This window comes from Tenrec ecaudatus, chromosome 2 (genome assembly GCF_050624435.1).
Source record: "Tenrec ecaudatus isolate mTenEca1 chromosome 2, mTenEca1.hap1, whole genome shotgun sequence".
Lineage (NCBI taxonomy): Eukaryota > Metazoa > Chordata > Mammalia > Afrosoricida > Tenrecidae > Tenrec > Tenrec ecaudatus.
In genome coordinates this window covers 29,170,554-29,242,642 of record NC_134531.1, presented here as the reverse complement: position 1 = coordinate 29,242,642, position 72,089 = coordinate 29,170,554, and the positions used below count along the sequence as shown (strand labels likewise).

The 72,089-nt window shown below is 39.2% G+C and overlaps 1 pseudogene; it reads left to right on the top strand.

The window, feature by feature from the left end:
- Positions 1-26,298: 26,298 nt before the first annotated feature.
- Positions 26,299-60,116, top strand: LOC142439929 (ORM1-like protein 1 pseudogene; annotated as a pseudogene).
- Positions 60,117-72,089: the final 11,973 nt, after the last annotated feature.

Genomic DNA, 72,089 nt, shown 5'->3' with positions numbered 1-72,089 from the left:
ACAACCCCACTTGCTTTTGAAATGCGGGTGCATGGTCCATCACCACAGTCACAGCACATCACCACAATCGGACCAGTGACAGGTGCAAAGTGGGAATGGCATGTACTTATCACACTCAGGGAGGACAATCCAACACTGAGCATTCGAGGACAAACGGAGTCTGTATATAGGAATGAATTAATCAATATATGCCTTGTAGATCGTGGGTCTGTTGATCCTACAGAATGTTAATTCATACATGTGTGTTTCTTGGTAGTATCTGAGTTATTGTCATATAAGTTTTCTCTTTTGGAGCTCAAAAACTCCTCAGAGGATGGCTAAGCTGGAATTTTTTTCTTTTCTAAAAAGAGAGTGAGTCTCAGAACATTTATTTGATAATCTCATACAGCTAATGGGTGACAGATTAAAATTTGATGAAATGCAGTATCTTTTTATAAATACTTTTACATCCCTTTTCTTCAAACTTCCAATACTATGCTCTATAAATACTCTTGATTCAATTACTTCTTTAGGAAATAATATATCCCTTGAAATTTCATCAAAGTTCACCCAATATATTGGTCAATAATTCATGTGGAAATTTTTGTAGTATCTCATTTCTCTTTAAACCGGACTCTACAGATTTATCTCTTCATATTAAACTAGATGTATTGTTTCAAGAATTATGTCCTCCCGGTTCCATCAGGGATAAGTGACAGCTGTCTGTGCGTTAATGAAGCGGGAAGCTCATTTCAATCAAACGGTGGGACAGATCATTGCTTTTCACCTTCACCCCTTGAGCTAGTGAAGTCCCCACTATCCCCGGGGAACTGTATTCTTTTATCAATCATTCTAGAATTTGAAAAGAGAGAGGAGGCAGGAAAGTCTACCATCTAAGTAGACAGTTTTTGTCAAATGTAACACCTACATTGTTTTACAAGTTTCCTTTTGCTCTGGTAAAAGGCAGGGCCACTGAATGACAGAAGTACCATAAAAGAACTCCTTTAGGTTAAGGCATTTATTTTCTAATAGAATTCTTAAGTTTGCTTCACAGTCTATTTTTCCCTTTCGGGAAACTGAAGCTGAACGTACTATTCTCTGCTATTACTCAATGTGTGTCTATTAAACACGTGGTAGACTGGTGAAAACGGATATTAAATGTACTTTTCGGGATTCTTTCCATTTCCTTTCTATGGTGCGTTAGAAGAAACACGGTCTTCTGAACTCTAGCTGAGAAAGAAAAGGAAAGCAGCTACTGACATTTAAAAACCAGCTTTGCACACACAGCGTTGAACTGTTCCTTCTAGTTCCGGAGGCTATACTGTTTAAGGAAGAAGGCTGACGCCTCTTTCTCCCAAGGATTGGCTGTGGGGGGCACACTTTGGACCAACGCTTAAACCACTGAGCCACCATAGCACCTTCTGTTTCAACGCTAAATTCACTGCCATTAAGTCGATTTTAACTCATCATGTCCTGTTAGCACAGAACGGAACTGCTCCTCCGGGTTTTTGAGATTGTAACTTGTGACAGGAATGCTGGGGTTTCAAATTGCTGACAGTCTAGTTAACAGCCCGACGTGGAGTGCAGCCCACTACACCACTAGGGCCCTCTGGTGGTGCAATGGTGAAGCGCTCAGCTGTTCACTGAAAGGGTCCGTGGTTTGCTCCGTGGGAACAAGACCTAGTGATCAGCTCGAGCGCATCTTCAGCCCAGGAAACCCTGTGAGGCCTTTGTACTTAGTCCAGTCGACCACAGCACAAACCCAAACAAGTTCATTCTGTCACCCACAGGATGCTCAATACTCCCGTTGTAGGGAAAAATGCTAGTTCTTCACCGATTACAGATTTACCTTGAATCTAATCTTCTCTTTCTGCATGTGACCTATCACCGTGTGATCCCCGCTTTCTGAGAGCACGAGACAGAGCACACAGCTCCTTCCCTAGGACCCAGCCCCAAACGAACCTCACTGTGACTGAGGCCCAGAGGATTCATAGTGACTATTGAGGAGTTTCGAGGCTGTATCTTTTTAGGGTAGCAGAGCGCCTCAATAATTCATTCACAGTGACTGGTGGGCTCAAACTGCCAACTGTGCAACATTTACTGAACAGCGTCCCTGGCGATCCTTTCTTCCCAGTGGTTGTTAGGCACCCTCCTGTCTGTGCTGGACCTTAGCGACCCGTACAGCGCAGGATGAAACACGGCCCGGTCCTGCACATCCTTATAGTCGTTCCTGAGCGGGAGCTCCGTGTTGCAGCCAATGCGTCAATCCGCCTCATCCGGAGTCTATTTTCCTGTCCCTCTGCTCTGAGGAGCACTTGGCAGCCACATGACCTCCAGGACAGACGGCTTGTTCATTTAGCGGTCCAAGGTACTTTCAGTATTCTTCACCAAAACAACAATTCAGAGCCATCAATTCTCCCGTTTTCCTTATTCAATGTCCAACTATCACGTGCTTTCATATTGTTTTCCCGGTATTATAATCTGAGAAAAATCTCTGTTGCTCTCTGCAATAATTCCTTACCTTCCTATGTTTGAGAGAGTAAACTGGCCAATAGAAACACAGCAATGAATTAAGCATTATTCCTACCATCAAATGACATAGGTATAGTAAAAATTTCATAAAGTATCCACCATATTAATATTTCTCAAACTTCAGAAAAGAATACATACAACAGATCAGTGATTTGTGATTCCGTCACAGTGCTCCACCATGTTTGTCATTTGACTACATGGTAGTCACTTCTAGAAAAGAATAATAAACTCAATCCAAACATAAGATATTCAAATAAAAATTAACACACACACACACACACACACATATATATATATATATATATATATATATATATATATATAAAGCCATTTAAAAATTGGCCAAAATTCTAATAAACATTTAAATAACTTCTAGGTGAAGTTGATAGATCAAACAGGTAAAATTCAAGGATGATGTGGAAGAAGTGAACGACACCAGGAATAATTTTCATTGCATTTGTGTGCATGTGCACATATATGTGTGCTTCACCCAACATGCAGAAAGAACACATAGTCTGCAGGCACAGGTTGAGCATTTACACATTTTTCAAAGCAGCTCATCTCTCAAAGGAAGCCTTACAAATTTTGAAGTAATTGTTGTCTTCTGCACAACATTTTCCACCAGCATGTAGTAAAATTAAAAAATAAAGAATGCATTTTGAAGCTTTGTAACTTCCATCATCTATGGTAATTGTTTTATATTGTTTCTCCAAGCCTAATGGTATCTCTGGATTTCTGTGGTTCTTTGTGTATCTGTGATACTGCTGTTGAAATCACAAGCCAGTGGATTTTATCACCTGGTACATGATCACACATCATTCATTTCACTTATAAGCTTTCCAGAATCTCTCCAGTAACTGCTACCTAACAGGCTCTCAAACACACAATGTATAAAGCAAACATAGAAATACAAGGCAAAAGAAAGGTCAGTGAAGAAGTTCTAGCAGAGATGAATATGACACAGTTGGAAGAAGGTGACAGGTATTATTCTTGAGTCTGGTGTGGGTACAGCAGGAAATGTTGAATGGGAACTAGTAGGATCATTGAGCATGAAGAATACTATCAAATTCAGAATTTAGTGGGAAAATATTAGGTAGATTAATTCAGAGTGCACACTGCATCAGTACCTGTGACTAGGAAACTGAACTTCTGAAAAGTCAGGGTGGCAATTGTACACAAGGCACTTTAAGGAAAGGGAACACAGAACCTATAGGTACTCTAGCAGAGTGTGCTGAAGAAATTAGATGGTGCCTGGCTATCAGATAAATAGCATCTAGGGTAGCGGTTCTCAACCTATTGTTCGCGATCCCTTTGGGGATCAAACAACCCTCTCACAGGGGTCACCTGATTTATAACAGTAGCAAAATTACAGTAGCAATGAAAATAATTTTATGATTGGGGAGTTACCACAGCACAAGGAATTGTATTAAAGGGTTGCAGCATTAGAAAGGTTGAGAACCACTGATCTGGGGTCTTAAAGACTTGTTTCCAAACAAGCAGCCATCTCAGTGGCATGCCATCTAAGTCCATGTGGAAGAAACACAGCAACATCAGAGACCAAAGAACTATAAATCATATAATCCAAAGCCAAAGGAGGGAACAGTATCAGAGCCTAAATTGTAGATTCTGGCTTGCAGAAGGCTATGGATGACAGTGGGAACCACGATACGTTTGTAGGATCTACATAGGAAATAAACCTCCAGTGATTTCCCTCTATTCACAATAGAGGGTTGGGGGGTGAGGGTGGGTGGGACTAGTTTCCACACAGAGAGCGTTGGAGAGATGACTATAGAAGATCAAAATGATAAAGCTGACTTGGATGGCTAAAACCTTGTCAGTTGATACCACCTCTGATGCAACTTAGGCCTGATCTGGCTTTCAACATTTTCTGTATTTTTGTTTGCTTGCTCATATTGTGAGTTTATCGCAGATGTGTTCTCTCATTGGGGGTGAACCTCTTGAGTTTTTGTTGTATTTTGTTCAGTATATGAAACCCAGGATAGATGAACCTGTAGGGACAGCAAGTAGAATAATGGTTTCTGGGTGGTCCCGTGGAGGTGGTGATGGTGGTGGTGTTGGTGGTGGTGGTGATGGTGGTGGTGGGGTGGTGGTGGCGATGGTGATGGTGGTGGTGGGGGTGGTGTGGTGGTGTATGGTGGTGGTGGTGGTGATGGTGATGGTGGTGTTGGTGGTGGCGATGGTGATGGTGGTGGTGGGGTGGTGGTGGCGATGGTGATGGTGGTGGTGGTGGTGGTGTGGTGGTGTATGGTGGTGGTGGTGGTGATGGTGATGGTGGTGTTGGTGGTGGTGGTGATGGTGGTGGTGGGGTGGTGGCGGCGATGGTGATGGTGGTGGTGGTGGTGGTGTGGTGGTGTATGGTGGTGGTGGTGGTGATGGTGATGGTGGTGGTGGTGGTGGTGTGGTGGTGTATGGTGGTGGTGGTGGTGATGGTGATGGTGGTGGTGGTGGTGGTGGTGGTGGTGGTGGTGGTGGTAGTGTGGTGGTGGTGATGGTGGTGGTGGTGATGGTGGTGGTGGTGGTGGTGGTGGTGTGGTGGTGGTGATGGTGGTGGTGGTGATGGTGGTGGTGGTGGTGGTGGTGGTGGGGTGCTGGTGGTGGTGTGGTGGTGGTGGTGGTGGTGGTGTGATGGTGTATGGTGGTGGTGGTGGTGATGGTGGTGGTGATGGTGGTATTGGTGATGGTGGTGGTGGTGGTGGTGGTGATGGTGGTGGTGTGATGGTGTATGGTGGTGGTGGTGTGGTGGTGGAGGTGGTGGTGGTGGTGTGGTGGTGGTGGTGGTGTGGTGGTGGAGGTGGTGGTGGTGGTGGTAGTGGTGGTGGCGTGGTGGTGGTGGTGGTGGTGGTGGTGGCGTGGTGGTGGTGGTGGGTGGTGGTGGTAGTAGTGGTGGTATGTGGTGGTGGTCTTGGTAGTGGTGGTGTTGATGGCAGTAATGGTGGTGGTGGTGATGGTGGTGATGGAGGTGGTGGTGGTGGTGGTGGAGGTGGTGGTGGTGTTTGTTGGTGGTGGTCGTGGTAGTGGTGGTGGTGGTGATGGTGAAAGTGGTGGTGGTGGAGGTGGTGTTGGGTGGTGGTGGTGGTCGTGGTGGTGTTAGTAGTGGTGGTATGTGGTGGTGTGTGGTGGTGAGGTGATGGTGGGTGGTGGTGGTGGTGGTGGTGGCGTGGTAAAAGGGAGCTGATGTCGAGTAAAAGATGAGAAACAATGTTTTGGGACTGATTGTGGTAGCAATTGTACAATACTGCATTGTGTGATTGAACTATGGAATGACATGATAACATGATATCTGTGTTAACTCCCAGTAAAATAATCTTTAAATATGAAAAAAGATAGCAGTCAGTGTAATAAATGAAAATAATAACAATGTACAATTTATCAGGGGTTTATGGGCAGGAGTTAGGGAAAAACATCTGGTAACGAGGGCTCAAGAGAGAGTAAATGTTTAGAAGAGAATGAGGGCAACATACCTGATTCAATTGATGTATGGATTGTGATAAGAGTTGTATGAACCTCCAATAAAATGATAAGAGCCTTTTTGAATAACATTTCATAAATAAATGGCATCAAAATTTTCTCTAGTCAAGCAGTGTGCAGCTAAATGGCAGTATGAACTGCGATTAAATACCAATGTTTGGGATATTGCTTCCAGTTTGGCATTTGCAAATTATACCTGATTTCCAAAACTTCTATCCAGGTTAAGTGGGTCAATAAGAGCAAAGAAGCTCCAAGAGTCGTGTGCAAGGAAACGTGAAAACTAGAGGAGCTCAGGAAGAGAAGATGGACCAGGAATTCATTTAATAATTGATTAATATGTGAATGTCTCGATCCTTCCCAGCTCCATTTCCTCCTCTGCAAGACGACACTATTAAGTGGCAAAATGGTCATTCAGGAGATGGAATCTATTCTTTCATCCACCTAAAAATAGACATTGTGTGCTAATAGGGCCACATCTGACACACGCACCCCCCCATTTACCCCAAAGGCAAGGGAAATTCAATTCCATTCAAATCATCAATACGAAGATGATTCCCGTGAGACTGATGTTACACATGCTTCCACCCTCCATCTTCTTTAACCTCCTTTCCACCAACTCTACTTCACACTGCTTACACATGATCCCCCAGAAATCATAGACAAAACTCATCACGATAGGCATTTATTAGAGACGCTAACAGGTTAATAATGCTAGAGATATAGTTCTTTTGGTGTCAACAATTTTTCTAAATTGTGCTGGCCTACACATCTCTTTCTGGTCCTTGACCTCTCAACTATATGAATTCTTGGCCCCTTGCCCTGCTTGGGTGAGTATTATAACCAAATACAAACCAAATTCTCTACCATGAGTTTGACTGCTGGTGAGCCTGTAAAATGGGTTTTCGAGACTGAAGTTCATGGTAGCAGACAGACTCATCTTTCTGCCACAGAGTGTTTGGTGGTTTCAAACTGCTGACTATGCCATAAGTAGCCCATTATGTAACCCACTACACCACCAGGGAATTTGAGTGTTACAAAGCACCTTTAAACTAAAAACAAAAAATAACAAACAAACAAAACAAAACAAAAACACACTGTGGAGTCAATTCCCTTCTTGGTTACCCTAAAGCAGAGATAGGGAATGTCTGGAGGTGAGACCTATAAAACACCTGGAATCATCATACTAGCTTAATCGCACACCTCACCAAAGAGAAACAGTTTCAGGGATCACATTAGGGATGAGTTCATTAGATGTTTGACCAAATATAGCAGGCTAATTTTCAAGTTGATAATGTTATATTGTCGTTGAATGATGTTACAAATATTCAGATGACCCTTATCAGAAAAAAGTTTCCCTATACCATGCCCTATAGGATAGATAGAAAGGCCTCTTTAAGTTTCTGAGACATTAAAGCGGTCCAGGAGAAGATAGCCCCATCTTTCTCTCTAGTAGTAGCTGGCTTTAACGACTGGCCTTGTGGCTAGCAGATCAGTGCATAACCACGACACCCCACACCTCCTAATAACAACACCCAGCTATGTGCTGGGAATGATGAACGCTATGGATAGAAGAGTCATTCCAAGTAATTTAGCTTGATTGTAGATGATGAATGATATTTTTGTTTAATCCAAATGCGTAGTAATTCGACATTTCAGAAGCTTTTAATTGGCATCTAGACTACTGATGCTGACATTGAACAAGAAAAAATGAGAAATAATTCTAAGGTTTTGTTCATATAGTTTTCTTTTCTTAGATGATTTAATCAACAAATTTCAGTACACTGTTGAATTTGAAAAAGAAGTATGAAAGCGAATGAAAAAATTCTGATTCTTTTTCTTGATATACATACATATTTGTATATGTATGTTATTATGACTCATTATATAATTTACAATATATATCATTTATATACATGTAATTTCAAAATTATCAAAAAAGTAAGATAATTTGTTAAAGTATTAAATCAATATAGACTTTACTTTAATTTCTTTCATACTAAAGATATATACAATCAATAAATTTTACTCATTTCCTAGAAAATTCAGGAACTAGAGGTTTATACAATTCTTTTATCCTTTTATTTAATATATATTTTATTATGTTAAAGATAATTGAATAGCATATTATCATTATCTCTTAATTAATTTGTAATAAGACATAGTTCATAGTAATAAAGGAAATTTAAAACTCTTTAATTTTTTATTCATAATAAATACTTGTAAAATTTTTTTGTAAAATATAACAATCTAAATAATTTTACCTAACTACAGACTTCCTATAGTTTTCTTTCTTTTCATATTTTTAATTTTCACCTACTTAATACCTTAATAAAAACCTCATAAAATCCTACTTTAATATGCTTTTTAGATAAATAAATTCATAGTTATCATAGCTGCTAGCTATAAATCACCTCTGAACATCTTCATTAGAACAAAATTCCCACATCATAACTACCTAAATAAAACTAGTTAAGTATTTATTCAGGAAGGGTATAAAATATAATTCTGCCTTCAATTAAAAATAGAAAACTGAAAACATTAGTTAAAACAGAGTCTGTTATGCAGATGATAAACTTGGAACTATATTTTAACGTTCAGAAGTAGAAAATTTATTTAATTTCCATTTGAACTTTAATAGCCCTTTAAAAAAAATTTTAAATGCGTTGTTCTATTAGAGTCCCAGCAGGAAAGAGATAGAAAAACCAGTTGGGTAATGAGAGTTACGTAAAGGGGCTAGTTTCAAAGTCATAGCCAGGATGTAGAGGCACAGGGAGTTGGGTCTCAAAGTAGTAGGAGTGATGAGCACTCTAGACTTGCAGGGACACAGGGAAGTGGTGGCTCTTGGAATAGAGAGGCAGTAGTTACACTGAGACCATCACTTGATAGGACTTGTCCCCTTTGCTGGTTTTATGATTAGGGTTACGTATTAATCTTTTAGGCTGTGATTATCAGTGCCTTGGCAGATATCAATCTATCAGTTCATCCATAATAAAATATAATGTAACCACCTTTTATGAAATGAGTTGACGAAGTGTTTTTAGAGGTGTGGACTGCCTCCAGTCGATACGTGGACACATTATAGAGGTCATTTGCTGTGGAACCTGCATGTTATCATTGTCTGACTTCCACTTCTTGGGTGTAAGCCTATAAAAAATGAATGACTTGAGGTGCAATATCTGACTTCCTCTGATTTCACAAGGGAGGAGAATTGTTGCCACCATTCATCAGCTGTTCAAGGCTGATTTCTAGAATGGTAAGATCAGACATACACAGCGTTTCAACCTTGCTACAAGTTCTGACATCACTTGCCTTCCCATAACCCTCTGCATTTCTCAGCTGTGTTCAATAATTTATTACAATTGCCACACAGAACTCACAGTCAATGCCTATGATTGGGGAGTTTATCAAGGAAGTTAATAAGGTTACAAATGATCAGGATACAGTTATTCAAAGAAGACAGCCTCTGCTCAGCAGTGCTCACAGGCAGACAGATCTCTCTCTGGTCTTTGATATGTCTCAGCCAAACAGCCTGTTGGCCTCTTGCCTGCCATACGCAATGTTGCAATGGTCTTTTAGATCTGCCAATAAAAGCCCAAAAGGCATGTAGCTCTGCAATACATCTCTTGCTGAAAATATTCAGCTCTAAGCAAACCTGGTTAACTGTGCGAGGGCATGCCACTCCACAAGCCAGCCCTGCCCAACAGCACTCAGTTTGATGTGCTTTGTTGGCTTAGACGTCTACAACTCTGTCTCGTGATCTGGCTCTTGGTTGTGTTGCTGCTGCTCATCTGGTGTCAAATCTGTCTCCTGGGTCAAGGAGGTCCAATGGGCAGGTCTCTTGAGGTCCAAAGGATGTGCTCCATTCCTTGCTCTTCTCTCATGCTAGTAGTGAATTGCTTCTATTGTTGTTTGTGAGATGGCTCATTTACCCAACAAGAGGGCAATCACAATCTTGTTAACAATCATTCACAGCTGATTCATATAAGCTGATCAATATTTCACCTCCATTTCTCTTACCCAAACTGATAAGGTAAATGTTTTTTGATGGAAATTGCAGCGGTTATAGCTCAAAGAATCACAGTGAATAATTAAACGTACTATAACACCTATGAAAGTCTCCAGTGGGCTGCTTAACAAGTGGTTCAGCACTTTCAATCCTGTGAGGCAGCAGTGATTTGTAGCCTATACTTGAACTTGTAGTTCATACAGTTGTATGAACCATTTCATGAGTAAATATATCTATTCATATTTACATAGACATAACTCATATTAAAGTAGCCCCAATTTATAGCATATTTCAGATATGATGAATCACACTTATTGTCATCACGTGTGTGTGTGTTTGGTTTAGCTTATCAATACGAGCAAGACATATGTACATTGTGAAAATATATCTGTAAGGTTACATGTAATATTTCAACTCTGTAAAATAAATAAATATTGGAATTATAAAGAAATGGTAATAAAAAGCAGACATAGTGAGGAGTAAAAAAGAAAGGAAGAAAGGAAAAAAGGATGCATTTGACTTAGGACAGACCAACTTATGAGGAAGTCTTCAAAATGAAACCCTTTAGTAAGTAGGGACTATTTGTTTATCTTCAAGCATGTCAGGAATTGGCATATGATCGAGAATAAAGAGTTATTGTTGTTGTTGTTGTTAGGTGTCATAGGGTTGGTTCTGAGTCATTGTGACTCTATGCACAACAGAATAAAATATTGCCCAGTCCTGCACAATCCTCAAATTGTTCCTGTGCTAGAGCCCATTGTTGCAGATACTGTCAATTCATCTCATTAACGACCTTCCTCTTTTGCCTGCCCTTCTACGTTACCAAGCATGACATCTTTATCCAAGGACTGATCTTCCCTGACAATTTGTCCAAAGTATGTAAGATGAAGTTTTATCAACCTGCTGGTAAGGAATACCCTGACTATGCTTCTTACAAGATTGATTTGTTTGTCTTATTGGCAGTCCATGACTCTTTCAGTAGTCTTCACCAACATCACAATTCAAATACATCTATTCTTCTTCTTCGTTCCTTATTCACTGTCCAAGCTTCTCATGAATATGAGGCAATTAAAAATACCATGATTTGGATCAGGCATACCTTAGTCCTCAGTGAAACATCCTTGCTTTTCAATTTCCTAAAGACGTCTAATGGGTAACATTGCAGTGTCATTGCACTGTCTTGACTGCTGCTTCCATGAGCATTGATTGTGAATCCAAGCAAGATGAAGTTCTTGACCATTTAGACTTTTTCTCTGTTTATTGTGATGATTCATAGTGATCCAGTTGTGAAGCTTTTGGTTTTCTTTACATTGTGTCACAATGCGCACATTAAAGGCAGCATTCCTACTATTCATCAGCAAGAAATTCAAGTTCGCCTCACTTTCAGTAAGCAAGATTGTGTGTGTTATATGGCTGTGACACAACAAGGTTGTTAGTAAGTCTCCTTCCAATTCTAATGCTGCATTATTCTTCATATAACATAGGTTCTCTGATTATTTGCTCAGCATGCAGATTGAATAAGTATGGCCAGAAAATAGAAACCCAGATACACACCTTTCCTGATTCTAATCTATGAATTATTCTTGATCTATTTAGACAACTGCATCATGATCCATGTACCAGTTCTGCAGAAGCACAATGAAGTGTTCCCATCCCTAATGCTATCCATATTTGTTTTGATATACACAGTCAAAATGTTTTGGCATAGTAAAAATGAAACAGAATGCATAAATATTAATATCCTAGGCATTAGTGGTCGGAAATGGACTGGTAAAGGTCGTTTTTAATCAGAAAACCATATGGTTTGCTATATCTAGAATGACATAAGCAAGAGGAATGACACTGCTTTCATAGTAAAAAAGGACATTTCAAGGTCTATCTGGATGTACATTATACTTCATTTTCCAACATTGCACAAGAAGGCATAATCATGTAATGGGATTATAGCTATCTGCCTTCAAGGAAATACAATCAATATAACTATTATTCAATTGTATGCATCAATCACAAAACTAGTCATGAAGAAAAGGAAAAGTTCTACAAAATTCTTAGGTCATAAAGTGATCCAACAGGTAATCAAGATGCATTGATCGTTGCTGGTGAATGGAATGCAACAGTTGGAAATAAAGAGGAGGAAACAAAGGTTGGAAAATGTGGACTTGGTGAGGGAAATGAAGCTGTAGATCACATGATAGAATTTTGCAAGACCAATGACTTGTCCATAGCAAATACCTTTATCCAACAACACAAAGGGTGGCTTCTGTGATGCACAGAAATCAAAATGACAACGTGTGTAAAGAGTTGATGGAGAAGCTCAATATCTAAAACCAGGAAAGGGTCTGACTGTGGAGTAGATCATCAATTACTTATATGTAGGTCATGTTGAAGCTGAAGAAAAAATAAAACAAGTCCAAGGGAGCAAAGCAAAAAACCCCAAAACCCAAACCTACCTTGATTCTATCCACTACATTTTAATACTATCTCAAGAACAGATTCGACACATTGAATGCTAATGACAGAGACCAGCTGACCTGTGGGAGCACATCAAGAGCATCACTCAGGAAGACAATCAAAGGTAATCAAAAGACAAGAAGGAAGAAAGGATCAAAGTGGATGTCAGAAAGAACTCCCTTCAGTGCACTTTATCATAGAGTATTAAAGTCAATGGAAAAAATGATGAAGTCAAAGAACCTGAAAGAAAATTTCAAAGGAAACTTGGAGAAGACAAAATAAAATGTAATGGAATGTGCAAAGACCTAGAATTAGAAAACCAAAAGGGAAGAGCAGGCTCAGCGTATCTTAAAATTCAATAATCAATGGTACTGAAGGGAACATCAATGGAATACTAATTGAGATAGTTCAAGAATTAGATACACTTTTGAAAGCACTCAATCATCTATACTAAAAAGTTTGGAAGACAGCTACCTGGCCAACCCAACGGAAAGGATCCATGTACATGATTATTTCAAAGAAAGGCCTTTTAATAGAATGCAGATATAATTAATATCACATGCAATTAAAATTTTGCTGAAAACAATTAAAAAATTACTGCAGCAGTGAATTGACAGAAAACTGCCAAAAATTCAAATAGGATTTAGAAGAGGATTTGAAACAAGGGGTAAGTATTTTGAAAGCAAGCCAATCATGGATCAAAGCAGAGAATATCAGAAAGGTGTTCACTTGGGTTTAATGGACTTTTCAGAGGTAGCCAACTACATGGAGTGAACAAGTCATGTATAAAATTGCAAGGAATAGGAATTCCAGATGACTACATTGTACTCATGTGGAGTTTGTACATGAATGAATAGGCAGTTGTTTGAACAGAACAATAAAATACTGTTCTATGTACAATCAAGAAAGGTATGTTTCAGGTTTTTACCTTTTCACCATTCTATTCAATCTGTTGTGGAACGAAAGATCTGAGACACTGGATTGTATACAGAAGAATACGGCATCAGGAGGTGGAGATGACAACATAGCTCGTGAGAGTGAAGAGAACTTGAAGCACTTACTAAGGAAATATCACTTTGGAGTCAACATAAAGAAAATAAAAATCTTTGCATCTTGACCAATAAGCAGCAACTCGATAAATGGAGAAAGATGGAAGGATTTCATTTTAATTGGATCCATAATCAATGTCCCTGCGGCAGCAATTGAGAAATCAAAGGATATTGAGAACATCTGCTGCAAAAGACCTCTTTAAGCATAATTGTCACTTGAAGGACTGAGGTGTACCTGATCCAACGCATGCTATTTCCAGCCACCTCACATACCTGTGAATGCTGGACAGTGGATAAGAACATGGTATGCCTTTGAATTAAGTGTGTTGGTGGAGAATATTGTTGGTGAAGAATATTATAATTTATGTGGATTTCCAGAAGAAAGAACAACTATGTCTTGGAAGAATCACAGCCAAAATTCATAGAAGAATTGGTGAGACTTAATATGAATTGGTGAGACTTAATCTCACATACTGTGTGCATGTTATTAGGAGGGACTATTCCCAGGAGTCCGTTACGCTAGATAAAGTATAGGGTTAGCAGGAAAGAAGGCTATTCTCAAAAAAATGATGACCCAGTGGATGCAACAGTGGGATCAACAATAACTATGAGGCTTCTGCAGGACCACATAATGTATCGTTCTGTTATTCATAGGGTAGCGATGAGCCAGAGATCAATGGAACCTAACACGTTATTTGAGGGAGCACAGAGAATTGATCCATGCTTGATAAACCCTGTAATTAAGAAAACATTGTTCCTACACTACTTCCTCCTCTTGGGAGCTCTCAGTATTTTATAGCCCTTGCCTAAGAAGCCGTATAATTCCTCTATGTTAGGAAGAATGGATTAAGTATGCCAATGGAGTGGGAATTTTCTCTCTCTCTCCCACACCCCAAATACTTTAACAGTGACCCGATGTTCAGGAGCTGTCTCTTTAGTGGAAAGCACACTTATTTTATACAGAAGTTTTTTTCTCTGTGGACACTAACTACTATATCCTTGCTGGAGAACATAATTCCTCCAGTCATTGTTTTTCTAAATTTATTTCAGAGATTACCTAAAATATGAATATGTTAGACACAAGGGAAATTTTTCTCCGGTTTTTTGTTGACTGTTACTTTGATTCTTTACTTGATAGACTGTCCGGTGATGCATATCTAGAATGAGTCTGACCCAAAGCATGGTTATAAGATTGACCTATTTACAAATAGTTCTCTTATTCTACCCTCAGTTACCTATGAATTAGATGAAGACACAGAATAACATCTTGGCTCTTATGTATCTATTATATTTAATACAGCTGATTTTTCCTGTAATCATAAAGCCTTTCCAGTCCTAATAATAAACTCTTTCAGACGCCGCTTCATACAGTCACAGTTAGAATGGTCGTTGAAGCTTACAGTGTAAACCAGAGGCTACAGAGCAAGTCTTTCCCAGCCAAGGAGAGACGATATCCCCTCCCAAGACACCTGAGTGTTTTGTATTCCTGAAAGTCTACCAGAGGAAAGAAAGTTCACAGCTAGGTGAGGAGAAATATAACTGAGATGGCCACTGGGATTTCTTGATGCCCTTGAAATTTGTTTGGGCACCTGTCCATTTCCAAAGGAGACCACAGAAATCCTCTAAGCTTTTGTAATATGACGTTGAAGGAGATATGGGTTTGCATGCTTGTCTCGTACACTCTTCATCTCATATCCTTTCCTAAACCAGTGACCATCAAGTTAGCTCTGACTCATGGGGAATCCTTCGTATCAGAGCAGAGTCTTCAGTGACTGATTTTGGGGGTAGTTCAGAAGCTCATTATTTCCAAACACCTCTGGATGAGTGCTAACTTTCAGCCTTTCAGTTAGCAGCTGTGCTAGGCCAGGTGGACTAGAGAAACAAATCCAGTGGTGCTCATATATGTGTGAGAAAAGACTTGATATCAAGGAGTAGTTATATATCAAGAAAACATCCCAGTCCAGTCCAACTCAAGTCTATGTGTCCGATACTAATCCATAAGCCACATGCATGACGCAGAATGCAGGCGCATCATCAGCAGGTGGTGCGAAGTCCTGTGGATCCAATGGTGGTGACTCTGGCAGCAATCCAAGTGATTTGATAGCAGGAAGGCAGAGAGAAGAGAGAGGGGGTGGGGGGGAGAGAGAGAGAGAGAGAGATCCAGAGAGTCATTTATCTCATACCTCCAAAGGAGGACATCACGCTTTGACTTGATTGACAGGCTAAATTCAACTCATATCTTCTTACAGGTGCCATGTTCACATAAAAAAAACCCTCCCAGTAGCTGAGTGTATCAGAAGTTGGCACCATCCAGGGGTCATTTCTGTCTTGCACATATCCTTTCAGTGCCATTGGTACCGAATTAAATTCTGACTCTTGTATAAATAAGCGCAACTCCCTGTAGTACATACAAAAAAAGAAAGTAGAAATGTGAGATGATTGAAAAGATGATTATGAAACAACTGATTCAGAGTAGAGCCCCAGCACAAAAAGAATATGTTATTTGGTCCCTGTAACAATATCATGGGAGGCACGGCAGACCTTTGCCAACACCCAAAGCTTATTACCACAAGCAGAGATCAGACATGCCTCTACACCCTCTACGCTTTATCCATTTTCTACCCTCTTTGGATATCAACTTAGTAGCGCACTCTACTAAGCCTTAGGGGATTCAAAGCAACATGAGAGTTATAGGGATCTACGTGTACCCTCCTCCCTGGGGGACGGACAACAGAAAAGTGGGTGAAGGGAGAGGTCGGACAGTGCAACATATGACAAAATAATAATTTATAAATTATCAGGGGTGCATGAGGGAGAGGGGAACAGGGAGGGTGAGAGAATAAATGAGGAGCTGATGCCAGGGCCTTAAGTGGAGAGCAAATATTTTGAGAATGATGAGGGCAATGAATGCACAGGTGATTTACACACTTGATGTATATATGGATTGTGATGAGATGTATGAGGCCCCAATAAAAATCATTTAAAAAACAGAAAATGTTTTGAGAATGATGATGGCAACGTATGTACAAATGTGCTTGACACAATGGACGGATGTATGTATTGTGGTAAGAGCTGGAAGAACCCCCAATAAAATGATTTCTAAAAATAAAAAAGGAAGAAGGTCTATTTTAATCTTTTGCTTTATGTCAAAACTAGCTTCTTGATAACTTAAATATCTTGGAAACAAAGGAGACTGTGGGTAGACTAGAGAAACAAATTCAAAGCCACTCATATATGTATAGGAAAGAGGGTTATGTACAAGAGCAGTTGAATATTGAGAAAACATCCCTGTCCAGTCCAGATCAAGTCCATATGTCTGATATTAGCCCATATGTCTGATACCAATCTATAAATGGCTCCTTCAGACTCACAAAACACATGCTTCCTTGACTGTTGCTTCCATGAATAATGATTTTGGGGGATCCAAGCAAGACAAAATCCTTGAGAACGTCAACCTTTTCTCCATTTACCATGATGCTACCTTTTAATCCACTTGTGGGGATTTGGGTCCTCTTTACATTGATTTGTAATCCATGCTGAAGGCTGAAATTCTTGATCTTCATCAACAAGTACTTTAAGACCTCCTCACTTTCAATAAGCAAGGTTGTGTCATCCGCTTATCTCAGGTGACTAATAAGCCTTCCTCCAGTCTTGACACCGAATTCGTCACATAATACATCTTCTCCTTGATTTACTCAGCATACTCAAACATACTGAGTTATTATGGTGAGAGGACACAACCCTCTCACAAACCTTCCTTGATTGTAAACCATGAAGTAGCCCCTTGTTATTTCCCCACTACTGCCTCTTGATCCATGTACAAATTCCACCTGAGCACAATGAAGTTATTCAGGAATGTTAATTTGCTACAAGATTTTCCACAGATTGTATTGATGCACACAGTAAAATTCTTTGGCACAGCTCAGTAAAATTCCTTAGCAATAAAACACAAGTCAACATCTTTCTGGTATTTCCTGCTTTTAGCCAAGACCTATGTGACATCAGCAATGATATCACCCTGTGACTCACAAAAGCTGTCCAGTTGACCTCAAAGGTGATGGTCACATACTTTCATATCTAACACAGTAGAGAAAATGTGGCAAACCTTAAGTTCAGAACTATTTTCTTGTTATGATAGAGTGAAAAAATAAACCCAGAAGTATCAGAGACTGTAGAAGGAAATTCCTGTATTTATTTTATGATTCTATTTCAGTTTAATTTATACATAAACATTTTACCTCTGTTATCAAGTAAGAAAGGATCACTCCTGAAATTTGATTAACACCTTCAAAGTCCAATTTTCCAGATGTGCCCCAGATTCTTTCCATTGAGCTTGGGGATACTGTACTGAAACATCATAGCAACCAATGGGCAATGTCAAGGTGATCATAAAACTCAGGATAATAAACAGCATCAGCTGAAGATGCCTTTGCTTGGAATAGCAGGGGGGTGCTTGTTTTATGTGCCTTTTCAGAGGATATATTAAACCTTTTCAATCATCATGTCCTCAAGTAATATGATTACACCATTACAGGTTTGCCATATGCCTTGCCAGACTGAAGCACAGCATATTACAATTGAAGAGATTTTACAACTGGCAGCCCATGCTCAGCACTTAGTTTACATACAAATCAATAAAGTTTGAGTTCCAATCGAATCTAAATCCTGGCCTCTAATTCTTTTCTCTAAATTATAAGAGCACCACTTTTGCATCTTCCTAAGTGAACCAGGGTGGTAGCTTTTTTGCTTTCTGAGACTACGACCTAGAAGGGCAAATCCTCACCTAACTCAAAGCCAAATGAATCAATTAACGGAATGCCTTTTCTTACCTGAGTACTTCCTTGTGGAAACTGAATAGAGCCTTGTTGACCCAGCTAGCACAGGCTCCTCTGAGCTCCGAAAGGTGTCTGTGCTGCTTTGCCACCATCTGCTCCACACCCTGGTCATATGGCAGCCCTCAGGAAACAGTTCTCTACGTCAGAAGCATATTTCATAAGATTTGTATGATTTACAAACAAGCATGTTAAGTTCTAATTAGTACTTTCAGGGTGATTCATGCAAAAGCAAGAATTTTCTTTGCATGTCAATGAAAACCTGCTGCCTTTGAGAACCAGGCTAAGCTATGTAATTAATCTTTACACGTGGGTTGGGGGAGGGTTTTTTTTTACTTCTAATTTTCAATCCTTGGAAAACAAGATTCAAACAACCATTGTGTCTTCTGTATTTAAAATCCCCGTGTTGGCTGCCCAGCCAGCCGCAGAGTTTATTTGTGGCATGGGGAGAGAAACATTTTCTCTTAAAAAATGCTTTGATTTTACTATGACACTTTTGGTGTCTAGAGAAACAAATGTGGAAGCTACATAATCGGCTATCAATTCAATCAGCTCACAGTTTAATGACCTCATTTGGAAGTACTCAGCAGATAAACAGCTCGTGGATGTGGGACACAGGCTCTCTCCCTGAGAAACACGCTACTGACAAGACACACAGAGCTATGCAGATGGCAGCAAGAGCCCTGGACTTGGAGGAGCCCGATGGAGCCCCATGCCAGCTCTGAGATGCTTCCACCATCACTGGATCCGCAGACGATCCACCCGCTGCATTCGACATCATTGCATGTGTTTCGTCTGAAGAGGAAATTATAGATTGGTATCAGACATGTGGACTAATATCAGAGACTTATGAACTTGATCTAGACTGGGCTGGGATGTTTTCTGAATATTTAATTGCTCTTGAATATAAACCTATTTCTTATACACGAGTGTCTATGAATTTTGTTTCTCTAGTCTACGCAGACTAACACAGTTAACTATGTATAAGAAAGAGCTTTATATCAAAATGTATTTAAAGATCAAGAAGGCAGACCCACTCAATCTCAGTCAAGACTGAATCTGATTCTAGTCCATATATCCCTCTTCAGAGTAACACAGCAGCAGACCTGTGATGCAGAAAACAATGATCCAGGATGAAGGCAGATCACAGGCTGGATGGGGCAGAGCCTTGTGGATCCGAGGTTGGTGGAAGCATGACAGGGGCCAGCAGCCATCAGAGTCAGGTGGATCACATGGAAGCACCCCCTGGAGGCAATCATTGAGTCCCATTGAAATCCCAGGGGTGAGAAAGAGGGAGAGGCTGAAACAGAGGCATTCCTGGAGTGCTTCACTCTCATCCAAAAGACAATACCCCTCTCAGCCGCTCCAAGAAGGTGTCATGGAGCTACCACTTGATGGACAGGTTTGACTTTACTCTGAGCCAGGAGTGTCTGCTGGACATAGAATCATTCACAGCCCCATACTGAACTCTTCCCTTCATTTTCCTCCTTTCCCTCTATTTGTTATTCTTCAGCTTTGCAATTCTCTTTTAGCAATCGATGTGACCAAGACTGTAACTCAGATGCTGCTAACTAGGACCCCTCATTTCCACTTACGAAAACTGCTTTATTTTAAAGTTCTTCTAAATTTTAACTGACCATTGCTATAATAACTGGATGTCTTATTTTTGTATATTTGATTACTTTTAAACATTCTGGCCTCTTTGTCCAATAACCTGATGAAGTTATAACATCATAGACAGTATCCATAATATCTAGGGTATAAATAAGACTTCAATATAAATATAATTTAATGAGACTATTTATTAAGTCCTAAAAGGACAAAGGCATCACAAAGACACAGACATCTGGATGAGAAAGGCCATTAGCAGGAGGTCATTATGGTGTCCAAGGATACACCTTCAGGACTCTAGTTAAATAAGGCAGGGAACAAAGGAAACTCTCACCAACCTATGATGCTGAATAACAATACATGAAAATTACACGTGTGATCACTGAAGCAGAAATAGGACCATCATTGGGACATGTTCAGTATGCTAGATAGAAATCTACAAGATTGGTCCAGGGCACTCTGACCAAGGCAGTCAGGGCATGACTCACATGACATGACATGACTCATGATTTTGTAACCTCATCCCATCAATGACACATCCAGGCAAGCCTCTCAGAGAGACTAACTTTCCCTGAGTTCGCTGGATAGGGGTGGAAGTAATTCACTTCTCAATGCACTCTGCCTGAAGTCAAGATGATCCGTGGGTAATGATTATCGGAAGCAATTCAATAGAGACAATCTACGTGGGAGCTCAGCAAATGGATCTGGGGTTTTCATTGTCATCCATAGTCTTCAGAAAAGTGGGTGCTCAGTTATTAAGCTATAATACAATCGATATCTGGAGATTATATAAGATGATAGTTCAGTGCAGAGCTAGAAGCATAATGGAGGATTCAAAAGAAATATTTATACCTGTGTCGCCTCACAAGTTTATGGAGAAATGAAATGAAAAGAAAATGGAATTTCCCCACTAACTTTTTCAAGTGCCCTATTGTATTATCTTTGCTGTATTAGTGAGTATCCCTTAGTTTGGAAAACCAGAACTTTTTTTTTTTCTTTTTGCTATATTTTTTTATATACTGCTCCCCTCCAACCAACATACAGGTGGGCATATGATCTATAATGGAAAACATGTAAGGTCTCCTTTTCCATAGTCACAGAGGTTGATTGAATAATTTTCATGTAATCTGAAGTGAGCCAATCAGAGGGTTTCTTGGGACTTCCTGTCTCTCTTTACTGTGGAGTAAGGATGATTGGATTGCCAGTGGTTATTTGATAGCCATTGGAAGAAATTCTCTATGAGAACAAAGTTAAACATGGCAAGTGTAGGTGAATGAGGGGGAAATGAGAGGGCTAATGCCCTTCATTGTGTTTGTGGATGGTTTGTATGTGGACAAGATGAAGTTGTCTGCTCCCATAAAGATTTGCCGACTCAGAAATCCCAAGGGGGCAGTTCTACAGCCCCCTAGAGAGTAGAACTTACAGTGGTCTTCGTGTGTGGGAATGAACTCATGGCAGTGAGTGCTCCTGGGAAGTATTCCTGGGAAGTAACTATGATAGGAGGTGTAATATTAGAGGAAAGTACACGAGAGTGAGAAATGAAACATATTTAGGATAGAAAAATGGAGCATGTTACATTCAGGAACTTCAAGGGGCTTGGAACTGCTAGCAGCTAAAGGCATTGGTTATTTAATAGGCAGAGTTTAATAGGCAGAGTGATTTGGATGACAGATAAAGACATGGGATGAAGAGTCTTGATGATCCAGCATTGAAGTTTGGATTATTCTTGAAAACAATGGCGAGTCATTAAGGGCATTTAAACAGGCATCCTGTTCCTTCAAATTTCCCTTAGGCTCCTCTGGGTTGGAGAAAATAAGATGTAAAAAGTGAAAGATTTTTATCATTCCTCCTGTTTCTCAGTCAAAAGCATCAAACCAATAGTAGAAACATTTGAAGGTCTAAATCTAACTCTTAAAAATCAATTCTTTTTAATCTGTAAGTTTATCTTCTTATTTATGATATCATAAAACAGCATGGAGACATTGTTATGAATATATTGATTTGATCTTAGACATTTCAGTTATATTAAAAAGGCTAAGTTAGCAAATAAAAAGCACTACACCTTCTGAAAACTGAATCAGTAGAAATAACTAAAGTTAGAAAACAGAAGCGTGAACTCAATTGTCAGGCATTACAATGGGAACTGAATTGGCCCTGCGTTAGTCTGGGTACTTTAGAGAGACAAATCCACAGAAACTCATGCATGAGAGAGAGTTTTATATAGAGGATAAGTGCACACCAAGAAAACATCCCAATGCAGTGCTGCCCAAGCCCACAAGTCCAACATTAACCCATATGTCCAACACCAGTCCACAAAGTCTTCCTCCATCTCACAAAACAGATGCAATGATGCCAACTGCAGGAGGAAAGCTGAGTCAGTGATTGTATAAATATCTCCGCGCTGGCAGGGGTCACTACCCGGCTGCTCCAGCGCTCAGGGATGCATCAGGGTAGGTCCATGTGACTTCTCCATGGGGATGTCTTGCAGGAAGTCAGCCTTGCAAGCTGAAATAGGGAGTGGCTAAGGCAGCTGCACCCTGGTGCGACTATCACAAAGCAAGGGACAGGAGAACTAGAAAGGCAAGTCTCACTGAACCATTTATCCCTCCACCCTTCAATGAACCCCACATGTGTTTATCAGCCAGGTTGGTACAATAAACTAACTACCTCGGACCCTATTGCTTAAATTCAGAAATCAAGCCAGAATTATTTAAAAATTCTGATCTGTGTCACAATTCTCAAAGCAATAACTGTATAGATACACTCTATTTATTCTTTCTGTAAACCATCATATCTATGTACAATGTGTAGTCAGTATTTAAAAGCAATTTTTAATATTAGGATGCCATTTGCAAAGCTCTTTTCTGCACATGGTTGATGCTCCCGACGTTGCTGTGAGCAGGATTCTGGGGCTTTTTTTGAAGATGAGGAAACCATTGAAAGAGGGAAGTGGTAACTTGCCAAAAGGTAAGCGAAAAACTGCCTAAACCGACACTGGAACCTGAGTCTGATTCCAAAGCCCACACACATTTTTGGTTTGTTCGTTTTATTTTTTTACTATGGTACCCTTTTAAAGGCACTATAATGATTGACTTGTGTCATGCAGGTATCAAGGAAATTCAGGAATTAGGTGCTTAGTTGCAGTTTGTTTTGGGGGCATCTGGATTAAGCCTGGCACTGTTTTAGAACCATTGTCTGACATTGCAGGTGAACCATGTAATTAGCTTTCTGATTGTACTTCTTACCGTAGTTCTGGATTAACTTGACTGATTCCCCAAGTCTAGAGTTCTGGTGGCACAGTGGTTAAGCACCTGGCTGCTAATGCCAGTTTCAGTGCTTCAATTCCTTCCTCTGCTGCGGTAGAGGAAGATGGGGATCACTTTGCTTGGTAAAGATCTATAGCCTTGAACCCCCTGGAGAGCAGCTCTATTCTGTCCTAGACAGGCCACTGTGAATGGGCTTCACCAGCACAGCCGTGCATTTACTTTGGGTTTTGGCAAATACCCAGTAAAGAGGAATGATTAGATTCCTCACACATGGTTAATTGCCCAAATTCGTGATGCCTCTTGTTATCTGAATTCTTTGCACTCTGCGTCACTCAGGACTTGTGGATGCTGCATTTTACACCGACGTGCATTCCTGCAGAGCTAAGTGCTGATCACTAAGGGAACGCTGCATGACTTACAGCTCCTGGACTCTGCTGTGCTGATGCCGGCGGTGCCTTTTCCTCCTGTGGCCTCACTTTGCTTCACTCTTTATGCTCAGCTCACACGTTGTCCTCACAAAAATCTCTCCATGCATCTTTAGGCGTCTCTCTTGGAATTCCCATTTCTATCACAGTGCTTTCCGCTCTGCCTTGCCAATGTCTGCTTTAAACACAACCGCTCAATGCCTTCCATGAGATGGCCTCTGCTTTCGTCTTTCTAGGTCCACTGGTAGCTACAGGTTCTGGAATAGTGTGTAGTTAAGGAATAATTCATTGATTTTTTTAAAAATGGGTTACAATGAAAATAAACTTTAGACATAATGACAAAACCAATTCATACGTATAGGTCTTACAACAAAGGTATTGCTATGAATGACTTAAATATTGGTCTTCCATCGAAATAATTTTCAGTACCGATGTAGCAAAGGAAGGTGTGGAAAAATTAACTGATATTTTTTAAGAACAATGTGCTAGGAATAACTAAGGCTGGAGTATGTATACATTCTTTCACTTAATGTTTGTAGTGATTCAATAATGTAAATGTTTATCTCTAATTTATAGATTATTAAACTAGATCTTAAAGAACTTGAGTTGCTGTGTTGGGTTGTGTTAGCTACATAATCCGAACCAGTGAAACTCGTATTAATCTATAGAAAGAGATTTATGTGGAGAAATGACTTACACAGTTATAGAAGTAGGTGCAGTTTGGGTTAAGACTAGTGTCCCCTGACTTGTATAGCTGTGGAAGCTAAAGAACAGGAAACAAAACGACAAAGCGGTAGGGGGAGACAGGCTGGTGGATGCAGAAGTAAATGAATCCTAGGTCAGCTGAACGTATTCACTGTTAGGTAGTCCACTGACTAATTCTGGGATGGCAGGTGACACAATAGAAAATTGAGGAACCAGACACAGGATCCAGATTCAGCAGAAGGAGCAGAGAAATCAGCTCTGTTTCGTCTCTTTTTATACAAAAAGCCACACTGCAATGTAGACGTCATCACACTGTGATCTGATTGATAGGTTGAGATTTACTGCTACCCTTATCCAGGATTGTGTAGTTCACATTTATGTTATCATCAAAATATCTTCAGAAAATCTAGCATTTAGTTAAATGGTGGGGATGATAAACATCCAGCAGTAAGTCAAAAGACTCCACATTCCAATTAAAAATCGAAACAAAACAAACCTCATTATCATTGAGTCGAGTTTGCTTCATGGTGGACAAGGGATAACCACGCCCCCATAGGACAAGGGAGAACTGTCCCCTTTGGGTTTCCATGACACTGCAACTTTTTGGAAAGGAGAAAGTAGAAAGCCCTGTCTAGCTCCCAAGTAGCTGCTCATGGTTTTCAACAACTGACTTTGTGATTAGCAGTCCAATGAATAGCCAATGCACCTCTGATAGACTTAAATATTAATGGAAAATCCATAAAGAATATCATTTGGGGGCAAGCATTTACTATTGGTGAAAGTCATGAGTGTGCACGTATGTGTGTACGTGCATGTGTGTGTGTGAGTGTGAATTTGAGTGTAAACAGTGGCACTGGGGATACCTGAATCATTACTTTATTGCAAGGATAAATGAGCTAATCCACATAAAGTACTGAGCAAATTTTCAGATATTAATGAGCTGAATAAAGATGATCCTGCTTTCATAGTCCACTCATTCTCAGGACTAAAAAATTTTAAATATTTCGATTAGACAAAAATACTAGCCCTGGTGGTGTAATGGGTACACTTTAGGCTGATAGCCACAAGGTCAGCAGTTGGAAACTACTAGCCTCTCCTCAGGCGACAGAGGGACTCTCTACTCCTGGAAAGAGTCGCAATCTCAGAAACCCCAGGGGCAGTTTGGCTCTGTCCTATGAGGTTGTAATGAGGGGGATTTGTTTGTTTGGGTTAGGCAAAATAAACCTGTACCATTTCCAGGCAACGAACGAATAGTTTGACACTTACCAAGCTTAAAAGGGGGCATAGGAAAGTTTTCAAATCTTGGAGGATGTCTGCTCCTAAAATATCCATTGAAGGATGGTAGCAATCCAAGGCAGGCCTGGGACTGAGAGTCTTTTGGGAATATGCCCGGGAAGACTCCACTCTCACATAAGACTCTCCCCTGACACGTGGTGAACCCACCTGTACAGAGGTCATACTTGAGTTGCTTCCTGGGTCGAGTGTAGATGTTAGACATTGGGTAAGCATTCGGTGCTCTCCTGTACAGGAGGACACAGGAAGGCATTAGCTACACCTTTCCACTGGTGAGTAGATTCTCCATCATCCTCTGAGTTTAGCCTTGGGGTTGACAGGGGATTAAAGATTTGTTTAAGCATCTGTGTTGTCATAATTATTGGAGGGTAAAAATCTAACCGTGAGATTGGAAGTTCTCTAACTTCCCCTACCCATAAAACCCACTTACTCACTAAAATGATCCACCAAAATTAATAGAAAAAGAAAAGAAAAACTCCAATCTGTACATGTACCATGGAAATACTGCCTACATGTGGAAAGTTTGAAAGTGTGACTTGATAATATAGTCTTATAAAATTGGAGGAGACTCATCAGACAAAGTTAAGGAGAAAATCATGGGAGATAAAAGTATTTCTCGTTCTGTAGTGGCTGTCAAGGCATCGTGGTTATAGATGCTACATGACCTGCCTGAAGCGTGCTTCCGAGCTTCTGAAGGCCGTGGACTCTTTCAGGGCCAAGGGGAAGCTGCACTTCACACTTCCTCTTAATGAAGTCAGTGGGAGCGCTCTGAATAAAACGCCTCAAAGGAGGCGGAATGGAATGAGAATCAGGTTCACCCAAAATGATAAAAAACGTACACACAAAGTAAAGGGAATTTTAGCTCAGCACATTGACAGGAATCCTCTCGGCTCCTTGGGGAGCTCAGCAGCATTCTGTTGGCATCTCTCATGGTAGAATTTCCTTTTTACAACTTGCCTTTTCGGAAGGCACCACAACTGGAATCAAAGTATCTTGTGAAAAAGGAAGCTGGCATTAAAAGAAAGAAAGAAAGAAAGAAAGAAAGAAAGAAAGAAAGAAAGAAAGAAAGAAAGAAAGAAAGAAAGAAAGAAAGAAAGCTTTTTGAGTTATTAGGGAAGCCCCTGAAAATAAAATTAACTTTGGGACATCGAAAATCATGCTTTGCCTATGAAACATAATTCATCCACTTCAGATGAGCTAAAAATAATATTTTATTCATTAAGTGTGTGGGGGTGGGTCGAGGAATTACATTCAAAAGAGTGCAAACATTTCTCATTTCAGTGTAGAAAGATCTCTCACTGCTTTTATTGCAGATTTAGTTCTGCTAGTAATTATTTCTTACCTTTACTTAAAAATGCTATGATTATTTCTGTTACAACCTCCTGTTTTATGAAACATTTCTTTTTCTTCTTAAAATCCTATCTTACCTGTGATTAGTTCTGCCCTACTTTCCTATGTCACCTTCAAAAAATGATAAAGCCTAAATTTCTTTCAAAAATAGACATTATTTGAGTCTCCTTGTTCTATAGATGTGGTGTCATTAGGGACTTGTGTGCCATGCAGAGTCTAAGAAGAAATGTGTCATTCGGTTCTGAGGTCAGCCTTGTGTAGGGAGGAAAGAGCAAAGGGGGGGAAAAGCAGCCTCCAATATAATCTCTCTGATTCCACTCACAGAAAGTACACTAGAATTGAAAGACACCAGCACCATTTCCCCCACTAGACCAGGACTGTGTCTACATGACCTAGATCATTACACCGTGAAGAGTGGATATGAATTGTCTGCAAAGGAACAGGTCTGGGGACTGAAAAGAAGCTTAACAGCTCTCAGAACCTTTCTCCCAATTCTTGAATCCCATCTTCAATACCGACTCCAAGTGGTTATGTAATCTTTGTGGGTGCATTGCAGCACAGGAAAAGCAGTGCTCAGGACAATGTGAGCCTTCTGAGGTCTTCACCATTGTTTCCATCTCCCTTCCCCCTTCCTTCCCTCCCCTTCTCCCTCCCTGCCTGTATGTGTATGACTTGCCAGCTGTCCTGTCTTTTCACATTTGTTCTTGCTGTCCCCTGAGTATAAACAGTCTGAGACATGCTGTTGTTGTAAACGGTGTGCCAATTAGTTGATTCCAACTCATACCTACCCTGTAGAAAAAGTGAAACTTCCCGATCGGGGTTCCTAGGCAATCCTCCGGGGAAGAGGTGGTCGTTTCTTATCTCCTACAAAGCAGCTGGGCAGTTCAATCTGCTGACCTACAGGCAGCTCCAACGCTTCAGCTCGGTGCCACCAGAGCTTCCATCTGATATGCCAGTGCTCTTGTTGCTGGGTCATTCTGGTTGGTCCTCACCCACAGGAAAACCACAGAACACAACACACCCAAGTCCGATTTCATTCCTCAAAAGATTTCCCACACTTGAGACCATTGCTACAGATGCTCTGTCAATGCATCTTTTTGAAGGTTTTCCTATTTTCCAGGGCTCCACTACTCCACCGCGCCTTCTCCAGGGATTGTTCTTTCTTGATGACATGTCCAAAGTGCGTGGAAAGAAATGGAACCATCATCCCTCCTGAGGACACTCAGGGCTTCATTTCTCCCAATATTAATTAATGTATTTTTATGGAAGTCGATGGTATATTTAGTATTCTCTGCCAGCATAATAATTCAGAGGCATCAATTCTTCAGTATTTGCTATTGAAACAATCCCCAGATTTTGTAGTTATGTGAGGTGATTGAAAGAGCCTTGACTTCTGTAACAGCCCCCACTAAAATGATTTCAAAAGAAGAATGGCATGCCTTGGGGCAGGTGCACCTTAGTCTTCAGAGTGACATCTTTGTTTTTTAGTCCTTCAAAGAGGTCTTATGCAGCAGATTTCTCCAATGCAATATTGAATTTCCTAACTGTTGCTACCATAGCTATTGGTCATGGAGCTAAGTGACACGAAATCCTTAACAACTTCCGTCTTGTCTCTATTTATTAGTATAATGTTTTTTGTTCCCATTGTGAGATTTTTTTTCCTTGTTAGGGTGTAAAACACATTGAAAGTTGGAGTCTTTGATCTTTATCCCAGTTTTCCCATCTATAAAATGAGAGTAATAATTGCATCTACCTGAGATGATTACGTACAATTTCAATACCGTTTTTTTGTGTGACGTATATCAGCACAGAGTCTGACGTGCTGCTGCTGTGCACTATGTTACGAGTACTCAAATCCCAATCAGCAACCGATTGTTTTAAGTCTTACCTGTTTTCATAGTAGATTAGATGATTGTCTCATTCAAAATGGCCAATGCCAGTACACTTCAACTCCCTATGCCAAGGATACTGACCTTTATGTCTTTCATGTAATTTTTGACAACTAATTTTCCTAGCTTCACATTTGTACATTTCATTTTCCAAGTGTTAATGAATGTTTGCTGTTATTTCTTCTCATTTCCAGTCATGGTAGATTGGCAAATTAAATCCTGTAAACTTTGTTCCATCCTCTTCATTAACATCATCTCTACTATAAGAAAGGCAAGCCTTTTCCATTTGTATTTCAAGTGTCCTTCAGACTGAGGAGCTCGTTTTCCAGAACTATGTCAAACAATATTTTGCTTCTATTCATAAAAATTTTAGTGGCTCATTTTCCCCCCCAGAATTAGATCACTTCTTCCTGCTTCCTAACATGTCTTTATCTGGAAATTCCTAAAACCTGTTCATCATGCATGACCTTGTTGGTAGTGACATAGCTTCCAGCTATAGTACACAGTTCCACTACAGTACAGCACACTGACAAATAAGTGATGAATCTGCTAAATACTGAAATGTGTTCTATTACTTTGTGCTTATAATTCCATTAGTTTCAGAGTAGAATTGATGCATAGAGTTTTCTTGGCTATAATATTTACAGAGCAGACCACAGTCCTTTTTTTCTGTGAAGACCTTGGGTGGGTTCAAACCTCTAACCTTCAGGTTAGTTTTTGACCATAAAGTATTTATACCACACAAGAAGCCCTAGGTCCACATATGGATGTTTAAATTTTAGAATCTTTTAAGTTGTATTGTAGGCTTTCTAAAGATTGAAGATTATTAATGTGACTTTAGTGAATTATAGTTGTTAATATTTTTCTCATAAAGGACTTTGTTGAAGATCTGTTGATCTTGGTATTGATGCTAACGATTGGAGTTGGTAACTAAGGAACCTTCTGGCTGTACTTCTTTCAACACAGACTTGCTAGTTCTTCTGGCAGACTACAATCCTTTTAATATCCCTTGCCAAAACTGTATTTCAAATGCTTCATTTCTTCTTTGGTCTTCCTCATTCATTGTCTTACTTTCACCTACATCTGGTCCAATTGAAAATATCATGGTTGGTGTCAGGCTTACTTGAATCCTCAAAGTAACATCCTACTCTTCAGAGAGTCCTGGCGCAGCATATTGATTTCTTGATTGCAACCTCCATGAACATTGATTATAGATCTTAGCAAAATGAAATCCTTGATAACTTCAAGATCTTCTCTTTATATCATGATGTTATTTATTGGTACTGCTATGAAGAATGAAAAAAATTAACAGTGCGGTGAATTTCGTCAAACTATTAAAAAGATGAAAAAAGAAATCACAGATTCAATTATCACAGTAGGTGACTTTAACACTCCGCTATCAGAGAAAGACAGATCACTGGCAAAGAAGCTCAGCAAAGAGGCCATAGACCTAAACAATATAATTAGGCAATGGGTCCTGATAGGCATTTATAGAGCTTTCCGTCCAAACACACAAAAAAAAATCCACATTCTTCTCAAGCTTACATGGATCATTTTCAAGAAGAGACTACATGCTGGGATACAAGTCAAGCCTGAATAAATTCAAACACATAGTTATTATTCAGACGTCTTTCTCAGATAACCATGCCATAAAGATGGAGATCAATAACAGGACGTCCAGAAAGGCAAGGGCAACCAATTGGAGGATGAATAACCATCTCCTGTGACATGAATGAGTACAGGCCCAGTTTAAGAGGATATTGGGAAGTTTCTAGAAACTAATAAGAATGAGAATACAACATATCAAAATGCATGGGATAATGTGAAGGCAGTTATCAGAGGTAGCTTGATATCACTAAATGCATATATGAAAAAGAATAGAGGCTTATGACAGATACACTATAAAAAAACCTCCAACAATTAGAAAAGAGTCAGCAGAAAAACCTCTCAAATAGCAAGAGAAAAGAAATAATAAAAACCAGGGCAGAGGTAAACCAGTGGGAAGACAAGAGAATGATGTAAAAGGTAAATGCACCTAAAAGTTGGTTCTATGAAAGGATCAACAAAATAGATAGACTGCTGGTGAATCTGACTGAAGATAGGAAGGAACAAACATTAATAACCAGGATGAGGAAGAAACGGGGCAATTACAACAGATTCCAATGAAATTGAAAGGATACTCACAAAGTACTATGAAGGTCTGTATTCTAATGAATTCAGAAAAATGGAAGACATGGATAAATACTTAGAAAAACATTCCCTCCCTAGATTATCTCAGACAGAGATCAAGAACCTCAATAAACCCATAGTGAAAGAAGAAACAGAGAGGGTCATCAAGAAGCTACCAACAAAATAAAGTATCAGGACCAGATAGCTTCACAGCAGAATTCTACAAAACATTCAGGGAAGAGTTGACCCCAATCCTCCATAAGGTATTCCATAGCATAGAAAATTATGATAAACTCCCAAACTCATTCCATGAAGTCAGCATAACTTTGATACCCAACCAGGGCAAAGACCCCACAGGTATAGAGAATTACAGATCAATATCTCTAATGAACATAGATGCAAAAATCCTTAACAAAATATTGGCCAATAGAATACAAAAGTATATAAAACATATCATCTACCACAACCTGGTAGGATTCATCCCAGGGATGCAGGGATGGTATAACATCTGAACATCCGTCAATATTATACACCACATGAAGAAGAAAAAGGATAAAACCCATTTGATAATAACCATAGATGCAGAAAAAGCATTCAACAACATCCAACACTTATTCTTAATCATGACACTCATGAATATAGGAATGGAAGCTGATACAAGCTATCTACCAAAGGCCAATGGCCAACATCATAGTTAATGAAGAAAAGACAAAAACATTCCCACTGAAAAAGAGTAGAAGACAAGGATGCCCCCTGTCCCCACTTCTATTCAATATCGTTCTGGAGGTTCTAGCTAACAACATAAGTCAGCGATAGGACATCAAAGGACATCTAGCCAGATACTTAAAGAAAACAAAAATTGATCTACTTTATAACCCAGTAATCCCTCTACTGGACATATACCCAGAGGAGGTAAAAATAAAACACGACCAGTCATCTGTGCTCCAATGTTTATTGCGGTACAATTCACAATCACAAAGACTTGAAAACAGCCTAAGTTTCCATTGATAGACGAGTGGATCAGTAAACTCTGGCACATACACATAATGGAATACTATGCAGCACTGAAAAGCATGGACGATCCGATCACATGAAGCTTGTTATTTCACGGGAAGAGTTGGAAACAATCATGTTAAGCGAGGTAAGACATCTCAAAAGGACAGGTACAACATGAGTTCCCTGAGGTAATTACAATCAGAACGGCAGGAATAGAAGAATAGACACTTATCTCACAATAAATGGGTGAAAGCATAGGTTGTCAGAGGGTGGGTGGGAGGTTAGATCACACCCTTGGAGGTACATGTGGGTCCAATATAAAGAAGGGGAATGGGGGAAAGTGGAGGGAGAATAAGGGTGGGGAGAAACTGAGATGACATGGGGGGGGGTGGGGAACAGGGCACTAATCCACCCAGGGGGAGAATATTGAAATGTGCATACAGATCCCACCATGATGTGCTAAACCAGGAGGGCAATGTAATGCATGGAGGAATCCATAAAAAGAGTGGACGATATGCAGGCCCCAACCAGAAACAGCCTGATACCCAACATGGAAGGGTGTGCCACAGAGAATGAAAATAGACCTTCTGGTGAGGTAAAGGAACTGACCTACCATACCCAGAAGGAAGCAGAAGCAAATGAAGGGGGATGAAGGGAGTGGAGCACACCATGGCCCAGCAAGCTCAGAGGACAATAGCCTCACACAGATCAGCCAATGCACAGAGAGGACCATATGGCCAGCCCCACTTCAAGATGCAACATCCTGTACTGACCCATAGCCCTATGTGGGGCAACACTGGAGACACAGCGTGGGATGTGTGAGCAAGCTGATCCCACCACACTGAGGCAAAACACTAAAGGAGTGCAATAGATCAGAACGGGGAGTGGAACAAGGAAGTCCTAAGAGAGTATCAAAATAGACTTTAAGGCCAAGGCATGACACCCCATCAGTCCTGACCAGAAAACACGCCTAAAGGTCAACAAACAGACCTTGAACTATTAACAGGCTTTTTTTTCTTTCTATTTTTCCCTTTTTTTCTTCGTTTATATTTTGCATACCATTGGCTTTTTTGTTTGTTTGTTGTTGTTGCTGCCATCATCACCATGTTTTTAATGTGTCACTTTGGCGCTGTGGAGATTTGATGTGCATATTATTATCTCTGCAGGTCTATCTAGATAAGTTAGGCTGGCTAAACAATGTGGAGAAGCTAACAATGGGACTGATGTTCTCGGGGTACATGGGAGAGTGGGAGGTGGGGGAAGACAAGAGGTGTTAACCAACCCAAGGACAAGGGAACAACACGTGATTCAAAACCAGTGGCAAGGAGGGGGTGGGAGGATTGATAGGGAGTGATCAAGGACAATGTAACTGAGAAGAATTACTGAAACCCAAATGAAGGCTGAGCATGGTAGTGGGACAAAAGGAAAGCAAAAGCAAATAAAGGAAAGAAGTAGGAGGCAAAGGGCATACTTGGATGCCTAAATGCAGGCATGCAAATATGTAAATATATCTATATATGATGATGGGTGAAATAGATCTATGTGCATATATTTATAGGTTTAGTAGTAGGGTAGCAGATGGATATTAGGTCTCCACTCACATACTCCTTCAATACAAGAACACTTTGCTCCACTAAACAGTCCATGATACCCACCTTCCCAATATGATTGCTGAAGACAAATGTGTGCACAAGCAAATTAGGTAAAAAAAGCTGATGGTGCCTGGCTATCAAAAGATGTAGTGCCTGGGGTCTTAAAGGCTTGAAGGTAAACAAGTGACTATATACCTGAGAAGCAACAAAGCCAACAGGGAAGAAGGGCACCAGCCTGTGTGATCATGGGGTGGTGAAGGGATCAGGTAGCAGACACCAAAAAACAAAATTCATCATTGTGTGTTCACCTTCCCCATACAAACACTGAAGATAAATGGGTGCATAAGTAAGTGTGGTGAAGAAGGCTGATATTGCCTGGCTATCAGAAGATATAGTGCCTGGGGTCTTAAAGGCTTGACGATAAACAAATGGTGATCTAGCTCAGAACCAACAAAGCCCACATGGAAGAAGCACACCAGCCTGTGCAATCACGAGGTGTCAGAGGGACTAGGTATCAAGCACCAAAGAACAAAAAAAATCACATCATTGTGAATGAGGGGGAGTGGAAGGTGGGGACCCAATGCCATCTGTAGACATCTGGACATCCCTTGCAGAGGAATAGTGGGGAGGAGATGAGTAACTCAGAGTGCAGTGTAGCATTGATGAAAGACACAACTTTCCTCCAGTTCTTAAATACTTCCCCGTTCTACCCTATGATCATGATCCAAATTATACCTTACAAATCTGGCTAGGCCAGAGGATATACAGTGGTACCGATAGGAACTGGAAACACAGGGAGTCCAGGACAGATGAATCCCTCAGGACCAGTGGTGAGAGTGGTGATACTGGGAGAGTGGAGGGAGGGTGGGGTAGAAAGGGGGAACCGATTACAAGGATCTACAAATAACCTCCTCCCTGGAGGATGGACAACAGAAAAGTGGGTTAAGGGAGATATTAGGCAGTGTAAGATATGATAAAATAACAATAATTTATAAATTTTGAAGGGTTCATGAGGGAAGGGGGAGTGGGGAGGGATGGAAAAAATGAAGAAAGAGGAGCTGATTGCAAGAGCCCAAGTGGAAAGGAAATGTTTTTCGAATAAGGGCAATGAATATTCAAATGTGCTTTACACAATTGATGCATGTATGGATCGTAATAAGAGTTGTATGAGCCCCCAATAAAATGATTTTAAAATATGGGTCAAAAAGGAGATCAAATAAAAAAGATGCTAGTAGTTTGTAGTAATCCTTTAAGCTCTAAAATCTTGTGATACCCAGCCTGTGTGATCATGTGGTGTCGATGGGATCAGGTTTCAGGCATCAGTGTGTATGAGGGGGAGGGTGGAGTGGAGACCCAAAGCCCATCAGTAGACAATTGGACATCCTCTCACAGAAGGGTCACAAGGAAGACATGAGCCAGTCAAGGTGCAGTGTAGCACTGATGAAACAAAACTTTCCTCTAGGTTTTAATGCTTCCTCCCTCCCACTATTGTGACCCCAATTCTACCTTATAAATCTGGCTAGACCAGAGCATGTACATGGGTACAGATATGAGCTGGAAACACAGGGAATCCAGGACAGATAAACCCCTCAGGACCAATATTGAAAGTAGTCATACCAGGAGGGGAAGGGGAAGGTGGGGGAGAGAGGGGAATGGATCACAATGATCTACATATACCCCAATCCCAGGAGGATAGACAACAGAAAAGTGGGTGAAGGCAGATATTGGTCAGTGTAAGACATGAAAAAATAAAAATAATTCATACATTATCAAGGATTCATGGAAGAGGGAGGGTGGGGAAGGGAGGGAAAAATGGGGAGCAGATACCAAGGATCAAGTAGAAAGAAAATGTTTTGAAAATGATGATGGCAACAAATGTACAAATGTGCTTGGATTATGGTAAGAGGTGTAGAAGTCCCCAATAAAATGATTAAAGACAAAACAACAAAAATAACATTGGGTCATAATTCATACTGAAACCTGAAGCCTCTGATTTTCATCAGTAACTGTTTCAAGTCCAGCTTGCTTTCAGGTTGCAAGGTTTGTGTCATCTGAAAACTGAAAGGATTTTTTTATTATTATTTTTTAATCAGGCTCTATTTATTTATTTATTTTAAATCGTTTTATTAGGGGCTCATACAACTCTTATCAGAATTCATACATACAGCAATTGTGTAAAGCATATTTGTACATTCATTTCCCTCATCATTCTCAAAATATTTGCTCTCACCTAAGCCCCTGGCATCAACTCCTCGTTTTTCCCCTCCCTCCCCACTCCCCACTCCCTAATGAACCCTTGGTAGTTTATAAATTATTATTTTGTCATATCTTGCCCTGTCCGATGTCTCCCTTCACCCACTTTTCTGTTGTCCGTCCCCCAGGGAGGAGGTCACATGTAGATTCTTTTAATAGGTCCCCCCTTTCCAACCCACCCTCCTCCACCCTCCCAGTATTGCCATTCATACCGCTGGTCCTGAAGGGATCAACCACTTTGGATTTCCTGCATTTCTGGTTCCTATCTGCACACTGTACATCCTCTGGTCTAGCCAGATTTGTAAATTAGAATTGGGATCATGATAGTGGGGGAGGAGGAAACATTTAGGAACTAGAGGGAAGTTGTGTGTTTCATCATTGCTACATCGCACCCTGACTGGCTCATCTCCTCCCCGAGACCCTATGTAAGGAGATGTCCAGTGGCCTACATGTGGGCTTTGGGTCTCCACTTTGCACTCCTCCTCTCATTCAAAATGATAAGATTTTTTTTGTTCTGGTGATGCCTGATACCTGATCCCTTCGATACCTTGTGATCATATAGGCTGGTGGGTTTCTTCCATGTGGTATTTGTTGCTTCTGAGTTAGATGGCCACTTGTTTACCTTCAAGCATTTAAAACCCCAGATACTGTGTCTTTTGATAGCCAGGGACCATCAGCTTTCTTTGTCACATTTGCTTATGCATCCATTTGTCTTCAGCAATCGAATCATGGAGGTGAGCACACAATATGATTTTTTTTTTGTTCTTTGAGGCCTGATAACTGATCCCTTTGGTACCTTGTGATCACACAGTCTGGTGTGTTTCTTCCATGTGGACTTTGTTGCTTCAAGCTAGATGGCTGCTTGTTTACTTCCAAGCCTTTAAGACCCCCAACGCTATACCTTTTGATGGCCAGGCACCATCAGCTTTCTTCATCACATTTGCTTATTCACCTGCTTTGTCTTAAGTGGTAGTGTCAGGAAGGTGAGCATTATAGAAAGCTAATTTAATAGGAGCAAGTATTCTTGCATTGAGGGAGTACTTGAGTGGAGGCCCAATATCCTTCTGCTACCTTAATACTATACCTATAAATATGTGCACATAGATCTATTTCCCCATCCTGATACATAAATACATTTGCATGCGCACATGCATTTCTTTAGACCTCTACAAATGCCCTTCGCTTCTTTAGACCTCTATAAATGCCCTAGCTCTTTTCCCTATTTCCTTTGACTCTCCCCTCCTTCCTTCACTCATGATGCCACATTCTTCATCAAACAGATTATTTTCTCAAGATACAGATTGAATCAGTATGGGGGAAAGATACACCCCTAATACACATCGTTCCTGATTTTAAACTACACAGTATTTCCATGGTCTGTTCAAAGAACTGTTCCTTTGTCCATGGGCAGTTCCACAGAAGTGCAAGGAAATCTTCTGGAATTCATATTCTTCTCAATGTGGTTCATAACTTGTTATGACCAATGTGGTCTAATGCCATTTAAGAGTCAATAAGTGCAAATAAACATCGTTTTGGTATCTTCAGCTTTAAGCCAAGATTTATCTGATATCAGCAATGAAATATCGCATGTCAAGTCTTCCTCTGAATCTTTCCTGAATTTCTGGAAGTTGTACTTCTGCAACTAGTTTTAAATTTTCTTTAGTAAAAGTTTACTTGCATGTATATTAATAGTTACATATTCTGTTCTATCACCTTTTTTGGAGTGAGCATAAATGTGGAATTCTTCCAGCTGGTTTGCCAGGTGGCTGTCTTATAAATTTTAACTGATCACTATTTCCTAATAATAAGTGATATTTTGTAATTTATAATCCTCTATAGTACACCCCAGATTTTCTCATTCAAAGTCCATTTGATTTTGCAATGTAAGTTGTGTTATTTAATGTGTGTTTTTTCTACTGCCCCATGAAGAGTTACTGGAGCCCATAGAGTTTAAAGTATTTTTCCAGTAAGGGAGAAATGACTAAGTTATAAGTATTCACTTCTAAATTGTAAAATTTGCATTTCCTTATAAAATGTATGATTATTTTCATCATCATAGTCAATATTAATTGTGGGTCCAACACTCATTTCAAACATCTTTCTAATTGGAAAACCTTGATAAATATTGAGAAACATTTAATTTGTTTTCCAGATTGCCTATTTTATTATGTAGCACATTTCTGACTAAAGAGATATAGTGCAAGGCTACTTCAAGAATTTAGAAGTGATTTTATTTTTAAAAACGGAAAGACAAGGCTGACCCTACCGTTTTCACTTTCTTCTTTGTCTTGGGTCACAGTGCTTGGGGCTGCAACCACCATGCAATGACCATGAAAGAAGAGACACAGGAGCTAGTGACGCTAGTGCAGCATCACCGAACCACTTACCATCACAATAGGACCCGTCAACAATCATACCCTGGCAGTTTTCCAATGATTGAACGTTACTACTAGAAGCAGAATGCGTTTATTTTGTTGTTATTTTTATTTGTTTTGGCAAATGGGGCATTTTCCCCTTTGCCTTAGTCATGTTGTTGCTGTAGCAGAGAGAGAACACAAGTGGGTATTTTTAAAGAACAGAATTTATTTTCTCACAGTTTAAGACGCCAAAAGTTCAAATTCAGGACCCAGGTTCCAGGGGGAAGCTTCTCTTTCTGACAGGTTCAGGGAAAGGCCCTTGTCTCTCTTAGTTATTGAAGTCCAGGCTTTCCTTTGTTCCTGGGGATTGTCTCATGGCATCTATCATCCTCATGTGTGTTTCTTTCTGGGTCTAATCTGTGCTTTTAGAAGGCAGAAGAAATCAGGTGTAAGAGACAGTTTACACTGATACAGTTTCACTTACATGCCAAAAAAAAAAAATCCTGTGCTAGAAAACAATCACATAGACAGTTATAATGGCGAGGATTTTAATTCATGTGGGGGAGCACACAATTGAATCCAAAGCACTCTTCTTTGCTATAATGTTTCCTCTTTCCATCATTCCTTCTTCTCTCCCTCCCTCCTTCCTTCTTTCATGTCACCTTATTTCCATCCTTCCATGCCTTTTCTCTGCTCATTTCTCCCTCAGTCCCCACCTCTGTGCTCCTCTTCTTTCCTTCTTGTCCTCCTGATTTCTACCTCTCTCTCTCTCTCTCTCTCTCTCTCTCTCTCTCTCTCTCTCTCTCTCTCTCTCTCTCTCTCTCTCTCTCTCTCTCTCTGTCGTTCCTCCCTCCTCTCACCATTGTACCCTACACTTCCTTCTTTCCACAACCATTATCTCCCCATCTGTCTACTCTTCATTTTTCTTTCTTTTTTTTGGTGGCACTGTGTAATGGAGGGGCAATGTCACATGGGGGGTATTTTATGAACACATAATTTTAGGGTGATATTTCACTTTTAGGAAAAGAAAGATACAAAAACAAGTCATTTAAAAAACTCAGTCTAGAAATACTTCAATTGCCTAGCTAGTTATAAATGTGCTATTTATATTCTTATCTTATTTACTTAGGTAAGCCAGATATGGGGGTGCCCCCCAAAGGGAATTGCACTGGGCAGAGTGGAGTTTTCATAGTACGCATTTTTCCTGCCTGGCGAACATGGAGCAACTCACTCTGAGTTAGTGCACCCAATGTAGTCTCCTGGGAAGGTTCTCTCTGTTTACAGTGAGTTTTGTAAAAGGAGTTTTGCTCGAACCTCCTTTTTTTTTTGTGGTGGCCAATGTAAGAAAACAGCGTGTGGCTGTGAAAAACAAATGTTCTGCTCAGGAAAAATGCCTCACAAACGGTTGTGATGTTGAAGACATCTTACAAGGACAGAGCTATGGGAAAAATTTTATGAATGATTTTCTTATTTCAAAAAAGGTGAAATGTTTACTGATGACAGATTTCATTCTGATTGTCCATTAACTTCCTGAAAGGATGAAAATGTCAACTTGTAGTGCATTTGTAGTTCATTCCACCAGATCAGACTGTTAATCAAGCTTTCTATTTAGATGTTCTGAAAAGATGGTGTGGCAAAAAGGTCTAATTTGTGGCAGGGGGGACTGGTTTTTCCACCATGACAATGAACCCGTTCACGTAGCCATCGCAGCGTGCCAGTTTGGGGCAAAAATGGCATGCTTTTCTTGCCCACTAACCTTACTCATCTGACCTCGCTCAGTGTGACTTTCTTTTGTTTCCGTGAATGAAAAGACACATGAAAAGGCAACATTTTTTTGATTTATAAGAGATGAAGAAAAAAAATCAGGGTGTTGCTGTCAGCTTTGCAAACAGATAAGTTTGAAAGATGTTTCCAAGAAAGGAATCGCAGATTTGACAAATGTATTCAGAGTAATGGAGAGGACTTTGAAGGTGAGAAGGTTATTTGAAAAAAAAATTAAATACACAGCTTTGACAAAAGAAATTCTTTTGGGGAGAGTATACCCCACTCATATAAATTGGAAAAATATTTAGAAGTGTCTTTTGCTGTTGTTTTGAGAAGGTAGTTAAGAAATTGCTAATCCCCTATTGTTTATTAGGTCACACATGCTATGATATTTGAAGTGTCTGCATCTGTAAAAAATGCAATATAAGTCTACGTTTTGCTGAAAGTTAAAATTTGTTTATCACAGAGCATGTTGTCATTGAGCAAAAGCATATCTTTGGAGGCATGTGGGAAGCCCGTCCCATCTGTAGCACAACTGCGCCTTTCAATTATAATCTCCACTGTCCCCATCCCCTTCTACAAGCCACCGCAGATATGTAACACTGTGTATTGAGCAATTGCATAAGCTCTTCCCTCGGCCTGAAACACATAATTTTTTTCATCTTCATTAGTTGCTTCTATTTATTCTGTCAATCTCACTTACCATTTTACTTGCTCTAGGAAAACTTTTCCTTATGTATTAGACTAGCTGCTTTCTCTCATATGCCTCCCTGATCACGGTTCTTTGATAACTTGCCATTGCTGTTTACTTAACAGTTCCTGGACCAACTGCTTAGCGATGACAGCGATGTTCCTTTTCATAGTGCTGTCTGCGGAATCTTGCTAGCACAGCCAGTAAAAGAAAGAGAAAGAAATCATCTCTGGAGTCAGTTCTGTGTCCTGGAGACTCCACGTGTACCCATGTTAAACTGCTCCACGGTGTTTCCTCGACTGCCCTCTCACAGAAATGCAAACCAGGCTTTTCTTCCATGGCACTACTGAAAGCGTTTGAATCACCAGTGTTAAGACTGGTAGATGACTACAAGCTATCTGTGCACTCAGATTGCGTCACGACTAAAAATGTGCTGAGGAATTGACAGAATTAATTTAATGAGCCCTTTTCTAGTTCTTACACTTTCTTTCAACACGAATAAGCTTGTTAATTAGTTAAAAGAAGCACGTCTAAATCATGAAATTAACTTGTGTGGTTTTCTGCTTGTCATCCTGACAAAAACAAATAATCTTTTCTTTTGAAGTTTTTCGCTTTTCCACAGTCAATAGTCGCGTCTCATTTTCTTCTCTGGCTTCCTTCTTAGGCCAACAAGCTACCAGCCTCTTCTTTCTCCAGGCTTTTCTTGGCCAGGTGTGACTGTTCAAAGTCAAACTAATTTCCACAAAGCAGAAACTGAATTTTCCTACCTAAAAGATCAAAGAAAAACATTATATTTGACATAACTTACTTTTTACAAATATATGTTGCCTGTTTTAATATGTGAAGACATTTTAATTAGGTTCCCAAGGGAGAGAACAATGCTTCATTAGTGTGTGTCCCCATTGAAAAAAAGAAAGAAAAAAGGTTTGCCCTTACTAATTTTATCACTTAGTATCTCAAAGGAAATTAATATTCCTAAGTATTACATTTCACAGTGCATACCATAGGGGGCTTTAAAATCTCCGACTCACAGAAGTGATTGAAACTTAATTTGAAATCAATTCATTGGGATTTCCTTTGCAGGATTTTCGTAAGATTCGTAAAAATTAGCTAATAGTCAAATCAATACTTAGAATATTGACACCATTTTGTTCACCTTTCATAGAAAGTCTGTAATTTATAGTTTCTTTTATTGCCCTCCCATTTTTCTATTCATTTGTAAAGTTATTGTATTTTTTGTGCCTTAGTTTGCACTTTGACATATCTGACATTATTCTCTTGTGTTTATTTTATATTCCTATGACAGGTTAAATAATTGTGACTTTTTGGAATCATTCACCCCTTTAAATAATTCAAAATGCAAACTTTAGCCCATTTCAACTTTCTTTGCCCTTTTCATCTTTATTTAAAGTATAGCTCCTCCTCACCTGACACCCCTTTGCTAATGGCACACCTTGGGCACCATTGGGATGCTAAAACTGGTCATGAGGCACCTTTCCTTTTGTAAACATTTTTCTAGTTATCCTTAACATTATTGATCCATGTCTTTCCTACCCCCTATACCTGTATTACAGGGCCTTCAAGAGCTCTAAGCTAATTTAGTGGGAACAGTTCCTAACCTCTCTTTTCCCTTCTCTGGAATTGTCCTGCTATACCTCCACTAGAAGTAATCTTTCTAAATGCAAACCTCATCACATTCCTCTTGCATATAAAATCCCACTGTTGCTTTAATCGCCTTTGGGACAAGTTAGGATTTTTTTTAACACTATTACATTTCAGCCCTTGTGAACTTATTTCTTGTCTTCAAACAATTCTTGTTGTGCCTCCCTGTCGTTACTGGTGTGGTTAGGCTCCATCCAATCAGGTACTACCCATAGCAACTTTATGTACAACAGAACAAAACGCTGCCCGGTCCTCTGCCATCCTCGCAACTGTTTCTATGCGTGGGTCCGTGGTGCAGCCACTGTGTCCATCCATCCCACTGAGGGCCTTCATCTTCTTCACTGTCTTTCCACTTTACCCAACATGATGTCCTTCTCCACTGACTGATATCTTTTAAAAAGACTTCCAATGAATGTAAAACATCCTAATCTTTCCTATATAAAGTAAAGCCCATGAGAGCTGGGACTTAACGTGGCTGCCTTGTTTGCTGGGTCTCATAGATTTCTACCTTTGACAGGGTGCACTAAGCATTTTCCTATTGCTCTCTATTTCGAGAGAACTCAGTTGAATTTTCCGTCTATGTCCGGTGGTGTCTGCCATACGCAAGTTGTCATCTTTCAAGTAGAATGATTCTCCACCTTGGAGGTACAGCTTCCAATGCTGTCGAGCCAGGTATCTACTCATTTGTCCTAAGTTGGGGTCTAGTGTATAGTCCATGCTTAGAGCCTTCTCCTACCTTTTATTTCAATGAACTGTCTTAGCTTGACATTTTGGCGGTATCTTATTGAGAGATTTTTTGAAAACTCTGTGACTATTCTTTCTTTCTTGGTCACTTAATCCCCACTTCAGAGCATACATTCATTATTTGTAAAATAATTTAATCCATAAAAGTTGCCTCCTTGATTGTTTATGTGACCTCCTACTTTGTACCTGGGAACATTTCAGAGAAAAATTTCTTTTAGAAAGTGGTCTTTCTAAAATTGTTAATGTAAAGTCTAGATGTTTTATCTTTCTATGGTCTCACACCTTTTTTAGTATTTCAAACTTGAAAATCTTATGACAATTATCATTTCAATTGTCTTTCTTGAAAAATAAATGAGTTGTCTTATTTTTAAGTGAATATACAGTAGCCTCAAAATGTTACTTTCATATGCATCGCTCAGACTGCCTGATATTTATTTAATGGGAAAAGTACTATTGTGTGGTTGTAATTCTGGTACCACAAGGCTGTTGGGTCAGGAATAGTTTTAACTATACAAAGATCCCACTATGATGGAGTGAGAATTAGGCAGAGAGCTACGTGGCTAACTATTTTACAAATAGTTTATGTTTAGGAAATAGTATAAGTTTAGGACCTTAGTATATGATGCTTTTTCAGAAGATGAAATGATTGTTAACTCTTTAATCTAAAGTGTAGTATGATGACACAATGAAATTACATGATTTCTTTCTCAAATTCAAGCTTTTCTGAACTAGAAACTAAAATTACAATGAAACAAAAGAACTTGGTTGAAATAACAGAATGCATGACACAAATGCACAGTCACCTTTCAGAGCTGCGTTAGCATTATTACTGAACCCTCACCATCCACAAGAGGACAAAATACCTTATATTTTGTACCAACTCAGTGAGTTAGGATAACAAGTACATTCTCTTATAGAGACATCTTCTTTTCCATGTTTCACATTCTTCAGGAAGATGCATTTGAAGTCACTGAAATAATAATACATTAAAATGAATGAAAGAATATTAAGAAACTGAGTACAAATGTCTAACTATGAAGTGGCTTCTTTAGACATTTTGACCAAAAAAAAAATCCTCCACTTGTCTCCTCAAGTTCTTTGCTCCTGGCTAACTGGGTCTTCTCTAATGACTGGCTCTATTGTTTAACTACTAGCTCCAGGCATCTCTGATTATTTTAATCATCATATTGTTTTTTTTTTGTTTGACTTTTGTTGTGAATTGGGTAATGTTTTACAGATTACTGTCCATTAAACAATTCATACATGTTTCATGTTATTGACTGAAAGCCATAAAATCCGACATCATTTATTCTAGTTACTCACTGTGTTTTGTTATGGTCCTTCCTTGTTTCATAACCTCTCTGAATTTTGTCCTTGGGAAAATACTGTTGATTTAATCCCAAAGTCTTGATAATTCTAAGGTATACATAGGATCCTAGTGTTACTGTACCCCTCATAGACCGGCCCATTGCTTGGCTGAAAACTGAGCCATGGGAGTGAATATCTTTCTGGATCTGGAGGATGACTACAGATCACCGTGTTGGGGTTTTACCACTCTCAATCTGACCAGTATAAATGGACATTTTATGATTTTGAGTTTATTCCACATTTTACTTCTGCTATCTCCAGGAAAAAAGACAACATGATTGGTAAAGTTGAGGGGCAGCAAAAACGTGGAAGACTCTCAGCAAGATGGATTGACACAGTGGCTGAAACAATGGGTTCAAAAACAACAATTGTGAAGGTGGCACAAGGCTGAGTGGTGTTTCATTCTGCTGTGCACAGCATCTCTAAGAGTCTGGATCAATCTGATGGCACCCAACAACGACAGCCAAGATTTTCTTATGTGATTTGTTCCAGAGCATCTGGTAGTCGTAGCTGGGTACCACCTAATTCTTCTAGGCTCAGAATCACGAAGATTGGTGTTCCTATGGTCCATTAGTCCACTGGATTTATTTTTTCCATGTGTTTTTATTTTCATCATTTTTTTTCTGTTCTGAACCGGAAGAAAACAGTAGTTGGACCTGGTAGGGCTTCTCATGAACATATTAAGATTCAGAGTAGCTGCTCACCAATGTAGGCTGTACAACATTGTCTTAGGTGTGTTTTATCAATTAATATAGCTGTCCTCTGAGATCATGCTTCTGAGTCCCAGGCCAAATGACTTATTTCCCCAAGGTACTTGGTTATGTATTCAAAGATTTTAAAATAATTTTGACCCCACTAGATTTCATCACATAATGAGTTTATTTGCATTTGACAAAATAAACATGTCAATATATCTTCTGTCAAGCCAATATTTGTTCCTAGGTGCATTTCTATTCATACACTCCTCTCAGGGTTTTCACCTGCCTGCTTCATTCATTTATTTATTGTACATTGTCTTCTTTACCCTCTAGCCCTCTAGCCACTCTCTTCCCCTCCCTCTCCTGATGACCATAGAATATAACTTTCCTTAGTGTTAAAAACTTTTCATACTAGAGACTCATGCAAATGTTTTACCTTTTGTGATTGACTAGCTTCACATTCGTCTAAATGTCTTCCAGGTTCATCAATATTATGCAGGGTTCCTCAGGTTCATCACAACATTATTGTATTCCACTGTGTTTATGTCCCATAGTCTGTTTGCCCAGTCTTCCATTGATGGACATGCATGTGTGTCCAAGCTTTGGCTATTATGAATGTTGCTGAAATAAACATTGTGTACTATGTTCAAGTATCTATTTGTGTCACGGCTCTTTTTGGTCTAGGCTATATATTAAGAGGAGACATTGCTATGTCATATGATAGTTCTATTTCCAATGCTTAAAGAAGCATAATATGATTTCCTCAGGGGGTTCATTATTTTATATTTCCATTGATTTTGTTTTTAAGTATCTTTAAGTCATTTCCAATTCATAGTGACTGTTTTCCCCACAGAATGAAACACTGCCCAGTCCTGTACCATCCTCACAATAATTTTATATTTAAGTCTCTTGTTGCAACCACTGACTCTTGTCCAGGGCATTCCTCCATTTTGCTGCCATTCCAATTTGATAGGCATGATGTCTGTCTCCAGGAAGTGGTCTCTGCAAACAACATGGCCTAGGTACCTGAGATGAAGTCTGGCCATCTTGCCTCTAAGTTGCATTCTGCTGTGTTTCCTCCAAGACTGATGTTTATTTGTTTCTTTGGGGCCGACCTTCATTCTTTCCACATTCGTCACCAGCAACATTATTCAAATACATTGAATTTCATTGGTCTTCCTTATTTTATATCCAACTTTCTCATGCATATGAGGCAATTGAAAATATCGTGACTTGGATCTGGCACACTTTAGTCCTCAAATTAACAATCTTGCCTATCAACACTTTAAAAATCCTTGTGGAGCAGATTTACCCAATGCAATGTTGCGAATTTATGCAGTTCTTCTCCTCTGTGAGCACTGATTGCGGATCCATGCAAGAGGTAATCCTTGACAACTTCAATCTTTTCTACATCAACTATGTAGAAATATATCTGTTGTTCTAAATCCTCTCCTGAATCCTGGCTGAACTTCTAACAGTTCCCTATCAATATATTGTTGCAACCATTTGTTCTGTAGTTTGTGCATTCTGATGAGTCACCTTTTTTTTGTAATGGACACAAATCTGGATTCTTCCAGTCAATGGTCCAAGTTGCTATCTTTGAAAATCAAATTCAATTTACATATGAGCAATCGGTGACCTGTCCCATAGACATGCTTGGTCTCATTTGGAGGATCCTATTGAGCTTCTCCAATATTTCTTCTCACAGATGTAGTCATTTTGATTTTTGTGTTTTCCCTCTGGAGAAGTCCATATGTGTAGATGTCATTATGTTCTTGTATAATAGTATTTGTGATGATGATATTGATCTCACAAAATTGTATCACATGATCTCTAGCTTCATACTTATCCCCTGGCCATATTTGCAACTACTGCTTGTTCCTCTTTGTTTCTACTTTTTCATTCTAATTCCTAATATTTATAAATGCATCTTATTGCATGCATGATCGATTTTAAACTGAAAATATTGTTAGAATTCCTCAGTCTTTCATTACTAGCTTTAAAGGTTAGTGAATAAATTTTAATGATACTTGTATTGGCTGTATTGATTTGTATGGACATAACTTTTATCCTATCACAGACAGCATTTTACTTCAGGGAAGTTCTTGAAAATCAATTTTGATTACATCATTCCTCTTGAATTTGGTGTTCCCAGCATAGTGGACCATATGATTATCTGATTCAAACAGACCAATAATATTCAATTTCAGTTCCTTGATATCTAGGGCATTGATCATTGTGAGGTCCATTTCACAATGACAACTTCCAATTTTCATAGATTCATACATTGTGCATTTCAAGTTCCAGTCATGAATGTTGTTTACATCTGTTATTTCTCACTTTGATTTGTACCCCATTAGCGAATGAAGGTCCTGCAAACTTTATTTCATCCATATCAGTGTGGTTGACTTTAATTTGAAAAAGCAGCTCTTCCTCAGTCATATTTTAAGTGTCTGCATAGTGGTTACACATGGAGCTGCTAAACACAGGGTCAGCAGTTCAAAACCACCAGGGGCTCCTTGAAGAAAGAGGAGGCTTTCTAATCCCATAAGGATTTACAGTATCAGTAACCCAAATGGACATTTGCACCTTGTCTTAGAGGGTCATTGCTAGACCAATATGAGGGTCTTAACTGCAGTATCTATTTTGCTGCTACTCAGAATGGCTTCAGTAGCAAATCCCTCAGAAGTACACTGCTAATCCCGATGTCAGTTTTGAAGCTCTGTTGAAACTTATTCACTGTTATCATTAAATACCAATTATTAATTTCCTTAAATATCATTTGAAATCCCAGTGACATAGCCTTCAGCTTCATAGCAGTACCCACAGAACACAGTACAACAAACCGTATCCTTCAATATTGAATCTCCAGCCTGAATTATTTATTTACTTCTTTCAACTTGAGAAATACTTAGCATGATTTTGTGTTTTGGTTTTTAAATCCCAAGATCATTACATGTGTGATTGTCATGTTCACTCCGTCTGTTGAAGCATACTGTCTTTCTTTGATCTACTGTTCAACTCCTTTAATTCATCATTCCTTCCATTTATGGCAGTTACTCTATAATCAAGAGAAATTTTCAGAATTTCTTCTGTCCTGTGTTCTTGCTTTTGAAATTCCTTTTGGCTTTTTTCATGTATGATTTATTTTATATGATGCTACAATTCATCTGGTCCTTAGTCATTAGTGCTTAATGCATCTGCTTATCATTGATATGGTCTGCATATTCAAGTGGGAAACACCCAAAGTTGTATTTTGATACTTGCAGACCAGTTTTTTGTTAAACTTCAATTTGACTTACATACTTATGAGTAAATTATTTCCCCATATATGACTTTCAATCTTATTTTAACTGGTGATACTGGTTGCTCCATCATCCCTTTCCACGGATGTAGTCTATTTGACTACTTTGCAATATTCTATCATGTGATCTCTTATAGCTTCAATTATCAATTAATTGAAATTATTTGATTGACTGATTTTGACATTTTATGTTTTTATATATTCTTTCCTTGTGCATTCTCTGATTAGTTTATTAACAGATAATTGCTGATATTTCTTTCCATTTTCATTCAAGTTGTGAAAAAAATGAAGATTCTAAACGCTTTTACTCTATCTTTATAATTAAGTCCTACTCTACTCTTAGTGACAGAAAGATGGGTTTCTAGCCCCATAAAGAGTTAAAGTCTCAGATACTCGCAAAACAATTCTACCCTGTTCTACAGAGTCACTATCATTAGTAACCAACTCAATGGCAGTGACACTACTTCTAGAGAGCAGCTCTTTCTCAAGTACGCTTGACTGTTATTAGATATTCTGACCCATAACAACCCTGTGTACACTGCCTATACAATTTCCACCATGTGTTTGAGCCCATTGTTGCAGCCACTGTGGGAATCCATCTCCTTGAGACTCGTCCACTTTTTAGCTGCCCTTCTACTTTACCAAACATAATGTACTTCTTCAAAATACATGAGATTGATCTCTCCCCATCCTTGCTTCTAAGGTGAATTCTGGCTGTTCTTCTTCCAAGACAACTCTGTTGATATATGGCACTTTCCATATTTCTGGCCAGCATCATAATTCAAATTCTTCAATTCTTCCTTTGTCTTCCTAATTCAATGTCTAGTTTTTATGTGCATATGTGGCAATAAAAAATGGCTTGAGTGACATGTATCTTAGCCCTCAAAAGAATTTTCTTTTCAACATTTTAAAGAGGTCTTGTGCAGAAAATTTACCTAATGCACAGGGTCCTTTGATCTTTAAATTGCTGCTTCAATGAATATTGATTAGGAATCCATACAAGACAAAATCTTTACAATTTCATTTTTCCCCCTGCATTGACCTTGATACTACCTATTGGCCCAACTGTGAGGATTTTGTTTTTCTTTATATTGGGTTGTAATCCATATTGAAGACTACAATTCTTCATCTGTATCAGCAAGTTCTTCAATTCTTCCTCACTTTCAGCAAGCTAGATTTTGTCATTTGCATATCCCATGTGGCTAATAAGCCTTCCTCTAAACCTGATGCCACATTCTTCTTCATATGATAGAGCTTCCTGATTATTTGCTCAGCATACAGATTAAATAATGGTGAAAGAATACAGCTCAGACGTGCATCTTTCTTGATTTGAAATAACTCAGTTTTTCTGTTCCCGCAACCTCCTCTTGATCCATGTACAAGTTTCTCATGAGCACATTCAAGTATTTTGGAATTCCTATTATTTTAAAGAATATCCATAGTTTGTTACAATCTTCAAAGCTGGAGGCCTTTGCATAGTCAATAAAACACAAGTAAACATCTTTTTCTATTCTGCTCAGCCAAGATCCATCTGATATCAGCCAAGGTATCTCTTCTTCAGTGTCTTCTTCTGAATCTGTGGTAGCTTCCTGTCAATTTAATTCTGCAGTACCTGTTTTAGGTTCTTCATCAAAATTTTACTTTCTTTCTTCAGTTATACTCTAATAATTTAAAGTACAGCTTGTCAATCACACTTGGCATCAAACACTTGGTACAGTGTGAGGACCTTCAGCATCAGGGACTTATAAATTTTGCTGTCTTGAGTTCTATTATTAATGTTACTTACCACCAGTTGTTTACATTGAGTCCCAATCCATCCTGAAGGTTGTTGTCTGTGATCTCCAACTGCCCTTAATTTTTAGCAAACAAGGTTATGACATTTGCATTTTTTAGGCCAGTAATGAGTCGTCCTCCAATCCTGATGACAAGTTTCTTTATAGTTCAGTATCTCATGTTGTTTGTTTGACTTTCAGATTGAATATGTATTGATCAGAGTTAATAAATATGGTGAAAGGGTACAACCCAGATGAACACATTTTCTGATTTTAAGACACTTATTTTCCCATTATCCTTTTCAAAAGACTCCTACTCCCCCTCCCCTCCCCCTCACCTACCCCTGACCTATACAGGTTCTGAATAAGGATAAGGAAATGTTCTGGGATTCCCATTCATCTCAATGTTATCCAAAGTTTGTTATGATAAATCAAACACAAATGCATGGCCATTGAGTTGATTCTGACTCTACAACCCTGTAGGACAGAGTCAAACTCTCCTGTGGGTTCCTGAGACTGTAACTCTTTAGTTAAAAAGAAAATCTTATCATTCTCCCACGGAATGGTTGGTGGGTTTGAATTTCTGACTTTGCAGTTAGCAATCCAATGTGTAACCATGGAGCAACCAGGCCTTAGCAGTTTGTGATGCGACACATGGTCAAATGCTTTACATAGTCAATAAAACAGAAATACGTTTGGTTTAGGTTTTTAATTTTGGGGGGTATTCTTTGCCTTAAGTCAACATCCATCTGTTTTCATTTATTCCATATCCTCTTCTGAATCAGGGCTCAATTCCTGGAAGATACTTATAGGTATACTGTTTCAAATTGAAATAATGTCAGCAAAATTTTACTTGCAAATAATATTAGTGATACTGTTTGATAATTACATTATGTTAGAGCTTCTTTTTTTGGAATTGGTACAAAATAATTTTCTCTTTCAGGTACTTTGCCAAGTAAATATCTTCCAAGTTTTTTGGTGCAGAGTGTGGATGCTTCTAGTGTTGCTGCATCAGTTTGTTTAACCATTTCATTGGTAGTAAGAGACATTTCCATTGCCTTATTTTATAATTAATATCTTCAAGGCAACTTGAATATCTTCCTTCACTAACACCAGTTATTGATCACAATGTACTCCTTGAAATGGTGGAATATTAACCAATCATTTCTAATACAGTGACTCCGTGTACTATTTCCATTCTTTTTTGATTTCTGATACTTTTTTAATTGTAAATTAGGTGGAGGGACAGTTTTCATTACTGACAACCAACCTACATTTAACATTTTCAAATGCTTTGTATAATGTTTATGATTTGGATGATTTGATCCTTAAATCTTTCAGTGTTTCAACAGCAAATGAAATTTTCTCCAGTTTTCTCAGCTTGAGAACTATGGAGCGTGTTCTTTCTTGTCTTTGTAATGTTTGGTCTTTGCACATTGCATTTAAAAGCATTAATTGTTTTTCTCCACTTCCCTTGACAATGTTCTGTGCGGTTCTTTTACTTCTTTGCTTCCACGTGCTTTATAGTCAGGAAAGGTGTGCCTCCGGGTTGTATCCCCTCACCCTCCTTACTCTGTCTGCCGAGCACATCTTCTGAGAAGCTGGCTTACATGAAGAACAGCTTGGCATCAGGATTGCAGGAAGCCTTATTAACAACGTGCCGCGTGCATATGATACAACCTTTCTTGCTGAACGTGAGAGGACTTGACTTACTTGGTGATGAAATCAAGGACTCCAGCCTTCATATAGATTAAAACTCAATGTTGCATAGACTAAAATTCTCACAACTGGACCAGTAGGTAACACCATGAGAAATGAAGAAAAAAATTGAAGTTGTCAAGGATTTGTCTTGGTTTAACCCACAATCAATGTTCATGGAAACATAAGCCAAGAGATCAAAATATGCTTTATATTGGATAAATCTAGAGCACACAACCTCTTTAGAGAATTAGAAAGCAAGGGTGTCGCTTTGGGAATTAAAGTATGCCTGACCCAAGCTATGGGACTGTCCATTGCCTCAGATGCCATGCAAGTTGGACATTGTATAAGGAAGACTGACAAAGAATTGATGAATTTGAATTATGATGCTGTTAAAGATATTGTCAATACCCTGGACTGCTAAAAGGACAAACCAATTTGTTTTGGGGGAAAATATGGCCAGAGTATTCCCTAGAGGTAAAGAGGGCAAGACTTTTCTTCCATACTTTGGACATGCTGTCCGGATAGTCTCTGGAGAAGGCCGTCACGCTTGGTGAAGTGCAGGGCAGTGAAAAAGAGATCGGCCCCCACGAGATGGATGGATACAGCGACTACAACAATTGGCTCAGGCTTAAGAGCAATTGTGAGTATAATGAAAGGCCCATCTTTCATTTCATCCCCTTGTGCATGGGTTCACTAGGCATGGGTTGGAATTGACTCCATGCACCTAACATCATCTCAGCAGGAACGAGAGTCCTAGTCCCACGCAGAACGAGGAGCTAAGGAGTGAAGTCGGAACCAGCTTGTGGGCTTCTACTGAGAACAACAACACGTCACAAGAGCAAGTTTCAGAATCTCTTCTGACTTCCTCTTTAGCAGTTTCTTTGTTGTTTATCTTCTTAATTCCTTTTTATTTTTTCCATGATGGTAATCTTGATGTCACCCAACAACTCGTTTGCTCTTCTGTCAATATTCAATGTCTCAAATCTTGAGATAGTCTCTAAATAAAGGTACATATATTCAAGGTCATATTTCAGTTCTTTTGGCCTTATTTTAATTTCTCTCTGCTTAAACTTGAATTCGCAAATGAGCAATTAGAGTTTTCCCCACACGTGGCTCCTTACCTAGTGGCGGCTGACGACGTTGACTTTTCCCCCTTGTTCCTTCACTGTGGGCATCGTGGTGAGGTGCCATTGAGTTGGTCCGACCGCTAGCAACCTTTTGCACCACAGAAGGATACATTGCCAAGTCTCTTTCAATAGGTGAAGGCAATCTGATCCCCGTGTCATTCATCTGATGAGGTCCACATACATAACTGCCATTTCTGCTATTTTGAATAGCGTGTTAATAATAAATTACAGGACAGTGTTGGGATTAGTTATTAGTGAAGCATCATCTTATTCCAGCATTAATACCAAAAATGAACAAAGTCATTGCCATCAAGTGCATTCTGACTCAGATTTCTCCTGCAGAGTGGCTTGTCAGTTCAAACCGCTGACCTTTCTGTAAACAGCCTAATGTATAGCCCAATACATCACCAGGGCTCTTTAATTGAAAAGTTAAAAAATAATAATACAATAATTTCCAGTGAGTAAATGGAGTGGAGTAAATGGAGCACACCTGGCCTTTTCCAGGTTCGGTAGAAACACAGAGAAATCGCTCTACACAACAAGGCTGATGACTACATGGTAGAAGACGGACTTGTCTGCATCATCTGTCCTTTATTGTATCCTGAGGCCAAATGGTCCCTCTAGTTTTGCTGAGTTCAGCAATCCACCTCAGTGGCAACATAGAACTCAAAGACTACACTCCAGATTACAGGGAAGTTCACAGGTCAGGATCAGAAGAGAACTAAGATGCACTCTTCATCCCCCTCTTCTCAATGTCTCTTTACAACCTCATCTCCTTCTGGTTCTCAGCTGCTTAGCCACACGTACAGGGACATGGGACAGGGACAAGGAAGTTTTACTCTACCTGGTGATCTCAGACTTTTCCTTCCATCTCGGTCTGCTTCATAGTTTCAGTGTTGTGACCTCTGGTACCTCTGCTGCCTCTATCAGTCCAGTAATGGATCTCACCCTGGCTCCGCTGATGGTTCTTCTTTCTTACTGTTAGTGCTATTCTTCCTGTTCCTGCTTCCAAGCTGGTTGTCTTGTACCCAGTGGAATGGTGAAATTGAACATTTCCTGAATTGTAGACCTGTACACCTTGTATATACAATGATCCCACCCAGTCACTGGTTAGCAGTTATAAAGACTACAGATAGAAGATCATACAAAATGATTTCACTTCACCACAGCTGGTGAGGGTATGGGATTTTTTTTAATACTGGAATTTTTTTCAGTTTTATAAATCTAGTTTTATTATCTAGTTTTTAAATCATTAACTGGTATTTAATACATATATCATATCATTCCAACTGCTAATGAACCTTGACTGAAAGCAGAGAGTCCAGAAAGATGTTTACTTATGGGTTATTGAATTTGCCAAAGCATTCTAGTGTATGGATAATAACACGGGACTGATAGCATTGAGAAAAAATGGTAATTCCAAAACGCTTCATTGTGTTTAGAGGCACATGCGCCTGGATCAAGAAGCAGTTGTGAGAACAAAACCAGGGGATACCTCATGGTTTACAATCAGGAAAATGTGCTTCTGGGTTGTATCCTTTCACCATATTTATTCAATCTATGTGCTGAACATATCCTCAGGGAAACTGGATTATATGGAGCAAAATGTGGCATCACGACTGGAGGATGACTTATTAAGCACTTGGGACATAACACATATTGTTGCTAAAGGGAGGAGTCCTTGACGGACTTGCTGATGAAGACCAAGGATCTCAACCTGCAGCATGGTTGAGTAGTCAATGTAAAGAAGCTCAAAATTCTCACAACTGGGCCAATAAGTCACATCAGGATCAATAGAGAAAAGGTAGAAGTTGTCAAGGATTTTTTCTTGCTTGGATCCACAATCAGTGCTCATGGCGGCAGCAATCAAGAGATCAGAAGACGTGCTGCATTAGATAAATAAATTTCATAAACCTCTTTAGCATATTGAAAAACAAGAATGTTTCATTGAGGATTAGTGTGCACCTATGTCAGTCGGGTAGACTAGAGGAACAAATCAATAGAAACAATCATATTTATATAAGAAAGAGATTTATATATAAGAGAAGTTCAATATTAAGAAAACATCCCAGACCAGTTCAGATCAAGTCCTTATGTCCAATATTAGCCCATGTGTCTGATACCGATCTATAAAGTCCTCTTCAGACTCATGAAACACATACAATGATGCTGAATGCAGGATGCTCACAGGCCAGTGAGTAGAAAGTCTTTGGATCCAGTGACAGTGTAAACATCTCAGTGCTGGCCGGGCTTCTCTGGCTTCTGAGGTTTGGTTGCATCCAGGGAGGTCCATGCAGCTCCTCAAATTTAGGGCACTAGTGTAGTTCTAGGTCTCTTGTCAGCTGCAATGTTTCTCAGGGGATTGTCTGCAGAGAGATAGTGTCTTCAGCCTCCAAGGAGGAAGTACCAGATTTCCCAGAATTCTCAGGAGAAGACCATACCCACACAGAGGTCTCATTGGGTATCTCCAGATTGACAGGCTAGACTCCATCCCTACACCCTTAATCCTCAAAATGACACCAAATTGTGTAACTACCACAGCAAATGGCCCAAGTCATGGTATTTTCTTTTTGTCTCATATACATGTGAAAGTTGAACTTGAATAAAAAAGACTGAAGAAGGGTATTAAAAGTACCATCGACTACTGAAAGGACAAACTGATCTGTTTTGGATATAATATAGCCTGAGGGTTCCTCAAGTATAGGAAGACCTTGTTTTACATTCGTTGGACGTTTTGTCAGGAGGACATCATGCTTGGTAAAGTGGAGGGGCAGCGAAAAATTGGAAGACCCTCAATAAGTTGGACTGACACCTTCGCTGGGAAAAATGAAGTTAGGCATAGGAATGATCTTAAGGATGGCTCTGCAGTGTGTCTTTCTGACAGGCTTAGGGTCACTCTGGGCCAGAAATGACTAGATGGCACCTGGCAACAATAGCAACATTGGAAGTGAAGTTGAAGAAATTTTAAAATAAGTCCACAAGAGACAAAAATGTGACCTTTAATATGCTCCACCTGAATTTTAAGCACATCTTAAGAATTTACTGGGGTCATGGAACACTAGTGACGGAAGACCTGATGAGTTGTGGAATGACATCGAGAACATCATTCAGGAAGAAAGCAAGTGGCAGGAAAGAGTGAAAAAATCAAAGTGGAGGTCAGCAGAGATTCTGAAACTTCCCCTTGAGGGTAGACTAATTAAGGTAAATGAAGTGGAAGAAGTGATAAAATCAAAGAGCTTAACAGAAACTTAAAAATATATATATAGTTCCAGGTCTGTTTGTTGATCTTTTTGAGTGTTTTCTGGTCAAGTCTAATGAGGTGTCATGCCCTGCCCCTGAAGTCTATTTAGGGGAGTTCTCAGTGACTTTATTTCTGTGCTACCCTTGATGATCTGTGGCACGCCTTTAGTGTTTCACCCTGGTGTGATGGGGTCAGATCGGGCACAATTCCTACACCGTGTCTCCAGTGTTGTCCCCCGTAGGGCTATGAGTCAGTGAGAGTTATTGTGTCTCATGGTGGGGCCTGCCCTATGGTCCTCTCTGTGCGTTGGCTGCTCTGAGCAGAACAAGAAATTTTGACAAGACATCTGGAGAAGAAAGAGTAAGGAGTTATCCTTAAATGTGCAAAATCCTGGTGTTAGAAAATCAAAGGAGGGGCATGTGCTGCATATATCAAGCTGAAAAGACTGAAGAAAGAAAAATACATGCCTTAAATTATAATATTAGAATATTTTATGGGAAAAATATTGAATGATGCAGCAAACATAAAAAAAAAGAAAATGGAAAGAACACCTAGTGTGAAAAGGAACTAAGCAACATTCCACTATTTCAAGATATACCAAAAACAAAAACTAGAACCATTGGTATGGAAGGAAAAATAACCCCAAGCCTCACTGGCATCATTAGCCAAAAATCAGGCTCCAGAAACTGACAGAGCACCAAATGAAATGTTTCAACATGTCCATGAAGTACTAGAGACACTCCTTCATTTATGTGAAGAAACTTGGAAGATACTTACCTGGCCAATCGATTGGAAGAGATTCATATTGTAGCAATTGTACACTACTGCATGATATGATTGAAATATGGACTGGTATGATGTCTGGGTTAGCTCCTAAAGCATGGTTTGGCAAAATAAAAGATGACCTCACACAATACAGAAATTATTGAGCAATATCATTAATCTTGCAGACAAGTAACATTTTCCTAAAGACCATTCAACAATGGGCACAGTAGTACATTGAGGGGAAGCTGACAGAAATTCAATCTTCTTTCAGAAGAGGATATGGACTGAGGGATGCCCCTGACTATGGTCACAGGAATCTTTCCTGAAGGCAGAGAACAACAGAAAGATGTTTACTTGTGGTTTTAGACTATGGGAAAGAACTTTTTTATGAGTTATAAAAAAACCCACTATGGATAATATTGAAAGGAATAAAAAATTCAGAACATTTAGCTATGCTCACCTGCAATCTGTACATCAAACAGAACAAGGAAATGTTGTTGTTGAGTACCACTTTGTTGGTGTTTATTTAATTCAGGTCCAGCTCAAAGTGACCCTATGTGCAAGATAAGGAAGTACTGCCTAGTCCTGTGCCATTCTCTCAAAGTTGTTATGTTGAGTTAATTTGTAACTATTGTGTAACTTCATCCAATTAAGGGTATTCCTTTTTTTTTGCTGACACTCTATTAAGCATAATGTCCTTTTCCAGTGTGTTAGTCCGTGTAGACTAGAGAAACAAATTCATAAACACACATATGTATATAAGGGAGAGGTTTATATACAAGAGGAATTGAACATTGAGAAAACATCCCAACCCAGTCCAGTCCAAGTCCATAAGTCTGATACTAGCCCATATGTCTGATACCAATCCATAAAAGTCTCTTCAGACTCACGAAACACATGCAATGAAGCCAAATGCAGGAAGATCACAGGCCAGTGTGCAGAAAGTCTTTGGGTCCAGTGGCGTTGTAAGAATCTCAGTGCTGGCAGGCATCTCTCTGTGGCTTCTCCAGCTTCCAAGGTCTGGTTGTGTGCATGTGACTTGTCTCCTGCAATGTCTCCCAGGGAGTAGCAGGGAGAGAGAAGCGTCTTCCGCCGCCAAGGAGGAAGTCCCAGATTTCCCAGAATTCTCAGGAGAAAGCCAACCATACTCTCATTGGCTATCTCCAGATGGACAACCTAGACTCCACCCCTACACTCTTAATCCTTAAATTGACACCAGATTAGGCGACTAGCACATCCAGGGACTGGTCTCTCCTGATAACAGGTCCAAAGGCATGAGCTAGCTCACTGTCCTCAATTTTAAAATGCAGTTTGCTTGTAACAATAGGTTCAAACCTAAAAATCAGTGTGAGAATGCCACAGGACTGGGCAGTCTTGCAGTCTCCTGTGTATTGGGTTGCTATGCGTCGGAAAGTACTAAATGGCAACTAACAACAACAACACGAGTTGGAGAGAAGTCAACAGCAATGCATGGCAACAACACAAAAATATCTATCCCTCTGCAAGCATTTCAAAGGTCGTTTTTATCTATTGATGCTAGAATGTTGATTAGTCATGGTTACAAGAACAATTGGTGGGGCATTAATTTTAGTTTTATAATTTTTAGAAACATCTCTTATGATATTCCTTGAATTGAAAGTTTTATCATATTTGTTCATCTCTTTGTGCTGCATTTCAGTGCATTTTAGTCTTCATGATAAATCCAGCAGAATAAAAGAGGGCGATGTTAAGTTGCAAGTGAGGTAGAGACTGATTTAGGGAATAATCATGGTAGCTTGTGATGTAGTCTATAAATAATTCTGTGCTATCACAAAAGTTTGTTATATAATGCAGTGATCGCTCTAGAAATATGTAAAAATTCTGTATCCTGCTATAAATATTTTCCTTGAAGTTTATGTCTATTCTCAAAGAAATGATTTTCTAAGGAAATAGGCCTTTGGCAAGCCACCGGGCAAAAGGAAAGGAAATCAATAGAAATGCAGAGGCAATTATTTTATAAACTCATAGGTTAAAGTAGGATTTTAATTGAGTTTATATATAAAATATATTTTCTACTGTTTTAAAAATATTACATGAAATGTTAATGATTTAATTTAGAAGTAGAGTCCCTGGATCATAGACACTCTATGAAAAATTGAGTGTATGGTCTCCCCATGACATAATTATCCAGGCATTTCCTGAGTAAATGATAATCAAAAATAATTCTTTGTCATCTGTATGATAGCTTAATATAACTGGCAGTTTTTCTCTAGTCAAAATATTAACATTTCATTTTTGGTAGTGTGGAATTATAGAAATTAATTTTAAAAATCCAGATTTCCACTTGTATTTTAAAAAAGATAATCAAAAAAGCAAATAAAATACATTTATGAGTATATCAAAAGTACACTGTATGGTGGTTGTATTTCCAAAAATAATTTAATGAAATTATTATCTTTATCTACAAAAATATTGGCTATTTTATCAGCATATACCATAAGATGTATCTAAAGCACTCTACAGTATAAACAGTTTTTTATACCCAATTTTAAAAAAAGAGTTTTAAGGCTGGTCCTGCTCGGGCTGGTGGCAGGGAGTGGGCCGGCGGAGCAAACACAAATGTTGGAGTCATCCACAGCGAGGTGAGTCCTAGTACTCGTGTGTTGAACAGTCGTGGTACGTGATGACGTATGCATTAGGAGTTGGCTTGCTTCATATTGTCTTACTCAGCATTCCCCTCTTCAGTGTTCCTGTTGGTTGGACCTTAACAAATATAACACATAACCGGCGATGTCTGTATTTTTGCAAGCAGTGAAAGGAGCACCTTTTGAAACGCCTGACCAGGGTAGACCAAGACTCCCAAATCGCTGGGAACAACTGGACTATGGAGGACAGTTTACATCTTCATGGGAAATTTTCACAATTTCTCCAACAAGTTTCTATACAAAAAAGATCCAACTCACTTCATCCTTAACACAGCTTCTCTCTTGAATGTGCTAATTCCCAAAATGCCACAACTGCATGGTGTTTGGATCTTTGGAATTAATAAATACTGAAATGTTTTGAAACTGAATAAAAAATTTTAGGGAAACTCAGTTTCCTGTAAGGACAGAGCAGTCCCTGCACTGCACGGTTTCTGTGAAACTGAAATGAGAGGTGTTTACATTTGAGGGCCAATTGCTGGTTCTTCATATGCTGTTTTGAAGGGCAGACTTTCCTCAGTGATGGCTCTTTACTGTTTCTGGGGTATTGCTTAAGTAAAGCTTTACAGGAAGGCTGGGCCGGCCCAGCTCCTAAGTTAGATGGATGTGCAGTGCGGGTCTGTTAGAGCAATCCTGAGTACAAAGGGATCTGTAAAAAACTAGGACTAGCTCAGCTTATAATGAATGGGCATTATGTTAGAAGAAGAAATTTTCCAATTGTTCAGTTATGATCATTTTAAGCAGACTTAAGCATGTAAACCATACTCATAAAGTTTTTATAAAGTGTTTTTATTACCATACATATTCCAACCCTTTTCTTTTATACAAGCCAATTTCTACCTTATTTTATGAGCATATTTTTGGGTGTTTTTTTTCTCTCAACATTTTGCATTGATAGACAAGACCATCTTTACATTACGTTACTGAGTTTATGAAGGTCCACCTTGATGACTGATTAATGATAGAAGATACATTATAAACAGTCTTTGAGTCAAACTTATAATTTTGGAACAAAAGTTTTGCTGCCTTACTAGAGCACGAGGCTGCTAAACCATGAAGAAAACAGTTTATTTCAGGCAGGTAAAATATATACTAATGTAAACTTCTCTGCTTATGTGGTCAAGCAACTTGTTAACATCGGCCATTCTTTTGAAACGAAGCTGCAGCCTGTGTCTGGCAGAAGCTGCGTCTGCAGCTTCACTAAGTAAGTTATGGAGCCGATTTTAGCTTGTGTGCAGGTTACAGAGCATCCCCCTTCCTTAGTTTTCCTGCTTTAAATCTCCATATTTTACCATCTAATTTTTGGCTTTTCAATAAATATATATAACCCCAAATGGTAATTATTTCCAAAGCAATAACCAGATTGATTAATTTGTGATAGGGGAAGCTTCCTCTAATTAATCACAAGAAATAACTATTTACAATTTTGAGAATTTAACTTTAAAAAAACAGTTCTGGTATAGAACGAAACTGAAAAATACAGTAATGTTTGTAAACAAAATTGAAGAATTTTAGAACAACTTGAAAATCAATTTGTTTCAATAAAATGACTTGTGGGTAATGATCATTGTTTTGTATTTCAAAAGTATTGAGTTTAGAAATCAGTTGTATGATACTGCCTTTGTATGTTTTTCTTTACCTCAGTGTTTTTAAAATAACTGCAATCTACACACTAATAAAAATTTTCTTTATTTAAAAAATTAAAAATATTTCAAATAGTTCCATAATGTACTTCTATATGAAGCTGGAATTTCAAAGTGATATCTTCTAAATAGCTTGAAGTTTGACGGTATATAATGTGACAATTACATAAATGCCTTTTCTGGCCCTGGATTTCTTTATCTTCATATTATTTTGTTACTAGACTCCCTGTCATCCTGTTGATTCCAACCCATAGCTACCCTATAGGACAGGGTAGAGCTGCCCTTTTGAATATTCTCATATTACTTCCACATTCCACCCACTCCCTGGAAACCAACAACCAAACCAGGAAACTCTCCCAACAATGGTGTGATGTTAGCTAACATTGTTAATGTTATGAGGTTCCTTCAACATAGTACTGATTCATAATAACCTTATGTGCAAAAGAACAAGGCACTGCCCCGTCTTGGCATCATTCGTAAGACTGTTGTCCGGCTTGACCTCACTGCTCCTCCTGCTGTGCTAACCCATCTCATTCAGGACCTGCCTCCTTTTTGATGATCCTTTCCTTTGTGACTTTTCCAGCGACTGACCCCTCCTCCTCATTTGTCCAAAATGTATGCGGTAAAGCCTCATCATCATGGATTCTCAGGATCATTTGGTTTGTGCTTCCTCCAAACATCTTTGTTTGTTTCACTGGAAGTCCACAATCTGTTCAGTATTCTTTACCTTCATCATAATTAAAATACGTGAACTCTTCCCCCGCTTCCCTTGCTTTCCAGCCTTCAATGTGGCTCAGGGGATTGGAAATGCCATGGTTTGAGTCAGGAGCACCCTAGTCCTCAAAGGGACAACGTTGCTCTTACCTTAGCCCTCAAGGTGAAAATGGTGTCCTTTAATATTTTAAAGTGGTCTTTGCAGCAGATTTGATTAATGGATGATGTCAGTAGATCTACTGAATGCTACTTCTATGAACTTGGTTGTGGACCCAGGTAAAATGAAATCCATAAAAGTGTCGCCAATTTCTCTGTTTATCATGATGGTCCATGTGGGAGGAAGCGTATTTTCTTTAGAGTGAGTGGTGATCCATTCTGAAGGCTGGAGTTCCTCAATACTTCAAGTCTTTGGAGAAAGCTTGTTTCTGTGTAGGCCCTGGTGACTCAGTCCATGTGCTACAGACAACTTGGACTTCAGACTCTATTTTTTGAGGAGTAAAACAGCCTAACAGGCCACATCAGAAGAGTTCACCTGATGTGGAGAAGCCACTAAATGAAGTGAGCTTTACCTCAAAGTCATGTGTAAATATTTAACTTAAGGCTGAACCTCCTTAGTGTGAGAAGAGGCAGTTGACTAGGTCAAGGGCACAGAACTAGTGAATATTGGGCTTTGGTTTGAATCTCTTGCCTTGAGGGAACACAGTGAATGGGTGGCCTGGAAGTGTCATATGTTTACTATTTTAAGGCCCTCCTTGCTAAATTATGACATGCATCATTCTGCTGTTGGGAATGAACGGTATTGGCAGATGTGTCCTATCACCAACTCCCATTGTTTGTGTAAACAGTATCTAGTCATTAAAGAGTTTAATCTGTATAATCAACAATTCATGTATTGTGGTTCACCGCTGGCCTATATTTGTATAATTTAATTTTCTCAACAGGGTTTTAAATGTTATACCATTGTTTAAATTAATGACAATGCCAATATTTAGTGGTTATACCTTGGGCTGCTAGCCAAAGGTCAGAAGTTTGAAACCACAGCCATTTCCACAGGGGAAGGATGAGGCTTTCTACTCCTGTGAAGATTTTCAGGTTCAGAGACTCACAAAGGCAGTTTCCCCATGCCCTCGGGGGTCACTATCAGTCAGCATTGACTTAGTAGCAGTGGAAGTGAAACCTCATGGGGATGCTTGATCATGAGGATGCTTGATCATGAGGATCAAGGATGCTTGATCATGTTCTCTAACATAAAATGACACAGATGTCTCTGTGATGAACCGCAGACATGTATTAACCATAGGTGTATGGATGGATTTGGGGCTTGCACTCAATTCTAGCCCTAATCTAAGAACAATTAATTTTTATGACATAACCCTGCTTGATTCTTAATTCCATGAAGTGATCGCTGAAGATATAGGGAATATGGCATAATGTGATGAAGAAATTCCATGGTGCCCAACTATCAGTAAGAATGGTATCTGAGGTATTAAAGGCTTGTCTTAAAAAAGCAGTCATCTAAATGAGGCATCAACCAAGTCCACATGGAAGAAGCACATCATTCTGTGTGATCCAATGATTGTAAATGATGCAATCTAGTATCAGAGTTTAAATGATGAATATTTGGTTTTTAGAAGGCTACGGATGATAGTGGAAGCCAAATATATTTGTAGGGTCCACGTGTCAATTCCCTTTGACCATATCTAAAGGGCTTGAATACCCTTGTTATCAAACAGTGCATGGCCAAGTCTGTTATGGCGGTGTCGTTGCTACTGAACTCTGTCCACCATGGGCCTTTGTATAGCAGAGACGTAGACTCCAGCATCACAACAGTCTGCAAGCTACCGCACTACAGCAAATTGACAGACAAGTGGAGTATTATTCAGCCATTCAGAGAGGAATGGAAGTTAGTTGGAGAGAAGAGCTATGCTATGTCTCCTTCTACTTTCCAGGCCAGCTTTATTATACCCATGATTCCATTTCCTGCTAGAAATAATGAGCTTGACCCCAATCCTTTCTTAATCCTGCCTCTTTGTCTAGGGGGACAAACATTCCTACTGTGTCTCTAATCTGGGCATGCTGGTGGCTGCATGTGTTTGTTAAAGCCAGGTTTGCTTTCTCTTCCCTGTTTGGTCACTCAGTATTTTCATGAATCATATAACCAATCTCTGTATTAGATTCTGAAAAGTCAAGTATTTGCCAGTTTCTTGACTGAAAGCAGAACTTCTTGTTATATATTTTAAAATGTAAAGAATACTGATGTAGAGCCCCAAGGGCATTACTACAGATCTCCAGAAGACTCCTGGTAGCCCAGCAGCGATCACGCTGCATCACGCACGTTCATGCTGGATAGCGCAAAGATAAGAGAACTATTTGAGCAAGTTGTCAGTATTCTTTTCTTTTATTACAGATAATTTATTTCAATGTTCCCAGAAAACATGGCGAATATTTCCTTACTGGGTGTTGTACTAGTGCCGGAGGTTGCGGTGTAAGTGTGATTGTGTGTACGTGTGTGCATGTGTTTAATCATATTCAGGGAGCTTTTATCTAGTCTGCTTTAATGAAATCGTGGCTAACATTTGTGCATATTTGTTTTCTTTATCTCAGCTCTGGTAACTCCATGAAAAAAACAGATGAAAGCCAAATATTTCATTATCCCTAAACCCCTGATTATGATGTTTCTTCTAACATCTGTCCCAAACGGATGCAGGAGCATCTGTAACTATGCACAGGTTATGTTCTCGCTCCTGCTGTAGCAGTTTGTCCATATGGAGCTTAATTCTCCAAACCACCCATAACTAGGTAGAAAATTCAGACAGAAAATAGCAATTTATCACAAGTGTCCAGCTGGTTTCTCCTGCTAAGTGGTTATTTCCTAATCTAAAATCCAGCCTGTTTGCTGTCCACTTATACTTTTCAGTTATAAAATCAATAATAAATAGCATGAACATCCCTTTGAGAGATCAGTTACTGGCTGCACCTAGAAAGAACAAATGAAGGACCACACCATAGAACTGCGGTTTTGGATTTTAAAAGAATAAGCTAAGCTAAATGTGGAAAAATGGGATTTGCTCTTTTCACTGAGTGAATCAATAATGCAGTGAAAGAACGATGGCAGCGTATGTACAAACATGCCTGATACAATTGATGTATGGATTGTAAGAATTGTAAGCGCCCTCAATAAAATGATCTTTTAATAAATAATAAAAAAGATTATGTTTGAGATTCATCCTAAATTCAGAGATTTTCTTTAAATGTAACATTTTAGGTAAATAATTCTTAATGAGCATAATGCTTCAAAGCATGTTTGTAGATTTTACTTACATATTGATCTTCCTTTTATTTATTAGTTGGGTTCTTCACCTGCAGATACGCAAAAGTTGGATTGAACATATTAGGATCAGGTAAGGAATGAAGCACTCAAAGTAATTCTTCAAAGTTTAATAGAAAATTTAAAATACTATTCACAGAACATTTACTGTGATTTCGTTATGCGTTATCTGGGGATAATCTTCACTAGTTCTCTGTAAGTTTGTCATACTGTGGCACCTTGTATATTGCTGTGATGATGGACGTTAGGCCACTGGTATTTTAAAGAGCAGTAAGGTCACCAGAGCAGACAGGTTTCACTGGCTCTTCCAGACTCAGACATACTAGGAAGAAGGAAAAGGTGGTTTACTTCTGACAGATTAATCACTGAAAACTTTATGAACGACAGCCGAACTTTGTCTGTTAGAACTTTAAACTCACTGCCATGGTGTGAATGTTGACTGCTAGTAACCCCTGTGGATTTCTGAGACGGTAACTATTTATGGGTGTGGAAATCCCCGTCGTTCCCCCATGGAGCTACTGACAACGCGGATCATAGCCAATTCATAATCACTGCACCACCAGGGCTTCATAATGTTTAAAAAAACAATTACACAAACTCACTGCCATCGAGTCAATGCTGAGTGCTGATTTTATTGCAGCCCGAGGCTGAACTTTTCTTTCTTCAGTTCTTCCAGATGGGGAATACTGAGTATACTTTTTTCATGCAGATTTTTAAAAAAAATCATTTTTATTGGGGGCTCATACAACGCTTATCCATCCATCCATCCATTGGGTCAAGCACATTTGCACATTTGTTGCCCTGGCATCAGCTCCTCATTTTTTATCCCTCCCAGCCCACCCCCCTCCTCCCTCATGAACCCTTGATAATTTGCCAGTCATTTTTATTCTGTCATATCTTACACTGTCCAACATCTCCCTTCACCCACTTTTCTGTGGCCCGACCTCCAGAGAGGAGGTTATATGTAGATCCTTGTAATCAGTTTCCCCTTTCTATCCCACCTTCACCAAGTCTTTGCACATTTCACTCTATTATTTATCAGTTTGCAGGAAACAAAATTCAGAGGTGTTGTACTGCTAACAATGAGGTTAGCAGTTTGATACCACCAGCTACTCGGCAGGAAAAGAAGAGGCTTTCTATTCCTGCTAAGACAGACACTCTTGGAATCTCCCAGGAGCAGTTCTACTCCATCCTACAGGGTCAGGCAGACTTGACTGGATGGCGGTGAGTTTGGATCTTTTTGGAGCATGTGTAATAAAAGCCCTGGTGGAGCAGCCGTTAACTGCTCAGCTGCTAATGGGTAGGTTAGTGGTTCAAACCCACCAGTGACCCCTTGGGAGAAAGATGTAACGTTTCATACACATGTGCTTCCATCAAGATTCACAGTACTGGGAAGTTTATGGTATATTTCTGCTTTGTCCTAGATGATGGTTATGTATCAGAATTGACTCGAGGGTGTAGATTTAGTTTGCATAATAGCATATATAATAGCATATTTTTGTTCTCAACACCTTGTGATGCAATTAGTGAGCTTAATTATATAAAAAGAAAAAAAAGAATGTAGGGACATGATAGTCAATAATTGCCCATGTTATATGCAATATTATTTTAGTTTATTCTCATCTGAGAAATCTAGTTATTGTTTGTTTACCTCTAGGAAAATAAACAGAAAAGAACACATTGTTTTGCAAAAACTGGTGCAGGGATATGGCTGTGTGAGCAGGTTCATTGTCATGGTGGGAAAACCAATCCCCTGTCTGCCATAAAGCAGGCTTTTTTTCCCCTTGCACACTGTTATGCAATCCCCTCAATACTTCTACATAAAAAGCTTGATTAGCAGGCTGACCTGGTGGAAAAAACTCCAAATGCACTACGAGTTTATGAATTTTGTTGACATTTTCCTCCATTCTGAAAGTTGGACAAGGATCAGCCAACAGCAGAAAAGCCAACAGAAAGCCAGCCTGCGGGAGTTCCTCCATTAGCTGAATAAAAGGTTCTGCTTTGCATTCTACCAGCCTTTTAGACTAGCTAAGTGCCCTTTGGACCACTTTTCTAAAGTATCTCCTTCCATAAACGCAGTCTTCCTTGTGTCCTAGGAGGAAATCACCAGAAGCTTATAATGAGGAGTCAAACCAAAGCACACACAGCAAAGAGAAAAGAGAGATGGGAAATGGGCCGGCATACCATGAGCACCGTGTCTGAGGGAATCTGCAAAGCCGTACACAATTTCCCCATTTAGTACAGAGCCGGTAGTGGGTTGCTTGTGAAAACAAATGAATTAGACATAAACAGTAATGTCTGCAAGACCCTTGTCAGAGGCTTCATGTTACAGGAAGGGCAATGAAGTGGACGATACCTTGGTCTTGAGAGGGATCTGCCTTCTGTCCACGCTTTATGTTTGTGTACGTTCCCCTTTCTCCTGTTTGTTCTTTGTTCATCTGGTCTATTCAGCATCCCTCCTTCATCAAAGTTTACCACGTGCGGCCTGCTCCTTCCTGCCTTTCTGCATTCCCATGGTGATTGCTCAGGGCTAGGTCCTGTCTCCTTGGGACTTCATCATGGCAGCTTGGTACTCAAGAAGGCGTTTGGATTATTTTAAGGTTTGCAATGCAACCTGGGCTCTGTCAGAGGTACCTTTGCTTTGAAGCCCTAACTCACTGTTCAAAGCTTTTCTCTGACTCTGGTCTGAATTGCATTCCTCGCTTGAAATTTCTTCCTAAGCAGAAAAAGAATGGAGAAGTGGAGAGGCTGGTTACCTTGAACAACCTCCCGGTAACAAGAACTATGACTAAGAACATTTATCCTTGCAGGTAGTGGAAGGAACAAAACTTCTTCTTTTATAGAGTTTCGTCCCCATTGTTCTTGTTTAACAATAGAGTAGATCCCTTATGAAATGCTTTCTGTAGGTTCTCAAGTAATAGTGTTTCCCAAGCTCTCGCTCAAAACTTTTGGACTAAATTATGAATGCAATACAATGATTTTTAGATGCTTTTAGGTTGTTAATAAGAAATTTTACTTCAAAACCTCTAAGTGTACTGTTAAGAGAGCTTAGAATTCCCAGTGTGTTCTCCATTCTCACTCCATAATCAAAGGCTATTAACCAAGTCGATAGGAGTGTGTTGAGAACAATAAAATTTGACCCAGAAAGTTTTAATGCTATTTTTAGAAGTGGGTGAAGTTTGCTCTCTATTTCATTGTTTAAATGAATAATTAACACCAAAAAAGAAAGTGCTGAAAGATTTGAAAAATGGGTTGTATTAGGTCAGGTTGACCAGAGAAAGAAATCCTGAGACACTCATATACAGAGAGAACCTCATATCAAGAAGTAATTATACATCAATAAAACACCCCAGCCCAGTCCAGATCAAGTCCATAAGTTCGATGTTAGCCCATAAGTCTTATATCAGCCCGTGAATTCCTCTTCAGACACACAGAGCACATACAGTGATACCGAATACAGGAAGATCATAGGCCAGTGAGTGGAAAGTCTTATGAATCCAGTGGTGGTGGAAGCATCTCAGCCCTGGCATGTGTCTCCATGTGGCTCCTCCAGCTCCAGGGCTCTGGCTGCCATCAGCATGGCTCCATGTGCCTATCACCAGGACTGTGGAGCTGTGAGTGTGCCCTGCCTGTAGGCTAAGGTGACTAGATTTTCACATTGGTGAAGTGGGACGCCAATTGAGAGGGGAAAGGGGGTTCTTGATATTCTTGATTAAAAATTTGGTCTATATGGAGCAACAAAAATTTTCCTAGAATGCAAAAATAGTATTATAATATATATTTTTAAATTTCAACATAAGTACAGTTTACAAATATAATACATTAAAAATTATGCATTGTATTATTTAATTCTTTGGCATATTTCTCATTTGAGTGAATGTTTTTAGTAGATTGCTGTTGTTTAAAAGGTCATGAAATTTTTCACAAGAATTTGTTAAAATGGCTTTCAACGTCTCAACACTTCATTGTGATTTTTCTGATGTCCACACTTTATTTACTGTAGAAAAAACACGTTCAGTCACAACATTAGTTCCTGGTAAGGACAGCACGTGTTCCACAATTTTTAGTGCATTATTATATGGAACATGGTTTATTTCAAATGATGAAATATTTCTAACCATTTGTTCTCTATTGTGATTTTTGCTGATGCCCAAGATTTAACCTTTTCCTTATAAATATATTCTTTTAATAATGATACCCCATTAAAAAGATCATTTTCGGAAATATTACTATATGGGAAATTTTGAGTAATATGATGAATGATTTTTGCACATCATTCCAATTAAGTTCTTGTTTAATGTAACCCAATGAAAATGTTCAATATCATTGTAATGTACCATGCACTCTTCTAAATAATCTATGCAGTTACTATAGGACTTTTTAACATGATTCATGATATCTGAATGATTTATTGCACCTTGTTCTTCTAGCTGGCTTATACTATTACGGATAGTTAACGGAGGAAAATTATTTTCTAACCGCTCTTGACACTGAAATTTTAAAATATTGACTTCATTTGCTACTTTGATTACCGAAATTTTGTCACTTTCAGTAAGTTTGTTTGTTTATTTATTTATTTATATTTAAAAAACAATCCTTTATTGATTCATGATACTCATTTTATACAAGAATTTACATTTGGTAATTCAGTTTGCACACTGCTTCATCTATTGGTCCTTGACCTAAAAGTAAACATTTATTTATATTGGTGTTTCATCAAATATTTTATTTTTTATAAATCATTTTATTGGGGCTCATACAACTCTTATCAAAACCCATATGTACATCAATTGAGTAAAGCACCCTTATACATTCTTTGCCCTCATCATTCTCAAAATTCGTCTTCCACTTGGGTTCCTGGAATCAGCTCATTTTCCTTTTTTTATTCCTCCTCCTTCCCCCACTCCCCCTCCCTCATGAACCCTTAATAATTTATAAATTATTATTTTATCTTATCTTACACTTCCCGGTGTCTCCCCTCACCCACATTCCTGTTGCCCATCCCCCAGAGAGGAGGTTGCATGTAGATCCCCGAGATCGGTTCCCCCTTTCTACTCCCCTTTCTCTCCTGGTATGGCCACTCTCACCATTGGTCCTGAGGGGTTCACCTGTCCTAGGTTACCTGTGTTTCCTGATCCCAACTGTACCGCTGTGCATCCTCTGGTCTAACCAAAAAGTAAGTTTTATAGAATTTTAAAAAAAGAGCTGCTTGATTGTGTACAAACTCTAGCCAAATTTTTGAAGATTCTTTTTCAAAATACTCTTCTAAAATTCTAGGACATTTATTCTGTGATAGAAAGTAGGATGTCAAAGGATCATATATTTTCAAAATTCTTTTGACAGATGGCAAAAGAGCTAACTAGTGCATTTTACTGTATCCAATTATTTTTGATATTCAACTTCCGCAGTTTCACAAAATTCTTTAAGCATTTCAACACACACGGTGTATATACAGAAATAAGAATATATTTTAATAACAATATTTTCCACATCTATGGGCAACAAATCAGCAGCTGTTTGAATGTCATTATGTATTATGTACACTGCACAACCAACAACAATAATGTTTTGATAAAGGTTTTTGTTTAACTTGTAAAAAATATTATTTGTACCACTTCTTGCTTTTCCTTCAAAATTTGCATTCATGTTGTCTGCAAAATGTGCAATATATTTTAAATTGTTTTTTCCAAAATATTAAGAATGGAACTGAAAATTATTTCAGAAGTTTTGCCGGGACCAGAAATGAAATCTAAAATTCTAATTTTTATTCCAGTTTCTGAATAAAAAAAATCTAATAATTGTTGGAAATAACTTTATATCCTTATGATTAGATGCATCAGAATATATGGATATAAAATTAATTATTTCTAGATTCTAGTTTAATCTGAAAATGCATATGGGGTAATCACATTACACAATTGCCTCAGATTTTGTTCTAGCACAGGCAAATTTTCTGTTGATTAACTTTTTTGACTACTTGTGATGTACAGTCCATAGATCTGAAGGAATGATTGTGATTAATAGCATGAAAAGACATACCGTATATACTTGTGAATAAGCTGAGTTTTTCAGCACAAAAAATGTGCTGAAAAACTGGGGTTCGGCTTATACACGGGTCAGTGGTACCCCAGCGAGGTAACAGGATGAGCATCCGTTATCTTGCGGGTGATTGTTGTTCCTCCGCTGTTCATTTAAAGCCCTGCTGACACTGCAGGGCTTTGAATGTTTGTTTACTCACATCTAGCCAATCAGAGCTGTCCTATGACGTGGAATATGTTCAGAGTCCACCTATTGGATGACATAAAAAATTGGCAACATTTAGTAAAGTTACTTTAGCCATTATTCAAGGTGGGCTTACATGTGTACTGCAGCCTCTGGATGTATCTTTGAATAAGACCGTGTGTGAAGAATGTGGCATGAATGGATATCATCTGGTCAAGTCTGACTAACAAAAGCAGGAAATCTCATGAAGCCTGACATAGAGTTAATAGCAAAGTGGATTCGAGATGCATGGGAAGACAATCCAGAAGACATGGTGCAACGTGCCTTCCAGAAATGTAGTATTAGTAATGCTATGGATCTCAGTGAAGACTGCGCTTTGTATGAAAATGACAGCAGTGATGGTGATGACGGTGATCTCAG